This window comes from Cimex lectularius, unplaced genomic scaffold (assembly GCF_000648675.2).
Source record: "Cimex lectularius strain Harlan isolate CLEC.00 unplaced genomic scaffold, Clec_2.1 scaffold78, whole genome shotgun sequence".
Lineage (NCBI taxonomy): Eukaryota > Metazoa > Arthropoda > Insecta > Hemiptera > Cimicidae > Cimex > Cimex lectularius.
This window is the reverse complement of record NW_019392658.1, coordinates 1,904,597-1,976,685: the sequence shown is the minus strand read 5'-3', so window position 1 is coordinate 1,976,685 and position 72,089 is coordinate 1,904,597.

Genomic DNA, 72,089 nt, shown 5'->3' with positions numbered 1-72,089 from the left:
TAACGCAGAAAATCCAACGAAGCGTTAATTGAAATTGGGTAGGGCAATTTTGAAGGGTTCTTTGGCGGTTGAAAATTAATAGGAGGCAAAGCATTCCACTTTCAGGCACGATCCTAAGGCTAAAGCTAATGATTTGTTAAAATTAATGCCTCCCAGTTCAACCATGCGGGCGAATTTTCTAAAAGCTGTATACAGAAATTTGTTAATTTAAATAAAAACAAAGGCTTAGCAGCGCAGGAAAACTCTGACAACAGTTCAATTAAGGCGTGATTATAATAGAAATTCTAAACCAATTCAACTGGGAAAATTGAACATAAGGTACAATTGTCTAAAGTGCAGTATAAAAAAATCCCTAAATCTCTTTGTTTAAAAATTGACGGCTTTTTAAAATATAAATTACATTTCAAGAAATGAAGTATAATGGAAATCGAAAAAAATATGTATACTAATTAAAAAGTTCAAGTAAACATTAACTCCACTATATTTAGTGGTCTATTGAACAAATTACTTCTTTCAATTAAGGATTAAATGAAAAAGTTAGCCATTTTTCAAAAAGGAGGGAAAATTTTAAAGGTTGTAGGTTGAGATGGGGAGTTGGTGACCGAGTGGATTGAAGTCACGATAGCTCAAGTGGTTGAGCAGCGGCGTATTTAGCCGCAGGTCGTGTGTTCGAATCCCGCTCGTGGCACTAACTTTTTCATTTCAATCAGAAACCTTACATAAAAAGATTAACTAAGCAAACATTAACGTTTATGTCATTGACACTGAGAAGTTATTATCTCAACAGTATCAACGATTATATAAAACAAAAGTGTAAACCAAAGGATCTGGAAAAAGTTCAATTGTGTTATTTTCTAACAAAAATTGGGATTATCTACTAGCCTGAGATATTATCAGGAAGGCTAACTCAAGTAACCGTGGATTATTTTCGATTATTGCTTTTAGTTGGTCGCCTTTTCAGAAAGTTGTTTGTCCTCAGGGGAGGAAGTTTGAACTCGGCACAGCTCACTGACGGACCTTCTCCTTTCATAGCGCACATCTTCATGCTTGATTGGAGTTTTTAACATTGAAACGCATGAAAAAAGTAATTTCTGTTTAGCTTTTTCGCATGCTCATTGATTTGCGACTGACAAAATATTTACAAATAGCTATGTGTACGAACAGCGTTTTTAAACTGATCACAACTTAAAGTTGATAATGGGTGCTGTTAAATACATGTTGTATCTGCACTGTGTTACTTGCTCGGTCCCAAACACCATGACGAGAACCACTTTTTTATGCTGGGTTTCCATTGCGCGAAAATCACTCGCGAAACTGGCGTCTAAGGTTAACCATTTCCACGAGGCGAAACATGGTGAGACAAACATGCCGTTCATATCTTCACCGACTGCAGCATCAGAGTTTGATGTCATGGCGATGGTTTATGTTAAGAATAAAAGGAAAAACAACCGAAGTAAACACCGGCGGTGGACCAAAGATTTATTTCGTCGGTGAATACACGGAGGGTTTCATACAACCCCTCTCTTGTTCTTATTATGTTGACTTTCATATTTAGCATCCCAAAAAAACTGATAGCTCTGATACAGTTCGTTCTGAAGCTCAAGACACGTATGCGTTTGCACGGGGAGAAACAGACAAAGCGAAGCATTTTACGCACACTCAAAAACCGACACCCGGTCGTCGAAACATCCTCGCGCCAAAAGTTTCGGAGTTCCACCTAGGTATCGACAACGCGAGACAAGTTTCGCGCAACATGCGCGAGTGATTGTTGCACAATGGAAACGCAGCATAAAGGTCGTGGTTGAGAATTGGTGTATTCCATCCATTTGGCAACTTCGCAACAATAAAAAAAAACATAAGGGGTATTCACGATGTAAAATGTTAACTCGTGTTAATTCGAATAAAGAAATGTCCAGTAAGGTCATCAATGGCCCCTTTTTTTCTTAACATCTTAAACGTTAATTTTTCCGCAATGGTGCGCGTGACGACTGGTAGTCAGTAATAATAATCAGTAAAAACAGTCCTTGAAGGCTTGTTGTTGTTTGTTTTGGTTTTCTTTTGTGTTAAATTATAAGGTGCCAGAAGTTAATAAAAAAGGAAAATTAATCAACTCTTTCATTCAAAACGCTATCTATGCACTCGAAAAGTACTAACAAATAACATGCTACATACCTAACTTGTATCCTAACGTGTAACAGCCTGCAACTTTATAGAATAGGTAATGTATCTATTATGAATGAGAATATAAGGACACAACCAAAGAAATTGATTTGTCTAATTTAATTAATGAGTATTTAAGAAAAATACGTGTAAATAAAAAACAGCTGTTAAATTCATGGCTGGCATGTTGGTTATCTTCGCCCTAACGGATAGCATTGTGACTACATTTTCGACCTAACATCTAACATTGGCCCTGGCCTGTTAGAACGACAATGTTAACTAGCCGATTCTTACAAGTCTACGTTATCAGTTTTTTCCATCTAACAAGACCTAACAAAGTTAACACAAAGATCGTGAATACCTCTATAATGTTTTCTGTAGCAACAGAAACAAACAGCATCAAAACATGGTTTAAACTCATTTCTGTAGGGAACCGAGTTTAACACTTTTTTTGTAATGAACCTAGTTCAACTTTGAATGGCTTTCAATCGTGGGTTCGATCTGGTTAGATTTAAGCGATGTTCATTTTGTAATATAATCTGGATGTTGTTCAGACCGCTTTTCCTCGATTAACCTATCGATCGATAAACGTTGAAAACGATTTAAATCAGTTTTGTCCCCGCGTTTTACTGATACGCAAAGTTGATCAACTTTTGTTATGCGAATCATAGAAAGCCAGGCAATTTCCGTTTCCTTTATGATAGAACTCAACGCATTTCTTCCTGCATCTTTATTTACACTCAATCAAGTGAGAGCATTTGGCGGCAAGTTTCGTAAATGTAACCATTTTTTTTGTCAAAAGAATAACTCATCGTTGCCTAGCCATCCGAGGCAAAAGGCAATGTAATTTTGCCTGAAACGTCTTGATTTTACTATGATAAATCCGGCTGTAATATATATAAAGTGGGAGACTAACATCTGAGGTCATCGTAGGCCCTCTGCGTGTTTTCCTTCTTTTTTTCTTCTTTCGCGTATATTTTGTTTTAAACTGCAGCCATTTGAGCGTCTCGATCTGGTTACTGACTCTCTGATTTCAAATATACACTATGTTGATATCCTAGAACGCTAGCCTCTCGTTTGTACCTTAGGTTGTCAAATACAGAATAGAAACAAAACATACAATACATACATAAACATCACCACAAACATAGATGTATAGATGTCTGGTCACATTCACTCCCCCAAAGTACTCGATATTCCTCGGGGCGGGGTTATAAGCAACCCCTTCCTTTCACGAAATAAATTACTTTTACTCGCCAGACGTCATACACTCACCCGAGAGTACTCGAATTCCTTGGGGCAGGGTTATTGGCAGCCCCTTCCTTTCACGCTAATAAATTACATTCAGTACAATAAATTAACACAAACACAACACTGATAGAAACATAGAAGTCAGGTCACATTCACTCCCCCAGAGGACTCGATATTCCTCGAGGCGGGGTTATATCACCCCTTCCTTTCATGCTCATAAATTACATTTATTCCAATAAATTAACATAAATTCAACACAGGCATAACACAAACACACACAAAAAAAAACTATACACATTTAAAAATTCCTATAATCCTGAGGTACCGGAACAGCGCCTGTGCCCGCTGCCGTGCCCTAATACTGCGCAAAGTCCGATGATATGCCAAAATATTGTCTATATACATCAAGCCTTCTAGAATTGAAAAGGTTTCTATGCAGAAATTCTATGCTTGCATAAGGCTGTAATAAAAATTATATGCTAAAATGCTTACGGAAAGTTGTATGCAACAAGCAATGCTATCAATGCATAACTACGATCACCTGCTATAAACGCATAAAAAGACCAACTTGAGGTTGAACTAGGTTCAGGAGTACGGTGATCACCTGCGGATGGTGCAAAGAATCCTTCTCCGGACTTGGTTCAACCACCAGTGAGCCCAGTTTAAATCGTGATTGGTGCAAAGGACCTTTAGAATGAACAACAAAATTGACTTCTAATTATCCTGAAAAGCCAGGCAAACGTCATCATCATAAATGCACAATGAAAATGCCCACCAACAATTGGCTTCAGTAAGACATAGATCCACAAAAAGAAAACTCATCCATCTAACACTGAAAAATACAACAGAGAACTACAAAGGATAATTAAAAAATCCTTTGTATAAAAAATAAACAAACACATTGAACCTACAGGAGAAAATTAAAAGATTGCATCAGAGCCCATCTAATAGATACGAGTATGTTATTAATATAAAATGTTCAAAGTTGAATTTAGAACTTTCTAGGCCTTCATCCTGTCATAAAATAGATTTTACCTCGGATGATTAGTTTTATTAATTAAATTGCGGAATAACACGTACTGCCTCTCTGTTTTTGTCTGTATTTGTAATTCATAAAATGTTTTCCCTCGATTTTCATTTTTGTCTTCTCCGCGCGAACGGAAACTTCCTGATTTAAAAACACCCGGCGGTAGAAACAAAGAGTAGAGAATAAAACATAAAGAAGAAACAAGGTTCGCCGAGGTATTCAGAAATTTATATACAAAGCAAACAGAGCAGTTTATGATTCTGATCAAGAAGCGGAGTCTCAGAGAGCACACCTGGTCAACAATATCAAACCGTTCTGGTCCTCTTTTACTTCAGAAACATTGCCTAAGTTTTGAAAACAGACAACCCTTTTTATCATTTAACTTCTGGTGATTTACAGACCTGCATCCTTCAGCACCTTTTAAATATTGCCTTTATTTTCATCTTTGCTTTCATCCAATTTTATTTCTACTTATTTTCTATTTGAAACATAAGAACACCATAATTGTTTTTTAAATTCTTTTAACGATGTAATGGCCCTTTTCCAAGTGTATGTTTTTATGATCGATGATTACTTACATAAAAAGATAAATAATATCTCACTATAGTTTTAACTGACTATTAGGAAAAAATATTTTTATTTCGAATTGACAATATTCGATAGAAAATGTCGATTAAATCGTTAGTTTATTTTGCTTAAAATATTTTTTGCACGGTGTCTGTTTTTCTACCCTGTTTTTTTCCACTTTTGTCCTGTGGAATCGTGTGCAGACCGATCTTTCAAGTTGCTCCGTGCTGTTTTTCTGGCCCTTTAGTTTATGACAGGCGATGGAACAAGGCGTAGTTGGGGGGCGTCTAGAAGCCCGTTTTTACATTTCCTGTTGACTCCGTCAAACTATTTTCTTTTCGTCTCACACAATCACCCGTTCTTTGTTCAGATGAGTCGAGTATACGCCGAACTCATCACACAATACGAGACCGTTATACCCTTTTTCTTTGTCACCACGATTTGCGTTTGGCCCTCCGGGCCGGATAATGTAGTGGGTCAATGATATATTTTGTGAATTTGTCATGTGTCACGGTCAGACTTATTAATTATACGTCATGGGGGGATGTACAATTTATTAGCGCGACCCCACGGGCCATGAAACGATTCTTTATCTTCATTACTCATTGGAGACTTGGTCTTTTTTACCTCTAAATTAATCTTGTTTTACTCCGAAAGTTTTGCAACCAGTAAAGATTCTTGAATTGAATTAAAAACATATTTTTGCTGCATTACCTTGTTACATATTTCAGTATTGTGGGGGTTATAATATCGTTGTCAGAACGTAAAACTTTATTTGAAATGGATTGAAAGGTTCCATAGGGGTATAAAATCAAATTGAATACCAAGGTTCTGTCTTACGTACTGATCATGACGGTAATATTTATATAAAAATGAAAAGAACTGGTGCGTTCAATCTGGGTTGCGAAGAGGTCGGGCTCGTCCTGTCTGTCCTCCTGCCTTAGACCTAATTAGGTAATCCGATAGTTAACAAGTTATAAACAATTTTATCAGAAAAAAATCTTTCCTGTTTGTAAGACTTTTGAAAGACAAACTACTTGTTTTCCATAATTTATAAATAAATATTATTATTATTATCAAATTACGGACCTCTCCTTTGGTGTTATTTTCTTCCAAAGATCTACGTGATCTGTGATATTTGGTAGGTACTGCACCGGTTTGTAAAGACACACCCGTAATATGGTTTTTTTTTTTTAGTTCTGAAACCTTGGTTTGTTTGTGAATGTCCTTCAATTAAACGTTTCCCCCAAAAATTGCTCTAGCGTTCTAGAATGACGTTCGTATTTGGAGTTAAGCCGGGAAACACACTTACCCGATGCAAAGCTAACCGACGCCTTGCCACATTTTGGTAGGGGGTGCACATCTATGCGACGTCAAGCGCATGCCACGTACAGTTACACAGCGTGTATCACAAATCAGTATCACAACCGCAACGCCTCTTTTGTTCTTAATGCATTGTTTTGAGCAAAGCCATGTAATAAATTGTTAGTTAAACTTAATTGTTTTAAATAAAGTTTTTCCGGTTTGTTGATAAATTTTCTGTCAAACCATCATAATTAAATAATTGTTATAAAAACTTATGAATTTTTGATCCCGTTTAATTTGGTTTACATTAAAATAGGAATGTTTTAATTAATATAACGACAAAATTACATGTACGTAGTTTGAAATGAGCTACAGAATATATGAGTTTCCTGTTCTGACCCTCCTCGACGCAAATGGTGTAATTGTATGAGCAAAAGCATAAAATAAACTGCTAGTTAAATTTTATTAGCATAACCATGTAATAAATTGTTTGTTAAACTTAATTGTTTTAAATAAATTGATTAGGATTCGTGGTCAGATTGAAAAATGGCAAAAAAGAGGGAAAATCTAAAAAAAAGGTGGGGATGAGATGGGAAGTTGGTGCCCGAGTGGATCGAGGTCACGATAGCTTAAGTGGTAAAGGACTTGTGTCACTGGCTTTTTTCTCTCAACCAAAACCTTATTTAATTGAAAAGGTTTTAAATAAAATTATTCCGCTGTTTTGATAAATTTTAAGCCTAACCACCATAATTAAATAATTTTTATAAAAACTCATGAATTTTTGATCTCGTTTAATTTGGTTTACATTAAAATAGGATTGTTGTAATTAATATAACGACAAAATTACATATACTTAGTTTGAAATAAATTACAAAAAATTTGAGTGTCCTGTTCTGACGCTATTCGAGGAAAATGGTGTAATTTTATGAGTAAATCCATGAAATAAATTTTTAATTAAATTTTACGAGCAAACCCGTGTAATAAATTGTTAGTTAAATTCATTATATCAATCCGGTGTTTTGATAAATTTTCTACCAAACCATTAAAATTAATTTTTTAAATAAAAACTAATTATTTTTAATCACAGTTAATTTGGTTTATATTAAAATAAGTATGTTGTAATTAATATCACGACAATAATACATGTAGTTTGAATAAAAATATGAGTGCCCGGTTCTTTTGTCTTCGACTGTACTCGATGCTACCCGACGAAAATCTGGACAGTGGGGATTGCAGAGCGTAGAGTAGGGTAGCGTTGCATAGCATCGGGCAGATGTGCACGGGGGTATAAAACCTTATGGAAAAATGCACTTTGGATTTGCGTTGGTTAGCGTCGGGTAACGTCGCATGGCGTAAGTATGTTACCGGCTTAATACTTTAACGAAAAGGAAATTGAAAATACAGTAGAAGACTTGGTTTCAATTAAAAATCACTTTGAGGTACCTAAGGTACGGAGTACCATTTAGACTGCAAGTAAGTTTAGATGAACAGAAAGGGCTTCCCATTGGGTGTTTTTTCTGTACTATTACATACCATAGTCAATATTTTTTCTTACTTTGAGATTCTGAGCATATCCATACGTTTTTAAAAATTTGGTCCTTATCAATGATTTTCATCTGATTATCCTCGCTAGATTCGGTGTGCGCGTTTCGGTATTTTGCCATCCTCAGGAAATCCTTATGAATTTTTGATCTCGTTTAATTTGGTTTACATTAAAATAGGCATGTTGTAATTAATATAACGATAAAATTACATAAACTTAGTTTGAAATAAACTACAAAAAATATGAGTATCCTGTTCTGAAGCTACCCGAACTCAGGACAAAAGCTTCCGTAGATCTACTAACAAGTAAAGTATATAAACAATTAAAAAAGATCAATGCTGATGGGATGAAGATCATGTTGGTCTGGATTCCCGGCCGTATATGCATAGCCAGATGGGCCATAGATGGGAATGAAGAAGATAAACAAAGCGGCTAAAGTAGAAGCATCAGCGAACGGATCTGTCCGTCTAGCAGATGTAGTAAGATTAATGAAAAATAGTGTAAAAGAAAAATGGGAAAATCGATGGCCACAAACTTATGCCAAATTACGGCCGATAAAGACTGGCATTGGTCCGTCCACGGAGGCCAAGTCGAGAACAGAAAGGGCCATACTTACTAGGCTACGCATAGGTCATACTAGGTTTATACATGGGCACTTGTTGACGGGAAAGAAACCACGCCGATGCCCATTATGTACTGAAAGATTAAGCATTAAGATATTTTACAGTGCAGAAAACTAGAAGACTGCAGAATGAACTACGTAGTCCCTGCTGACCTATCCGTGGCAGTGGGCATCTTAGGGTTACAAGTGTTTTTAAATGTATATATTATGTGTTTATGTGTTATGTTTTATGTGTTGGTGTTAGCATATATTATTAGGGTGAAAGAGGGGATTATACCCCACCCGAGGAATATGGAGTATTCCAAGGTGAGAGTGTGTGGTCTGGAGAGTTAAAGAAATTTATAAGCACGAAGAGGGTCTAAACCTGCCCCGAGGTGCATATATCGAGAACTTTGGAGGAGTGAATGTGACTAGATTTATATTTTTGAGGAGGTGACAGGATATCGGCGTCGTCGGACTATCTAGTACCATGACGCCCCCGACGTGCGCTCCGGCTTTTTTTCCGGGTGTTTCAGCCGGGTAGCCGGGCTCCAGTCGCTAGTGATGTTTCCTGGGAAGGGGGAGAGTGTGAAAATCTTTATGTGTTAATGGTTTCTTGATAACAATTTGACAACCTGAGATACCTTCGAGAAGTTAGCAAGATAAGGAAACAGGAGACAAAATACGAGAGAGTGAGTGGCAAAGATGGGCTAAAAAACAAATGGATTTTGCCTTAAAGCGCAGAGAGCCAATGACCACAAGATGTTTGTCGGCCCATAAATTATTAATTCAATATAATACATTTAAATTTTAATTGTTAATTTTAGATGAGTCCGAACTACGTTGTGTAATTTTCTAAAAATCCAATTATATTCAATAAAAATTCAATTTTATAATTAACTAGAGTAAATTATACACTAAATTGTTTTAAATTTAATTAGACATAAGACAACCGGTGTGATTATTAACTAGTGTTTGGTTAACAATACTATTATCTCTATTTTTCCATCTCTATCTGGTAAAAAAAGGAATATCTGCCTTGTCGTTTTTGCCGATTTTCATCCCTTAAGGCTTAGACATTCCATCAGAATACCAATTGGTTTGTAGCAATACAATATCCACGTGGTATAAATCTTCAGTGGTTCTTTCGTGCTTCGTTTTTTTTCCTTTTTGAGCAACAGGTGGTGTTGATTTCTTAGGTGCTCCCATTGTTGACATTTTCGGCGGGTGTTCTTGTGCAAATTCACAAAGATAAATAATAAACAGAATTTGTTCCGAGAGATCTAGAAGGGTCGGAAATTCAATTGTCTTTAAAGGAGAATCAAAGAATATAACGCTTTTACAGAGTGGGTCTCAGGGCATGAAACCTGCGTGAATTCCTCACATTAATAACATCCCATTTCTTAGCCGTGTTGCAATTTGTCTGCCACCGACACGTTAATCCGATTATTGTTTGCCGTTAAAAATTATCAAAGCAAATCCTAAAGTAAAAGTAAAGCAAAGAAGATAAGTGATCTGTCATGATTTTGTATTGACGGGCGTTTTTCTCCCTTCAAGTCCTGCAAACTCTACAGAATGTCTTCTATTGCTAGATAAACATCAATCAAATGTTTCTGAAGAGGTCTGAAAATTTTGGAGATTTATCGGTTTCCTTATTTATCTTGTAAAGTTAGTGGCCTTCTAGATATATAATCCAGATAAATTGGTTGTTTTAGAATGTTCACAATTGGGAGTTATTGGTTCAATGAACCAATATTTTTTAATTGTATCGAAAATGTATAACTTAAAAAAAATGAAAACTGAATGTCTGTTTACGAAAACTACGTTTGTTCGTTAACGAATCTTATACTAAACGATCAGCTACAGAACACACACCAACAGCTTCTTCTTTTAAAAATTATACTTAGGTTTAATGAAGTTATCAATCAATAATTATTCTAACGGTCAATAATCACCACACGCTTATCAATCAATGATTTACGTTGAGCTTATCTGATGGAGGTTAAAAATTTACATATTGTTTATTTACTTCGATAATAAATGGATTAGTACAGTTACGGATACGATTGGATAAACGTCCTGGCTCTATCGGTTCACTCGTAGGCATGTACGATGTGTACATCAAAAACAAGCATACTGATGAATGCCCTTAAACTGATAAATCTGAGAGAAAAACCATAAAAACAAATAAAATTTTCAATAAGTAGGTGTTATGGGGCGTCGGTGGCCGCAAAGGTGTAGGCGTTGACATGGCGCTCATCACTGTAAGGTAAAGGTCCCGGGTTCGAATCCACGAATGGTTTCAAAAACATCGGCACCCTGAGGGTTCATATGACTTCGCAGCTGAAATACTCCTCCCATTGAAATACCTGAAATTAAAAAAAAAATAACCACTTTTCATTTGTAGTTGTATCCGTGTTTTTGATGGGTAAGTAGAAGTGTACGATGTCGAAATCAAAAATAAATATACTTTAAATTTACTAATTTCGTGGTCCGCTTGACCANGTGTCCGAGTGGATCGAAGTCACGACAGCTCAAGTGGTAGAGCTGCGGCGTATCAAGCCGAAGATCGTGGGTTCGAATCCCGCTCGTGCCATTGACTTTTTTATCTGAACTAAAAACCTTAATTAATTGTAATAAATATACTAATGACCTTAATACTTGTTCAACTAAACTGATATCTCTTAGGAAAACCATAAAAGCAATTAAAATATTCAGTACATGGGTACAGCGATAAACTATTTTGAATGTTTTCTAAATTTATCGACCTATCCTGTATAAATTTTCTCGTTTATCTTTCTCCCTTACATCACACTATCAGACACCCCCTCTCGGTCTTTCTTTCTCCTTTCTCTCTCTCACTTCCAGTGGCACTTTTCATTGAATACGTATTTACCTCCCAACAACGAACTATTTTCATTTGTACTTGTATTTGCATTTTTAGGAAGTGAGCAGACATTACGCTGCTACATCAAAAAGAAGCATACTTACGTACTTAACAACAGTTCATCTAAAGTGAAAACTCTTCGGCAAACCGTAAAAACAAATAAAATATTCAAAAAAATGTGGGTATAGCAATAAACTATTTTGAATTTTGTCTAAATTTATCGATCTATCATGTATAAATTTTCTCGTTTATCTTTCTCTCTTTTTTTCACACTCACACCCCACTCTTTTTCTCTCTCTCTCTCTCTCTCTCTCTCTCTCTCTCTCTCTCTCTCTCTTTCTTTCTCCTCCAGTGGCACTTTTCATTGAATACGTATTTATAAACTACAACGGAATATTATTTTTTAGCTTTTTTAGGTTTCGCAGGTTCTACTGTGTGCAGCAAACGATAGGAAAAGTTGGACAATGTAAGAGGCCACTGAATCCAAGTTCAATCCAATTTTCCCTAACTACGCTTTCTATTTGCAAAAGGGTTGGCCAAGTTTCTTTTAAAATGTATCTATTTGCGATGCTCTTGTCTGAGAGCTTCTTCAATTTATTCTGAACCCCTTCTTCAGAACAGTTCGAACTGTTAGAAGGGGATACGAGACATGATTTTCAAGTCTCCCCCACCCAGCATTGGTTGTTTTCTTATCTCTTGTGAATTTTGTTTTTAAATCGCGTTTTTGACGCTTGAGCTATATCGAAGTGAAGTAAATACAAAAAAAATTCAATATAGAGAATAAAATCAAGTCGTATCTTTTAACTCTTACAACTTGGAAACATTTTAAAAAGAGATGGTTTTATTCATGAGAGAAGTTAAGACAAGGTTGGCATGCAACTTGCATTCAGTGTACTTCGGAATAATTACATTCAGCAAAAGATTGCTGAGAAACAAAACAAGAACAAATTTGACGTGTTGCACAGGAGGTAAAAGTGTCCCAAATTTTAAAATTTTATAAAGACAATAAATAATTACAAAATGAATATGCATTATTACAATATTTAAACAAATCTACTTTGAACATACTAAACTGTTCAAGAATGAATGTGTTTATTGCCAATTTTGAAGTACTTACTTTTACTAGAATTTTTATTTTATTTTAATTCGGAAAAATTAACGTTTAACATGCTAAGAAAAGAAGTTATTCACGATCTTACTGGGCATTTCTCTATTCGAGTTAACCCCTTATAAACATCGTCAATACCCCTAAAGACAAGGAAAAATTTTGAAGCACTACTCAACACTGTTACTTTGTTCGTGTGTCCACCCATTTTAGATCTAGTGACAGATCAAATGAGGTATCACAGAGAGAAGGCAGTGTTTATCGTTTACAGGAAGGACCTAACTGATTAATGTTACCTTTGATCCTAAGGTGTAATTCTTATCAGTTTGAGTCCCTTCAACTTCATCACTCCCCAAACAGTAGTGTATGTAAAAACAATTTGAAATCTAGTTTCTATCATAGATTAAATTTAAGGTGTGTAAGTTGAATATATTAAGATGATTACTGGGTTTGTATTTATTATTTATTTAAATTAATAAAAAGATCATATTATCTGGTTACCTTAAAGATTGCAGTTGGATTATATCTACTACTGTAGTATTACACAATAACCTACATCCTTACAAGTTTAAAGTTAAATTGTCTATAGTCTATAGAAATAAGAACGAACGCATATTTGGAAACAGAAACACATTTGTAGTAGACCGTGTATGTTTTATCCAAAACGATTGAATGTATATATATTTTTAAATTAAAGTTAATAAGTGATCATCAAAATTCTGTTTTAATTCAGCCAAACCTTAAAGCCGGAAACACACTTACCCGATGAAACGCCATGCGACGCTACCCGATGCTACCCGACGCCTTGCCACGTTTTGGTAGGGTGTGCACATCTATGCGAGCCAAGCGAACGTCACGTGTATCACTATAATCACAATCGCAACGCTTCTTTTGTTCTTAACGCTCTATTTTGACCAAAACCTTGTAACAAATTGTTACTTAAATTTTATGGGCACAACCATGTAATAAAATGTTTGTTAAACTTAATTGCTTTATATAAAATTATTACCGTGTTTTGTTAAATTTTCTGATTAACCATCATAATTAAATAATTTTTGTAAAAACTTATGAATTTTTGATCTCGTTTAGTTTGGTTTCCACTAAAATAAGGATGTTGTAATTAATATAACGATAAAATTACATACGCTTAGTTTGAAATAAAATACAAAAAATATGAGTATCCTGTTCTGAAGCTACCCGAACTCAGGACAAAAGCTTCCGTAGATCTACTAACAAGTAAAGTATACATACGATTAAAAAAGATCAATGCTGATGGGATGAAGATCGTGTTGGTCTGGATTCCCGGCCGTATATGTCCTGTTCTGAAGCTACTCAACGAAAATGGTGTAATTTTATGAGCAAAACGATGAAATAAATTGCTAGTTAAATTTTATGAGTAAAACCGTGTAATAAATTGTTAGTTAAATTCATTATATCAAAAAATGGTATTCAGGTGTTTTGATCAATTTTCTACCAAACCATTAATTATTATTATTTTTTTTTTTTATAAAAGCTAATGAATTTTTGATCTCATTTAATTTGGTTTATAGTAAAATAAGTATGTTATAATTTATATAACGACAATAATACATGTAGTTTGAATAAAAACATGAGTGTCCGGTTCTTTTGTCTTTGACTGTACTCGATGCCACTCGACGAAAATCTGGACAGTGGGGATCGCAGAGCGTAGAGTAGAGTAACCTGGTGCATGGCATTGAGGAGATATGTACGGGGGTAATACAATCTTATGGAAAATTGGACTTAGGATTTGCGTCGGGTAGCATCGGGTAAGTGTGTTCCCGGCTTAATTACTGGTCTCTTTAAAATCGTGTTCATTTTCACTTTCAAGTATACACACCTGATCTGACAATCTTGTCTGTTCAATTCCGGGATTTTCGTCGTACATATATTATTTAATTATATTTTAAACACTCTCCGCCGAGTGCCCTGTGGAATTGAAAATTTTTGAACTTAAGTGTTTAAGTGATAATAATTAGAAATGAGAATGATCATTGAAACAGTTAGATGAAACATTAATTTCCCTTTTACCTTTGAAAGATGAAAAGGTTTTATTCGTAAGATATTTTCTCCTTTTACTTTGTCATATTTTATGCTCAATTACAACTTTAAAATAAATCTGATTAAACCGAACTTGGAATAACAAATTTGTAATCTAAAATGTGTCTAATTTATTCAAAGGTCATTTACAACCTGCCGTTTTATTTATAATCTGTTAAAGGTTTGATAATAAAACCGTTACTTTTTTCAGCAGTGAACTTCTTTTAAAAAAGAAAAGTCACTCATATATATAATGTTTTTTGATTGTTTATGCAAAAGGAAGTTGTTTCAGCTTATACATTTTTAAATTTTGTTATATTTTGTTATACAGTTTGTTTCAGACACTTAGAAGCAGGACTAAAACGTTTCAATACATGGTGTGCAAAGAATAAAATTGTGCCAAAACAGCGGGGGGTTTTTTCTGACTAAAAAATCGCATAACTATTGCTAATAATTGGAAGTACAGCCATCTATTGTTCAGTGTTACAGAGATAATATCAATAGAAGTTTCTATATTAAAAATAACCGAATCGAAAATTCACAATATTAAAAAAATGAACAAAACTGTAATACTAAAAATGAACGTGCAATTGTCTAAAACTTTGTAATACAGAATGTATGGAATATTTAGGAGAATGGGACATATCAATATAATTCTAACTGAAATATTGAGAAAATCAATATTTGTTTTTATACAACTAAGGAATATTATTAGTAAATGTGTATTGTTTAGTGAAAGTTAGACGATGATTATTTGGAGATCGTGAGATGCGGTCTGGAGTGGCGTATGTTTTAGAAAAACATTTTATTTATCATGCCAACGTTTCGATCTTTATTGTGATCATCTTCAGAGCTCAAAGAGTTTTTTTTCCGTGTAGATGTGTCATTAATGTGTGTCGTGTTGAGAGTGCAGTCACACCACACCGCATCTCACGACCTTCAAATAATCATTATTAGTAAATGATTAATGAAAACTATATAGTTTACTTCACCATAATTAAAACTTATATATTATAATATTTTATGGAGATCTACCGACAATGTAGACCTTATTAACCTTAAATGAAAAATCTAGATTGGTATAATGAAAATCATCGCCAAGATCTGCTTTAGAAACACGACAGAAACAAAAAATAAACAATTAAACTTATATTGGTAAAAGAATTGAATATTCAATCCATACAGTTCGGTAAAATACAACTAATAAATAAACAATAAAATAAATTCCGAGTCAGGCTGGGAACCGCGCTCTCCAGAGAATCACGTTATTACATTTTTTCCTTCTTCTCGGGAAAAAATTAATAAAGGTTAAATAGTGGCGGGACCGAGAAGAGAAAAGCGAGAAGCAGGAAGCAATTCGCGGCCTGCAAGATCCTGATCGGGAGGGCACTGGGTCCGAGATTGAAAAAAAAAAGAAAAAAAAGCAACGAGGGTCAGTTCGACATAGACGTTCAGAAGAAGAGGTGGTCTCCGCGAGGAAAGAAAATATTGTTTAAAAAAGTGTATGTGTTTGTGTGGCTTGTGATCCTAGTCGTGCTGATCGGAGAGTTCCTACGAAGAGAAAGGGGCTGATCCCAGCAAGTGATGAGTGATCCCGTGAGTTGGTTCATTTCCAATTTCTTATCAGGCCTGATAATTGCGGACTAGAGACATTAGCTATAAGTTTCGGCTTTTGTTAGCTTTTAATTTAAAAGGATTTCTCTATGTACTTGTAAATAGAATAGTTGTGATTAGTATTAATTTTTTTTAAAATCGTAGTTTTAAACCCTAAGTAAGATAATACCTTAAGATATCTTGCTTGTGTTAACGAATTAACTCGGATAGAAGCAGGAAGAACTTCATCATTTAGCTCCCATCATAACTCTGGTTGGAAGCGCCATCAGAAAGATGAGAGCCAGAAGCGCTCCAACGGTCGTCTGGGGCCTGACACGGAAACCGTATCTGTCTTTCCTTTTCCCTTTCTTTCTATTGTTCTACTCTTCTTTTCCTTTTTTACCCCTGGTTTCGGTATTTATCCTTCTCCAAAAATACCGTGGCGCTCAACATAACACCTGTAAATAAACTTTCACCTCCTCACCGACCATCACTTGTCTCTCCCTTCAACACGTCCCCCCCTTCTCCACTGAGCTACCGCCAACGTACTTGCAGCCACAGTAAGGAAGCTGTAACAACGTTCAGGCGAACGGTACTCTTCAGGGTTCGGTGATGAGCGTTGCGTTTTCTTGGAGGCGGTGAACGGTATAGCTGACGGCGTCCTCCCACAGACGAGGAGAATGCTCGACGACCTCTGCTTCTACCATATGGGTAAGGATGGCGGAGGTCAGCGTTAGGATGCAGTCGGCGAAAAACGTGGCCAGAACCGAGGAGCGGGTTTACTTTCTGCACGTCGAGCGATTGCAATTTTGTACACTCAAAATAATGTTTAAAATAAAACTTTATATCATTCCCCTGGGCAACGCTCGGGTTTTACAGCTGTACATATTAAAACATTCACATCCAAATCAATAAATATTCTTGTGGATCTTTTTTTTAGGATATCGAATTTCCATTAAAAGTAATTTCAGTCGGAACATTTTTGGATTTCCGTTTAGAGTTTACAAAAGACCAGAAACGTTTTACATCGACAATGCACCCCAATTCAATACCCTCCATATAATTTGCATAACAAGCAGAAATTTTATCCTTTACAACTTTCCTTAATTGAAAGAAATAAGAGTAGTCAGCAGTGTCATCTGTACTTTGAAATTGCTTATGCGCTCTATTCTTCTTCTTGATGAGACAAATTAATTCGTAGGAATACCAAAAAGGAAATTTGCTTTTCTTCAATGATATATCTGGGATGAAGATATTGAAAGCGTAATTCAATATCTCATATAGGTAATCAACCGCATTATCAATGGAACCTTCTAGAAGACAATCCCAATTCACATCGAGTAAAAACTCATTCATCTGTGTAAAGTCGGCATGCCTGAAATTTTTGGAGAAATTATTGTACACATTTTTAACACCCGAGAATGGAGATATACATAATTAAAGGAGGGTGGAAGCGATCAGGGTGAATTAGATGATAATCACAAAGATCCACCTTAAAATCCTTTTCGGAGGATAAAACCAAATCAAGGATACTACCAAAATTATTGACTACGTTGTTACATTGAAACAGATCATGGAAGAACAAATCATCTGACAAAAGATCAAATACAGTAGAATTCCCAGAATTACCATTGTAATCACCGATAATCAGACACTGATCAAGATTAAGATTTGAGCGAATCCAAGAAAGATAAGAGAAAAATTCTTCATAAGTAACGCGCGACGAGTTAGGCCGAATGTAAAAACACCCTGCCAAAATCTTACTTTTATTGCCTTGAGAAATCATGACCCAGCAATGCTCGAAAAGTTGCGTTGTGGGATGAAGTGACCTATAACCTATTTGCAGCACCCCGAGCCTAATCACTGATTGTGATGATTTTGTTGTAGTATGAGTTATGTTTAATCTTACATTCTGATTTTTTGAATCTCTGTTGTAGAATTGCATTTTGCTGTTGTTTAAAATGCCATAAGATGATAACTTGTTTTTATAATAATATTAATTTCAATTGTAAGGTAATGGTAGAAATAAAAAAGTTAATGTCACGAGCGGGAATCGAACCCAAAACCTTCCGCTAAATACGCCGCTGCTCTACCACTTGAGCTCCATCTACTCGGACATCAACTCTTCATCTCAACCTACAACCTTTCGAATTTTCCCACCTTTTTGCCAAATGTCGTGTAATCAGGATTCGATTCTCGCGACAAATGAAATATTACACGACATTTGAACAATGGCAAATAGGAGGTAAAATTCAAAACGTAGGTTGAGTTGGGGAGTTGGTGTCCGAGTGGATCGAATCACGATAGATAGTGGTTAGAGCAGCGGCGTTTTGTGGCAAAGGTCGTAGGTTCGAATCCCGCTCATGACACTAACTTTTTCATTTCAACCAATACCTTACATAAAGATTAATTAATTGAAAGAAGTTATTCAGTAAATCGGACCACGAAATATAATGGATTTAATAATACAACATATACCAATGATACCAACAGAATGCCTTACCAATTCGAATGCTTGGAATTACCAATTAAACTGGCTTTTGTAATAATAAACAATTATCGACGTCAATCATTGCTAATATGTGGAATGAATTAGGAGAATCCGTAGTTTTCTCATGGACAATTATACATTGTATATTCCAGGATGGGGATTTGTTGTTTGTATATATGCCAAATGGAATCACCAAAAACATTGTATATCCAAGAGCATTGCAATGAATTTAACACTGAATACAACAGTAATTATAATTTAATACAATGTAATCCAAAACAAAAATAATACACAACCTTAGGTGCCCTGGAATCAGTGGCGGTGTCGAAAGTGCTTTTGGATAACAACCTAGTTCGGCATATCATGTACAAAGATAATCAATTAAGGATGGATTTTACTTCACGAAGTTCGTGCGTTTGTTGGGAGCGAAAGGAAAATCTATAATTTGAGCTCCTTACTCATAAAAGTTCAATATGCTAAAAAGCTCTTTCAAACCTGATCAACTAAAGAGTTTTGCCGCTTGTCAGGTAACATGAGACATCAAAGTGCACTATAGTGTTTTTTTTTCAAAACTCCCACGCCAACACATTTCATTTGGTCTATTCTCAATATCTATCAAAATTAATCAAACAAATATCTTTTTGTAAAAATATCTATGTGGGTCCGCCTTTCATTTTCGGCATTATACAACAAATCTATTGACGTCTACAACATTACAGTTAGCATTTCCTATGTGTATTGGATAGAAATAAGTGAAATTGTTTGATTTATTCTAATTTCTTGGTGGCTATTTTTTTTAACACAATATCGTTTAGTCGGGGTCGTCCAAGAGGTTCTTGCTTGTGAACAGCGCGAGTCATAGACTCCCTCCCCCGAGAACCTGAGCCGGAAATGAGGAATCATCTTTACTGGATTTAGAATAGGTCATATGCGGCTGACCCACAGGCACCTGCCCTTGGGCCAAAACCCGGGCAAATATATATATTTGTTGATATTTTCCACATAATGAGAGCTCGTCATGCCTTGGCTCCTTGCATGGAGAGTGTAAGCATGCCGCCAAATTTAAGAATGATTCTCAGCTACCGGATCAAGTTTCTGGGTCCCTGTTCCGCTTTTTACAGGACGCAGGTTTTTTTATAGTCTACAGTTAAGTTTTATGTGTTTCTCATTATGGGTTTTTTTAAGTGCATGTTTTTATTAGTGCGAGTAGTGAAATGTACACCCCCCCCCCCGGCAGTGTGTGTGTTTAGGGTCGATGGTGGAATATTTATAGAAATATCCAATCGACCATAATTCCGAACAAATTGTACATAGTTTTATATTTAACTTAAGCAAAATTCAAGCAATTAATGTCCTTGCATAAAATTTGAGCCAGTATTGATTTTATAAGCCTAATATTCCGGGATTTTTATTCCAATTTTAATTCGTTTGTCTTTTTCAAATATTTTAATTGCTCATTAAAATGCAACCGGATAAAAAGCACAGGCACGCTTCTGAGACTTGCAAGTCCAAAAGACGTTTACTTATGTAATGGACATAATTGGAACTAGACTTAATTAATATTTATAATTTATATTTGTACCCTGTATTGTTCTAGTAACAATTTGAAACATAATATATTTGTAGTTTCATTCCATAAACCTTGCATTTCTCCTTTATAATTGCTCATTAAATTTAAGTACAGATATATTTGAGTCGCCTTTGGCCAAACCCCCCTTAACTACTCTACAACAACTACCTGGTAAATGCTGAAACATTTAAACTTTTAATTGATGAGCTGATTAATATGACTGCTCTAGAAGATTGAGAATCTTGGGAATAATGTAAATGAACTGACTTCAGAGGACCTCGTTCATAACCTAACTTCAATGAGCTTTTACATTCAAGGGTAGCTGTTATCCATATTGAGGCTGTGTTTCTTTAGCACTTACTTTTTCCCTATTCTACCAATCTCGGTCATCAGATTTCGTGGAATTTATTATGTATTTTTATAAAGTCGAGATTTCTTCTCAAGCGTATGGTATCAACCTTTGTGTTGTTCAAAAAAGGTATTCCCAGATTCCATAATTTTGTTACGGTTACCTTGCAGGGCATTTGCAAATTATGCATTTCGTTGTTTCTGTTTATTTTACTCATAATCAACTTTAGTCATCCGTTGTCCGATTTTTAAGAGGGTACCGCCAATAAATCTTATGGAAACAATGATGGTTAACGTATGTTTACTTATTTTGTTATGTCGATGTTGAACAACCAAGCTACAGAAACGACTTCTGTTTTGAATAAATGGTTGTTATTAATATTTCCTTCGATCCTTTGTCGAAGATTTGTGTGTACGAAAGGGACGAAGTAAACATGTTTGGCCGACTTTAGCGAATGGGTTCTAAGACGACAAATGATCACGACGATCCCTTCACAATTTTGGGCGAGCTATACTCTGGGATATTCGTTGTAAATAAGAAAAAGTGTACTAAGAATAGTCAACCCTCCTTATTATGTATCAAACCTCACTCTACACCGAGGCCTTAAAGCGGGGAACACACCCGATGCAACGCTATACGACGCTACCCGATGCTACCAGACGCAAATCCAAAGAGCATTTTTCCATAAGATTGTATTACCCCCGTGTACAACGCTACCCTACTATACGCTCTGCGATCCCCACTGCCCAGATTTTCGCATCGAGTACAGTCGAAGACAAAAGAACCGGACATTCAAGCTATATTATTATTGTCGTTATATTAATAACAACATACTTATTTTAATATAAACCAAATTAACCGAGATCAAAAATTCATTAGTTTTATATAAAAAATTAATTTTAATGGTTTGGTAGAAAATCGATCAAAACACCGGAATACCATTTTTTCATATAATGAATTTAACTAGCAATTTATTACACAGTTTGCTCATAAAATTTAACTAACAACTTATTTCATGGTTTTCCTCTTAAAATTACACCATTTTTGTCGAGTAGCTGCAGAACAGGACACTCATATTTTTTGTAGTTTATTTCAAACTATGTATCTCTAATTTTGTCGTTATATTAATTACAACATTCTTATTTAATATAAACCAAATTAAACGAGATCAAAAATTCATTAGTTTTTATTTTTTTTAAATAATTTTAATGGTTTGGCAGAAAATCAATCAAAACACCGGAATACCATTTTTTTATATAATGAACTTAACTAACAATTTATTACACGGTTTTGCTTATAAAATTACACCGTCTACGGGAGTAGCGTCAGAACAGGACACTCATATCTTTTGTTGTTTATTTCAAACTATGTATATAACAAACTATGTATATGTAATTTTGTCGTTATATAAATTACAACATTCTTATTTTAATGTAGACCAATTTAAATGATCAAAAATTCACGAGTTTTTATAAAAATTATTTAATTATGTTGGTTAGGGAGAAAATGTATAGACCACAGGAATAACTTAATTTAAAACAAAAAATTTAACTAACAATTTATTACATGGTTTTGCTAATAAAATTTAACTAACAATTTATTACACGGTTTTGCTCATAAAATTACACCATCTACGGGGGTAGCGTCAGAACAGGACACTCATATCTTTTGTTGTTTATTTCAAACTATGTATATAACAAACTATGTATATGTAATTTTGTCGTTATATTAATTACAACATTCTTATTTTAATGTAGACCAAATTAAATGATCAAAAAATCACGAGTTTTTATAAAAATTATTTAATTATGATGGTTAGGGAGAAAATGTATAGACCACAGGAATAACTTAATTTAAAACAAAAAATTTAACTAACAATTTACTACATGGTTTTGCTCATAAAATTTAACTAACAATTTATTACATGATTTTGCTCATAAAATTTAACTAACAATTTATTACATGGTTTTGCTCAAAATAGTGCATTAAGCAAAGGCGTTGCGATTGATATTGATTTGTGATACATGCTGTGTGACTGCACGTGGCGTGCGCTTTACGTCGCATACATGTGCACCCTATCCTATAAAGTTGTAGGCTGTTAGACGTTAGCATACAAGTTAGGTATGTTGGCACGAATTGAAGCGTGTATTTGTTAGTACTTTTTGAGTGCATATATAGCATTTTGAATGAAAGAGTTGATTAATTTTCCTTTTTTATTTACTTCTGGCATCTTACAATGTAACACAAACTAGAACCATAACAACCAACAACAAGCCTTGAAGGACTATTATAGCTTTTTTTGGTTCTACCAATCGCCACGCGCAGCATTGCGGAAAAATTAACGTTTAACATGCTAAGTAAATAAGGGGGCTTCAAGATCTTCTGGACATTCCTCTATTCAAGTTAACACGAGTTAACAGACAAGAGCCTAATAGCCGCTTTTTAGTCCAACTTGGCATGTTGAATCACTTCCTGAAATATCGACGTGCGTTCATTAGACACCCTACATAATAATGTACTTTTTCCCATCCATAGGCCTCCATGCTCACTCCTAAATGGTTTTGTTACTTAAAATCTACCTTTCAAACAACATCGATAATCTTCTTCTAAATGGTTATATCGTATTTAATCAACCCTCCCCAACATGTGGTACTCATGTCAGTAAAGGTATTCATTCATCTGGTTAATGTTTGAAATAGATGGGTAATAAGTAGGTCGTCAGACAAAAGCCATAGGCTTACAATATGATAGAGCCCATTGAGCCTTAGGTGGGTGATAGAAGAAAGGCCTGACAGTTGGCGCAGTGGTCAACGTCAACTTGTCCTGTGTCTTATTGACGTATTTCATTAACGAGCAAAACGAAATTCCGCTGGACGATATTTGATCCTGGTGAATACACGATCCACGAAAGGAGGAATTGATGAGTTATTTATCTACCAATCTCTTACTCGTTCTTGTCAGATGAATTTTGAATTTTGTCCCTTTCAAGTGACGACGTGACTGGCTAAATTGAAAACGTCTCCTCATAGGGCGAGTCCCATGATAAGATACCGGAGATTGTTGGACAGGAAATAATTTTTTTTAAATATTTCTAATTTGTAAGATAGTAGCGTCAAATGATCAACATCTATCTTGATTCGGTCATTTTTATCTCAGCACCATTGTCATTAAATTGTATTTGCAAAAAAATAATTTCAATGTGAAAAATTGTCCGTTTTAAGTTTTTATAATAATTAACCAAATCTTGTTTTAAATCTATTTAAAGCGTTTTTTGTAATTCATCTCAAGAGCGTGCTTGGGATGTTTCTTCTTTTCCTTGCTGAAACAGCCGCTTGCAGTCTGCTCCGTCATCTCTTTAAGCCCTCGAGCAAACAATCCTTCTTCCTTTAAAAAACACTCCGGTAAAGGCTAAATTAAGCAAGAAAAACTCTTCTTAAGAGGTAAGACTATAAACGAATGGTAAACTTGGTCATTTTAACTTACCTTAATTAGGAGTATTTTATTAATTGAGTTAAGGGTGGAGGAGTTAGGCGACAACATTCAGTGACTGTTATGTATGAAATAAACTGATTGAATTTCAATTTTGCCACCTAACATCTATAATATCCGACGGCGGACAGTCAGTACAGTATATCCGCAGATAACCAATTTCGATCAAACATCTATTTGTGTTGGTTTAATTAGACACGTCGCCGCCATGTTTACTAGAACCATTAACCTATGAATAAACAAGCATTGTATCTGCACTGACAAATAATACTTCGATTGAATATGAAAAATATTTTTTTGCATTGTATAAATTCACTTTTTTTCCACATCCTACATGTATTTCTTAAATTTAAACAAAGTTTGGAAATCCCAGGCCCTGAAGATGATCTCAATAAAGATCGAAACGTTGGCTCGGTAAAGAAATTGTTTTTCTAAAACCTACGTCACCCCACACCGATTCTCACGATTTACGAATAACCATTGACAAATATGTGGGTTTTTTTTAAATTTATACATAAAACTGTTAAATATGTGTGATCGATGTATGCCATTTTGCCAAATCACAAATGTTGGTTACAGGGTAGAAATTGTGTTTTCCTCATTCTATGATTGGAATATGCAAGGAGTATGAGGTATTTTCATCCGAATAGTATTGATATACCACGAAATACCTGCTAGAAAATTGAAAACAACCGTATACTTACATTATTATTATTATTTTATTATTAGTATTATTATTTTTAATAGGACATCCTAACAGCGGTGAAAATGTGTCAAAAAATTTAACACCAATGTATTCGTTCAAATTAACTAAGGAGAAAAATCTGTCCTAGAATGATTTCTGTCATTTTCTCGATCAAGCAGATATTTCGCTGAAAATATGATCCATGGTAGTATTCAAAAATAATAACAGCAATTAGCGTCTATTGATTCTGCACCCTCGTCGCAAAACGATTATGAATAAACATGCTAAATATTTCTTACGAACTTATTAACAATATTTGATGTTTTTCGATCAAATATAAATTTAGAAATACTAGATGTTCAAATTGTACATTTAATTTGAAAAATGATGAAATTTTTTTGGCAATAATTTGAAAATCTAGTATTTGTGTAGTTACCATTACGGATTTCTGGTTGGCTAGATGTATCGATTTTCCACTAAGCGATTGGCCAAGTTTCCATAGTTATATTTTTTATCTGTGGTAAGTTACCCTGCAAGTACAGGGTGGGGCCTAGGATGCTTCCTTGCAGTAGGCCTGCCGTGACTCTAACAAATCAGTGTATTCATTATTTCTAGCTTGGAACATTTTTTCAAAAGGGTAAGAGGTCAAAATCTATTTATGGTGTTGTTTTAGTAATATGATTTTTATTTTATGTGATAAACATTTATGCCAAATATTGTCAAGGGCGAGGCATGTGTATAGCAATAAACGTGAACTTATATTTTTATCGTCCAGAGCTTTCTCCATAAAAACGATAATGATAAAGCTTGTTTTATATCACTGCTGACTAAAATTGACAAACATATTTTTACTGTAATTATTACCAGCATACGTTTAATTTTAATCATATTGAAGAAAATAACTATCATCGTCGAATGTGAGTACACTACGATTAATAATCATAAAGCCTGTAAATATTATTGTAATTAAGAAATCATACAAAAAAGATATTATTAATTATATTGTTATCATGAAATGTTCACTGTTTCCTCTTGTAGAAAATATCTTTTTGAAATCCGTTTAGAGAGGCAAAACAAAACAAGGCTTAGTAAAAAAATTGTTCGCAAATTTTCAAAAGATTATATTTCACAAGTTTTTATGTTGCTTAGATTAGGGATTTAGTAAATACCTGTGGAGAAAATTGAACTATTTACGATTATCAAATCTGGTCAGTGGTCGGTTCGCAGCGGCAGACCGCAACATATTCCCGCAGACCAAGTTCCCACAAGAAAATTATTGACGCGTTTCGGAGAATATTGGTGGATCCTACCGACTATTTCTGAGATCGATAACAGGACTCTGCTTTTGATTTTTTTCTTCGATGGATGAGAAGTAAAAATTGTTGTTTTTGGATTTTGAAAACATTAACGGTTTCTTCTATATCTTGCAGATTTTTTACAATTGAGTTGTACTTACCCCAAAACCCTGATGAAATATATATGGAAGTTTTGAAATTGCTTAAGGAAGAACAATCCCTTTCCCTTCTGGTCGATTTGTACAACAGCATTTATAGAAGTGGAACCATCCCACAGGACAGGCTTAAATCCACTTTTATACCACTCCCAAGAGACCTAATGTAAAAAGTTGTAAGGAATACCGGAAAATCAGTTTGATGAGTCACATTCTGAAGTTATTTCTAAAAGTCCTGCATTTAAGAATATATTGGAAATGTAAAGGGAGCATTGGAGCTAGCCAATTTGCATTCAGGAATGGATTTGGAACTCCGGAGGCATTATTTAGTCTTCAAATACTAATTCAGTGATGTCTCGATGTCAATGGCGATGTTTCTGTTTGTTTCATTGATTATAAAAAAGCATTTGACTCAGTTAAACATGATAAACTTATTAATATTCTTAAAAAAACTAGGCCAAGACAATCGTGATATCAGGTTGACTGGGAATTTGTATTGGAATCAGTGTGCTGCTGTCCGGCTAGATGGTCAGATATCAGAAGAGGTGTCAATTACGAAAGGTGTTCGTCAAGGTTGTATTCTCTCACCTTTACTTATTAATATCTATTCAGAAAGAATTTTCCGGGATGCTCTGAAAGGAAAGAACCAAGGTGTGAAAGAGAATGGAGTTCTTGTTAATAACTTAAGATACGCTGACGACTCTGTCCTGTTTGCAACAAGTCTGGCAGATTTGCAACGATTGCTGGATTCTGTTGCTACAGAAAGTAGTTCCATGGGATTACTCAACATGAAGAAGACAAAATGGATGGTTATCAATAAAAAACAAAATGGTTCACATAACCTTCTCAAGATTGGCAGTTTGATAAATGAGAGAGTATCATCTTATAAATACTTGGGGTGCTATGTCAAGGATAACTGGGACCCTGCATGCGAGATTCGTTGTAGAACTGAACAAACTAGAAATTCCTTCCAGAAAATGAGGAAAGTCTTGACAAACCGGGACTTATCTATCAGTCTTCGTACTCGAATACTTCGATCCTGTGTATTCAGTGTACTTCTCTATGGGGTTGAAACTTGGACCCTTACAGACACATTATGCCGGAAGCTGGAATCATTCGAAACGTGGACGTACAGATGAATTCTGAAGATACCTTGGATAATACCGTAAAGGGAAGACAATTACAATATTTTGGACACATAACGCGCAATGAGAAATATCATCTGCTGCAGGTTATCCTTCAAGGAAAACTAGATTGGAAGCGGGGCGTAGAAGAACATTCTGGCTTAAGAACTTAAGCCAATGTCCCGCAGTGAACACAGCTGATCTATTTAGAATAGCCTTGGATCGAAACCAGTTCAGGCTGCTGATCGCCAACGTTCGACGAGGACATGGCACTTGAAGAAGAAGATAAAACTGGTTATTTGGTGGATCTGCAATTTTACGATACTGGAATACGATTAGAATTATTAAAAAAAAGAAACGAATCAGAGTCGAGGATTTGATCGAATCTTTCTCTGTAATGCCCAAGATTTTTAGGAAAATGTAGCAGAGGTGAATGTAGTGAATAAGACACTTACGATAGAATTAAAAGAAAAGAGTGAATTAAATTTTATCAGTTTTTTGGTAATTAAGATTTTTAGTCACTGAGAAACCCTTTTTGGGTTCATCTGTTTTTGGTGTCCTTCATTGTAATAACAAACTTTCGTTCATTCATAAGTTTACGAATCTATGCACCTGTGACTGCTCGAATTTTCTTATTTGTCATTGTATTGAATTTATTAAATTATTAATTTTATTAATTTAATTAATTATTTAATATATTAATTTATATTTTAAAGGCCTAATTTATTTGAAAACTGTGGGTGGCAGAAGAAAACCAAGTTCGTTATCATGTTTAGCAAGAAATATATAAAAATGACGTGTTTTTACTTATTTTTTTCAGAGCCATAGAAAATGCTATTGATCGACGAATTAAACAATTAAAAATTAAACGCTAAACAAGTCTTTGTTGTTTGCTTTACATTGGTTGAACTATTACACAGGAGGCGTCGGTGGCCGCAACGGTTTAGGCGTTGACCGGCGCTCATCACTGTAAGGTAAAGGTCCCGGGTTCGAATCCAGCGGCCCTGCATTCAAACCTGACATACAAATGGGCTTTTTTTCTAAAATACCGGCACCCCGAGGGTTTATATGACCTCTGCTGTTGCGAACCCTCGTAAAAAAATACATAATTGTAATTGAACTATTACATAAATAAAAGTACTAAAGATTTGACCTTATACTTGTTTGAACTTTTTCGTGATGTTTTGGTTAAGAAATAAACACATTTTTCGACGATAAAAGTTATTCATCAGTGAATTTTATTTATACACATAAAAGACTTATTTTAATTGTGGTTATGATCCAGCTCGAACCACATTAGATAAACGAACGACCTCGTTCAACGAAATGAAATATTAATAATTTAATCATAAACAGAACAGTGAAGCATTAAAATCAAATGGATTTTTGTCTCACGTGGATCAAAATTCCATGTAATTTACTCCCACATGAACCAATATCCATTCCCTATACACTGCAATAAATGGTAGAAACTAATTCTTTTTTTCAATTATTTTATTGAAATGGAATTTGAAATGTGTAAATGAATATTCTTAGTTTTCTCACTGAGCATGTAAACGTGACTTTTTTCTTCTGAGAACATAACAGATAATAATTTTTGTATGGTTCTACATAAAGATATACACACACCACTTCAAAAGATCACAACATTCTGTATGCTCGGAACTACAAAACAAACTGTTTTAATACTTTTTATTACATTTATTTGATATTTACGACTACAAATATTGTATTATGTCTTCAAAACCAAGACCTTTCATAAAAAGAATAATTGCTTAAAACAATATTGAGGGATTAATTTCAAACGGTTTATTTTAAACATTCACTCCTGAGTAAGCTTTTAACAGATTCACTCTCTTAAATTATTTCGCGGGAAAAATATTACATTAATAAATTATGGCAACTTGGAAAGTTCTGTTTTGTGAAAAGCGACGGATTTATGACGGAGGCTATTATTCAGATTACGGAAATAATACGGCAAATGTTTTACTTAATGGTCTCAGAGTGATGTCGACGTTTAATACGAAGGTACTTTTAATTATTTTTTAAAAATAATTTGTTCACTTTATTTTTATAATTGCCTTTTCAATGGGATATGTCAGTTTCCTCAAGTTAGAGATTTCTTTCTCTGGCCCATCAGTCTCGTTGAGTATGTCGTTCTTTGTTTTAAACGTTTCAAAAACATTGTTAAAAGGTTGATGAAAGAAAAACTGCTTTTAATTAATTACAATTTCCCAACCCCTAGAATTGGCTTTTGAACCTTTCAATAATTGCATAAATCAACGTTCACTGAATAGGCCACATGTAACTATCTCACTCTCAGAAATTAATAGTTATTACTATAAATTCTTTTCAATTAATTAAGGTTTTTGGTTGAAATAAAAAAGTCAGTGTCACAAGCGGGATTTGTGTAATCTATTTGACTTGAAAAATGGCAAAAAGGAAGGAAATCAAAAGGTGGGGTTGAGATGGGAAGTTTGTGTCAGAGTGGATCGAAGTCACGATAGGTCAAGTGGTAGAGCAGCAGCGCCGAAGGTCGTGGGTTCGAATCCCGCTTGTGACACTGACTTTTTTATCGCAACCAAGAACCTTTCATGAAAAGATTAATTAATTGAAAGAAGTAATTTGGTCAATAGACCACTAAATATTACGGATTTAATAAGTGAAACGATGTATAACTTCACTAACAGCTCCCCGTTAACCTTAGTTTTACTAATAAAATATATGTAGCAATTATCATCAAATAGAACAGAAAGTCCTGTTGTAGAGGAAATTATTTTATTAGAGTCTTGTAGTCTGATTAGGTTTATATCCTGAACTATAGACCTTAGACGTACGATGTCAAATCATTCTGGTCCTAGTTTCGCTGTACCTAAATTAGTATAGAAGAAAAAACATGTCTCATCTTCAAACGTTTTGTGGGCATTTATTACGAAAGTATTTGTTAAAATTAGAATTTTGGAAGAAAACTTCCCATATTGTCGAACTTTGGTCGAACAGTTTTAACAACTATACCTTTGATTATTCCTTAACCATAACTATTCTAAAACATATACTTAATGATTCTAAAAATTCAATTGTCAAAATTGGTTGACATCATTCACAGTAAAATTTATGCGTGAAAACGTGTTTTTTCAAGAGAGGGGAAAAAGTGAATAAGTAATTTTAGGTGAAAATACTTCATTATGAATTTTCAAATGAATTGTTGGCTATTTTCGATGGCTTAGAGCAGGGCTTACGAAACTACGATCCACAGACCCTAACTTCGCACTTCGAAAAACTTAATAACTACAAAACTAAAGAAGACTGAATAGACAAAATTAAAAAAATAATAAAAATGAGTACTGAAAAAAAGTTTGTCTATATTTATTTATTTAATCTACGTTTATTTGTGTTTCTTAGTAACCGGTTGTTTCATAATTTGTTGAAGTCATGAGGAGCGGTCAAGAATAAGGTAGTTTAGAAAACACAATTTTTATTTTTTTTGCGGATGTTTCGACCTTCATTTGGGTCATCTTCAGGGCATAAAGTGTGATGCTATTCTTGTGGTATAATATTGGTTTTGTGTGAAAGGGTTGTGACACACGCAAAAAAATAAAAAAAAGGAGTTTTTCTATACTACCTCATTCTTGACTGCTCCTTACGACTTCAACAAATTGTCTACGTTTATTTTTGCACACGTAGCAAAATAGGTAAGGTATATTAGACGGAGGGGACTGTACGGTCGATCGGTTTCCCAGAAATTTCATTGCTGATTCTGTTGGGGGGGGGGTAAATGCATGTTCAAATTTGAACTCGTGTAAATCGGTAATCATAAATTAATATAATATTTAAATTTATTGACTTTAAGGGGCTCTTGATGGTCGAGCTATTAAATGTATCGGGCACTCGTATGTCACACACCTGCGGTGTTGTGTTCGAATCCCGACATTGACATTCGAATTTTATTTTCGAATTAAGTGAAGTAACATTGACCTTTGGTCCCTCGCTACCTGAAGTTTGAATGTTCTCTCTCAAAATTAATTTTAATTTAAATTTTTACTTTTTTTCAGGTTGGTTTCAAAAAAAAAGTTCCGTTAACTTTACTTTCCATAATTATCCTTTTTGTGTTGTTTTCCAGTTACCGAGAGGGAATTTAATGAATGTTTGTTAGAAAGAAACGACAATTTGCTTCTCCATGGCAAGGTTTAAAAAAAATTCTTAAAAGCGCAAGAAGAGGCCAAAAAACTGTCACTTTTTCAAAATTATTATTATTATTAAAGAGAGGATCGAAGTCACGATAGCTCAAGTGGTAGAGTAGCGGCGTATTTAGCCGAAGGCCGTGGGTTCGAATACCACTCGTGACACCGACTTTTTTATCTCAAGCAAGACCTTACATAGAAAGAATGTTTAATTGAAAGAAGTAACTTGCTCAATTGACAACTAAAACGTAAATAGATTAATATTTAATAAATAAAAGAAGTATCACTTCACTAAACAGCTCCCCGTTGCCACTCTATAAGTCGCTGAGAATTCAATCCTGATTGCACGACGTTTGAAAATGGCAAAAAGTGGGAAAATTCGAACGGTTGTAGGTTGAGTTGGAGAGTTAGTGTCCGACTGGATCGACGTCACCATAGTTCAAGTGGTAGAGTAGCGGCGTATTTAGCTGAAGGTCTTGAGTTCGAATCCCGCTCGTAACACTGACTTTTTATGTCAACCAAGAACTTACATAGAATTAATTGGAAGAAGTAACTTGGTCAATTGACGACTAAAACGTAAATGGATTATTATTAAAAATGATCAAGAAAGTTAGACCAATTATTAATTTTACCTATTGTTTTCTCATTTAGGATTATTTGGTATGGCTGTTTCATCCGCAAATGTTGCTCTAGCCCTGTTTGGGAGTAAGAAACGGTCCCAAAACACACCCTTCAAGTATAGTTGATGTTATTTTTGTCAGATTCGAGAATCAATAACTTACTTAACTCTGATTCTTCCTGAAAGTTGTTTTCGAAAGCTTACCTTGGTCTGGACGAGGTTCAGCATGAAGGGCTTATCAATAAATTAAGAAGGATGCTACCAAAATAATGTAATAATGTTTGCCTTTGAGATTAATCAAGGATACATGCAAAGTCTCTTGAAAACTTCGTACATGATCCCTTGCTTTTACACTTTCTACTATTCTGTAATTGTTCTCTTGAATGATTTACAAAAGTTTCTTATCATCTTTTTTTTATCGTTTTCTCTTTATGGGAAAAGTGGTCGTTACGTATATACTCCTCAAATACAAACAAACCGGTATGTGTTGTATATTGTTGTTTACTTCAAACTAAGTATATGTATTTTTATCGTTATATTAATTACATACTTATTTAAATGTAATAAATTATTAAATCCATTACCTTTAGTGGTCCAATTGACCAAATAACATCATTCAATTAATTAATCTTCATGTAAGGTATTGGTTGAGATAAAAAAGTCAGAGTCACGAGCGGGATTCGAACCCACGACCTTCGGCTAGATACGCTCTACCACTTGAGCTATCGTGATTTCGGTCCACTCGGACACTAAATTCCCACCTCAACCCAATAAATTATAATAATAAATAATATAATAAATTATTGGAATTAGGAATAAATTGTTAGTTAAATTTTAATCAGTCACTAAATGATTTTCCGGTGATTTTTTAACTTATTAAATTCACTAGTTTTCGTGGTCCGCTTGACCAATTAATATCTTCCAATTAATGGCAAAAAGGGGGGAAAATTCAAAAAGGTGGGGTTGAGATGGAGAGTTGGTGTCCGAGTGGATCGAAGTCACGATAGCTAAGTGGTAGAGTAGCGGCGTACCTAGCCGAAGGTGGTGGGTTCGAATCCCGCTCGTGACACTGACTTTTTTATCTCAACTAAAAACCTTAATTAATCGAATGAAACGTTCATAATGTCTACCTTATGGAAGACAAGTTTTCTACTGGATTTAACGCTCCCAAACTTTCCTTTCTTCTTGTGTACAATTTTGAATAACATAAACTTTTTCGTTAACTTTCTACATAATCATTAATATTTAATGTAAGTTATGAATCTTATTGAGTATTTTTTTAACCGATTGTAACGGAAAAATCCATGTTTCAGGAATTAAAAGTTAATTTTACATTGTTGATAACTGCTCTTTGGCAAATTAAGTACAGAAATGTTTACAGCTCATTAGTAGGGGCAACTTTTCTGTAAGAGCCATATCTGTCAGTGTTTTCAGAACCAAGAACACCTTACTTGCACTTAAGACAAGAACTTCGGAAACTCGTAAAAGTTTTTTTTTCTTTTTTTTGTAAGTAATTTCGTATTTTGCTTGCTTAAGGTTACAAAAAATTAATTTTCTACTGGTTTTAATACATTTTTCTTTGGTGTAAGATTTACAGTAATATTAAAATTTACGAGATACAAGGGACTGTATAAAATGGAGTTGAGGAAAGTTGAAGTAACCTGAAATGTGAAATATCTCGAATACAATAGAGAATCGAATGAATAGAAAAACGTTGTGAAATAACGTGAAAAGTGAAATATCTCGAATACAATTGGACATCAGACTTAGGACAATGGGGACTTTTTAGTCCTATTTGACATCCAAGATAAACTGAGTATTGACGACTGTTCACGGGGCTCTTTGTATAGACTAGGAAAACACGTACTAATCATTTGGCAAGAAAGAAAAGTGATGTTAATGTACTAAAGTACAATATTTTTTTTTTTACTTTTCCTTTTCAGTTGTTGTCGTTTTATACTTCATGGGTTTGTTTTCAGGAACTAGACAACCATAAAACTCATTTTCTTTTTATTGAAATAAATAAAATGATATCTTCTGAAGAAAAACCATAATGATTGACAATTAAAAAAAACCTTGGTAACTTCGAATAGTAAACAATTTAGCATTGGAATGAATTAATTCAGAACACGCGACGAATAGAAGAAGAAATAAAACTGAGCCCTGGTGAAAATTGTTTGCAATGATGAAATCAACGAGCCGCTTTTGTACCTAAAGAAAATATATACGCTGTAAGGAGAAAAATAATTGATGTATCATGGCAATCTAAAGGGAATAAAAATAGGTTTTCCTTTCTATTCCGTTTGTTGCTTTTCCAGCTCGATTACTGCTTCAACAAAAACGAGCAGTTGGGTAAAATATCGCTTGACATTAATCTGGCTTAATCGTTTCAAGCAACAACCGACCCCAAAACAGTTCATTCCTTATTAATTTGTTTATTTTCAGTTTTTCTTAGTACTCCTGATAACTATAAAATCAATAAGTTTACATATTTTGAACGGGAAAGCTGGAACTATATATACATATGTATGTAGTCTGGAAGTGATTTTTGACAGCACCTTTAAAAACCACATTCAATATGTATGCGATAAAGCCCTCCAATTGGCTAATATGCGAGCACAAACGACAAAGGTTCACAAGGATGTAGTGATCCATGGAAAGTGACCTTCCAAGGATCCGATCATAATTCCTATAATGCGTCTTACTTATAAGCAGGAGTAGGACATTAGAATCAATGAAATTTGTGGCTTCTGCATGACTACAAAAAGACACGTCACCTCCAATTTTTATCCTCCTTACATGTTGAACCTGTAATAAAGTTTAGAGTTGGTTGGGATTGCATTAGGACTCGGTCAGACATAGGGGATAACAACACAATTATCCTTTTCTGGGGATCAATACCGAACTGCGAAAATCGTGCTCCCATCAGGCAACATATAAAAAAAAGTCTTCGGTTCAATGGGAATGTAGCCCAGGCTAGTGGCATCTCAAAACGTTCGTTAAAAAACTATAGCAGAAACCTACGGCATAATTACCTTTTAGGACCAGTTAAGGTTAGAATAACAGTTAGACTGTTGACAGAGGCATATGCTGTAAAGACTCGGAGCGGCAGAACCAAGAAGAAGAAGAAACATAAGGCTTCGTTGGTGCCAAGGCTTATGCGGACTGAAATTCCTATTTCTGGGAGATGAAACACAGACCTCGAAAGGTACACACGGTAATACTTAGCAAAGTTTTGGAATTTGGTAATAAACATGAAGCTTGATTAGGAGCTCTAGGCAACATAGAATTGCATAATAGACCAATACAGGTCGCAGTGAGCAAATCGTAAAAAAGCAGAATATTTTTTTAATCTAATCTACCTCTTGAAGACTGGCCATATCCAGTTCAAAACCTTCACAAGCAGAAAAGAGAGAAAACTTTAGTTTTTTTCAAGACAAATATATTTTTTAGGGTTTTTAGGTCCTTTCTATTTAGTAACTTTTCCTTTTTCTCGCATTGGTTTGTTTTTGATAGGCATATTTTTGCTTGCCTAGTACACTCCCAGTGTTTGTTGTGCTTTTTAGTAATACAAGATTCGAGTTATTTTTTAATGTGAGTATAATTGTACAGATTAGATTTGGACCTTGGGTTCTTCTGAGGTTTGTTTGCTAGGTGTCTGCTGGCTGCTTCGTGGCTTGAATTGTTCAGCCAAGAGGGGGTAGCCACCTGCAGATTGACAATAATGCTCGAAATCGTCACAAGGAAAGAAGAGAGAGAGAACTTCAGTTTTTACGTCTTCACAAACGGGAGAAGAAGCAGCTGCAGTAATTTTCAATAAGCAATAACAAGAAAGCCAAAACATTGTAATGAAGCTAGAACAATTAATTATAATGTTGAACCGGCACAAGGCCACTTATTGGGTCTATCTTCACTCGCGGTTTTTTGTTTGAGTATTCAAACACGTTTCGGCATTGCGCCTTTTTCAGTGAGAAACCCATCATCTACTACAATTAATTATAAGCACTGCAGTTTGCTGGCTTTTAGAATTAACCCTGCGACCCGCGGGCCCAAGTCTGCTGTAATAAGACCAGTCAGGTATCTCTATCGCGATCTTTTTTTTTTTTTTTCGAGGGTATTTCAACTACAAGGTTATATGAACCATCGGAGTGCCGATGTTTTTGAAAAAAACCTCATTTATAAGTATGTCGGATTCGAACACAGGCCAACTAGATTAGAACCCGGGACCTTTACCTAACAGTGATGATATCTCGGTGCTTAAATATTGATATTATAAATATCGACCACTTTTTCATTCGCGAACGATTGGTTTACTGTTACGGTCCTTGGTAATATTGGGACTGAATAGTTTTCAAGGAAATTTGAGATCGCCTGTAAAAACAACCTAAATATGTCAATCTGTAGACATATTTTGAATAGTTTTTCACTAAGGTACATTTATAGGTCGAAAGCTTGGCAGTAACAACTGAATTTGCTTTCTGCTTCAAGATCGGTTCGTGTCTTAAATGTTAGTAAATATTACAAATGTGATCACAATATTTTGTTATTCAGAAATCGTGAGATGCGGTCTGGTGTGTTGTAAGTTTCAGAAAAACATTTTCTTTATCGTACCAACGTTTCGATCTTTATTGAGATCATCTTCAGGGCTCAAAGTGTTTGTCTTCTGTGTAATTGTGCCATTCTTGCGTGTCGTGTTGAGAGCGCCCTCTTGTTGAATAATTATCGATTAACGGTCACTAATCACCACACACAATATTTTGTTTGTTTTTTTCACACGTTTTTACGATAGCAACGTGGCGGGTTCTCGGGAAATAATGGGGGCTTTTGGAGTAGCGTTTGTTGGATGAATCGAGTGGTTGGTGTGAAACTTTTGAGATCGGGAACTGATCAATTCGTTGAAAAGGAATGTGACAAGGAAAGGTTAGTGATGTAGCAAGGTCATTTGACAAGTTAGAGGAAAAAATTACTCTATCGTACGCGTAGATAGGAGGTGATGGTGTTTGTATGGGATGTATAAATAGGTCAGCAGTACAAATGAAATACATGGTGAGAACAGAAACACAGAAAGTTTTTTTTTTTTTTTTTTTTTTTAAATTTTTGTATTGGCATTGTAGCCATCAACCATGTGACCGGGACGTCGGCTTGTATCGGTCTAACTTCCGAAAATTTGTAGCCGCACTCGTTCTGAAGCCGTAGTCAAATATATTTCTATCTTTGTTCTTTCTTTTTACAAAAACTTATTTATGCCATAGACCATAAGAAAAAAAAGTAGAAAAATAGAAAATTTATTGGATGAAATCAGGACTAGTATATTCTTCCCAATAGACGCTTCAAGAATAATGGTGAACTGGGCCGCAACGGTTTAGTCGTTGACACGGCGCTCATCACTGTACGGTAAAGGTCCCGGGTTCGAATCCAGCGGCACTGCATTCAAACCCGACATACTTACCTGAGGTTTATATGACCTCTGCAGTTGAGAACCCTCGTAAAAAATAATAAGGGTGAACCATCAACGCAACAGTAAGATGACTGAAGTATTGAGTTGAAATGGAAAGATCGGAGAATACTTCGCTCAAGTTTTCAAAAAACGAATGAATGCTGATGTATATACTGGGTGGATATACAGCATTCTGCAGATCGTTCTTCACTATCGGTCGACGCAAAATTTGAGAGTGAATCTTATAGCGAACGAATGGGCCGGCGAGACCCAATTAAACTTTCATCCCCAGTTCAAAAGTACTTAGGTGAATTTAGAGACTTTGTAAAAAACATAAATTTCTGATGAAGTCATCAGATCGGTTCACAATCTAAAGGCACCTGAGGCGCCAATTAAATACATCAGCTTTGGAAAACTGTAATAAAAAATCAATTTGTCCCCATTTTATATATTCAATTTAAAAGGAAGTTTGTTAATAAGGCAAGGATTGAAATATCTTAATTGCTTAATGATCTTAAGGTAGAATTACAATACGATTGAAGGATCGTTGATACTATTGCATGTAATGGCTCCGACAGAGTTCGGGCTTCTAGCTCATGGAGACTTGCTTTTAAACTCAAAGTACTCTTGCTTGTTAACAAGGCCGGGTGTATCGGCTTTGTTATGTTTGGCCGGTAAAATGATCGATTGACTTTGGAAAGAGCCTAACGTGGCTTAAAAAACATTAAATCGAATTTAGATAATGATGTTTAAATCGAGTAAGTATTTGGAAAAAGAAAAAAAAACCACATTGATTTATCATTACATTTTGAAGTAATATGCAAATAATTGTATTTAATTCTCGTTAAACAGTTTATTAGACTACAAGTATTTGAAAAGAATAAACTATATGCAAACAAACCTTTTAATGTTATAAGAAATTATGTTTATTTAACAAAGGTTTCATTTTGCTAACCATTTAGAAAAACCAAGGACTTTTCTGCGGTTTTTAATTTGTTTAATCTGCAACGACCCAAGGATACAGTTGTGTTGGCAAAAGTTAATATTTATGGGATTTTGATTAAAAGTGGCCTTTCGGACTGTAGAAGTGCAGAGTTATATCGTGAAAAATATTGCGATCGACATAAACCCTCGCTTCACATGATTAATAGCATTGAAAAAGCTTTTCACTCCCCAGCACGGTGTCTAGAATTGGGGCCAGAAGAAGCGTTAAAAAACTAACGCGCATCGGCTCAACCTGAGATAAACGTTTTACGGATGATGGGAAAAATGCCAAAAAAAAGAGCGGCAAAGTGTGTTTTTAAACTAACAGTCAACGTATGAATACTGGCATCTTGATAATGCAGGTCCTCCAGTCATAAAGGCTAAGGCGTAAAATACAAATATATTTTGTTGTGAAAAATCTCCAGATTTTAATTTCAAATAAGATCTGATAAAATTTACATCTCGTACGGTAATTACGGCGTACCCCATCAACTTAGTTTAGTTATATGATTGGTGTAAAGGATAATACTCCACCACCACGCGTGAATGGATGTGGAGCTAGGAATAGCATGGGCTGAATGGATATATCCGTGGCTAGACGGACCGAGGTCTGCCCCACATGCCCATATATGTGCAGATTTGTGCTTGTATGAATCCAAAGTCTAAATAAATATTTAATTTCATAAGGTAAAAAAACCAAAACGCGTTTGACTGATATCAAAAACCAGCGAGTGTAGACGGACCCAGTGTCGGTTCAACGTGTTATCAGAGCAACAACCTTCACGTCTTCTTGAAGAAAAAATTGGCTTTTTCTTACAAATGCAACTGTTTTTATAACACCTTAGTGAATGAATGCATGAACTTACGGACTGGTTGCGGGGGGGGAGTTCTGTCAAATATTCCAATATCCTTCCTAACTGCCAAAACCATAATTCTTGAAAAAATATCTCTGATGATTTGTTATTTATGTCCACTATTATTATTCATTATTCATTATTTATGTTCAAAAATACCTTATTCTTTATTGTTATTTATTTGACTGAGATGTTTCTAATCATTCTTTTTAGTCATTTCACACAATACAATTGTTTGCAAATGCAACCTCAAACTTTCTGGATGTGATGAATAGCTTGAACAACAGTAAGGTGCCGGTTTCGCAAAATTCTCAAATCGAAAAAGGTCATCTATTTATTTCCTTAGGGCGTCCCGTACCGGGCCTTCTATGGTAGGATCCAGTTTCTCGAAAACGTCTAAAACGTCTCGCAGAGTTTCTTAGGGAACTCCGATGACATTAGCCGCATACCTGATGGAACGTCCTCATTCCAACTGCCACACCACGCTCAACTTTTTCAGCATAAAGTGGCATTTTTAAGTTTAAAAATTTAAATCAAGAAAACAAAGATGAAAACTAAACAGTTTATTGCTTCAGAATAAACATTTTATATTCCGTAAAAAATAAACACTAAAAAATCCTTCAACCATGTTTTGGATTAAGGATTAAGTGTATTCATTTCTAATTGATATTCCCAATTGAAAACATAAACAGCATAAACAAATATTATTGGTAAAAACGATGAGACAAATTAAGGGTAGAATCGAGAAATCAATCAATTTCATCAAAAAATCAATTGGGTGGAATTTTTTGCCTGTCAGTGTATAAGAAACAATAAAAATAAAATTACAAATAAATCTAATTTATATTACAATAAGAATGAATTACAGTTAAAATTAATACTACTTGTTTTACAACTCGAAGGTTCAAAGGTATAAATCAAACCAAATAAAACTATTACACTATTACTATTAAATGAAACATAATTATTGTTATACTTGTGGCACAAATATGACATTTTTATAATTATGCCTAACTAAGCATCGTAACTGTCGACTCACTTGTTTTAACCACTTGTAATTTTCTAGTTGACATTCTAGTTACCAAAAAATCCACAATTTGATGATCGAAGTCCTAACATCCCCTTATTGGATTAAAAAAAAGCCCCCAATTATTAGCACCTTAGGGTGGGAATGCCCCAGGTTATTCCAATCAATTCAAGTGAATAAATATCTACCCCTATTCAATCTTGAATTCTTCTCAACTATGCAAAGATCCCGGTTAATTATTCTACCAGATTTCTCCAAATTCCCGCCCAATGAAGTAAACCAAAGATTCCGCGAACTCATCCACAAAAAGTGGCCCAACGCGACTACCATATTCACAGACGGTTCTAAAATGGATGGAAAATCGGGTGGGGCATACTATGACTCTCTCAATAATAAACATGCATCGTACCGGCTACCAAATGAGTCCTCCTCGTTTACTTGCGAAATGTATGCAATTCTGTTGGCTCTCGAATACGCGGAATATATTGAACACAATCAGGTATTAATTTGTTCGGATTGTAGGAGTGCCTTGTCCAGCGTCACGACTCCAAATCTTACCAAATCATATGGTACAGAATTGACCGTTAAAATTATAAATAAAATAAATGATCTCCGGTATAAAGGAAAGCAAATTCTATTCTTATGGGTAAGAGGCCACTGTTCATTGAAAGGAAATGAGAAAGCCGACGATTTGGCCAAGTCAGCTACCAAAAAACCAGAGATAGAAAAAGTGTTGAAAATATCCCATTACGATGCCATCAATGTCATCAAAAGTAGACCGATTGCACAGTGGCAGAATAGATATAAATCATCAAGCACTGGACAATGGTATAAATCCATCTTTCCGAATGTCGGATGCGTTCCTTGGTTCACCAAAGAAACGTTGAAAGGCAAGCCATTGTTACAATAGGCAGACTACGGTCAAACCACTGCATCTGTAATGCATACTTACACATGATAGGAAAGAAAGACAGTGATCTGTGTACCGTATGCAACCTAGTAGATAATGCGGAACATATAGTATGGCATTGCAGAAAATATGATGAAGAAAGGAAGACTATGTTCGGTGAGATAGACCAGTGCGAAATCGCAAAACCTTATAATTATAAATTCTTAATATGTACAGAAGACTTCGATGTTTATCGGGCCCTGGTCGATTTTGTCAAACGAACTCGTTGCAGCATATAAATAATTTATAACGAACAAATTTAAAAAAATAATAATAATAACAAACATGGCTGAAGACAAAAGGTCAATGCCAAAAAAAAAAAAAAAAAAAAAAAAAACACTTGTAATTTTCTAGTTGACATTCTTATTCTGTAAGCTACTTTTATACATGGAACATTGAAACTGCAAGTGTTCCGTTCTCTCCAGTTCACCGCACATAATGCATACATCTTTTGGCCAACTTTTCTTTGGCTTTTCAGTTTCCACATTCCCAATCTGAACCAAGCTATTGCACTTCTTTCTTCGCCTATCAGCTGATTTCAATAATATTCAGGATACCAATACATCTTGCTTTTCACTAGAAATTACGGTGAACATTTTCTTTTCACGTGTAGAAATGTATGGTGATTAGTGGCCGTTTCTTGATGATTATTCAGAAATCGTGAGATGCGGTCTGTTGTGACGTAGGTTGTAGAAAAATATTTTCTTTATCGTGCCAACGTTTCGATCTTTATTGAGATCATCTTCAGGGCTCAAAGTGTTTGTTTTCTGTGTAATTGTGCCATTCTTATGTGTCCTGTTGAGAGTGCCAGTGAGATATTGCTGTTTTATGTATATATACATAGGATTTTGAAGGGGTAGGGCAGGAAGTCGTATAGAAAGACACTTTTGTATAAGGAGTCGGCTTCTTTGAGGTGAAAAGAGCCGACGAAGGGAAAAAATGGGTAGCGGTTCGGCCAGATTATCCTTTCAGGTTTATAAAGATTACATCAAATCATTCAAATACAAACAAACCAACATACATTTCAATACCTATCACATAAAGTAAACAGATTTCTCTCGTCGGATAACTTTAAAATAGCTTTCAAAAATTATAAAACAATTCAAACACTTTTTTACAAAATCCACACCAATAACAAATAAATCTGACGTCATCTACAAAATCAATTGTTTAAACTGTCAGGCAACTTACATCGGTCTTACATCCCATATCTAGATAAGAGAGTAAAGCAACATATCTATGAATCCAAAAAACCCAAGCAAAGTCCTACAGCACTCGCTACCCACCATTTTGAACGCAAAGACAATTTCGACTTCAACAATCCAAAAATATTACACACAGAACAAAACAAACATAAATGTAACATTTTAGAAATGGTTTACATCAACAGAGATAAACACAACATCAATTACAGAACAAACACATCTAAACTCAGTCGCAGCTACGCTAATATCATCGATCAAATTTAATATCGATAACATACAAATATCATCATCACATCACACAAAACATATAAAACAATCATTACATTCTTCACATTAAACATTCCTACATAGTCTAATTCTCCAATAATTTTTCGTTCCTTCCCTAATTATCCCCGTGTATATAATCCTGAAAGGATAATCAGGCCGAACCATTATCAATTTTTCCCATTGTCGGCTCCTTTCACCTCAAAGAAGCCCCACCCCTTCAAAATCCAACGTATATAAACATAAAACAGCAATATCTCACTGGCATTCTCAACACGACACGCAAGAATGGCACAATTACACAAAAAAAAAGAAGAAAATTAAAAAAAATAGAAATACTTTGATTGAATTAAAAAATATTTTTTGCATTGTATAAATTCACTTTTTTCCAATCCTACATGTACCAGACCGCATCTCACGATTTCTGAATAATCATTTTCTTTTCATTTCTTCAAATGTTGCCTGCATATATCGTTCTCACTTTTTTTTTTTAAATAATTTTATATAATGTATTCCGCTGTAAATATTGGCAGTTCAGAGTCCAACCTTACCCAATTCTAAAAATCTCATCTTTCACTCTGCTTACCCAAATTTCTGATTTACTCTGATACTGGAAACCAGTTCTAACTAACATTCCTTTTTTCCCCATTTTTCAATTCCCATAGGTATTTAAACATTCGATTCAATATATTTACTTGTAACGGGTGAAATCGTGTTTCCCATAGTACCCTTGAATTTGCTGTCGCTTTCGGAAGATTTAAAAAGTGTTTTATTTTCTTTTTTTTGGGGGGGAGGGGGCGGTGGCCGCAACGGTTTAGGCGTTGACACCGCGCTCATCACTGTAAGGTAAAGGCCCGGGGTTCGAATCCAGCGGCCCTGCATTCGAACCCGAAATACTTACAAATGGTGTTTTTCCTCAAAAACATCGGCACCCCGAAGGTTCATATAACCTCGTAGTTGAAATCCCCTTGTAAAAAAAGTATTTAATAAATTCAGTTATAATTGTTTGCAATTCCTTCACCATTTTATCTAAACCCCAAATTTCTATTCTCTAACTGATTACAGATTTTACTAACACATTAAATATAACTTTAACACTTTTTTGCATGGCAAACTATTCCAGATTAACCAGACACTCTCATAAAAAAAAATCCCTCAACTCCTTGGAAAAATCCATTGGCGGTGGGATTTTTTAGGCAATGACAATGAGAGTTATGGTAACAATAATCTTAATATCTTACAATTAATTAAGGTTTTCAGTTGAGATAAAAAAGTCAATGGCACGAGCGGGATTCGAACCCATGATCTTCGGCTAGATATGCCGCTGCTCTACCACCTGAGCTATCGTAACCTCGATCCACTCGGACACTAACTTTCCATCTCAATTTTGAATTTTCCCTCCTTTTTGCCATTTTTCAATTAATTGTAAGATATTAATTGGTCAAGCGGACCACGAAACTAGTGAATTTAATAATCTTAATAATTAAATAACATTGTAATATCATTGGAATACTTCCAATGAGAAGTTCCCCTATGTTTTTTTTAAATTATACACATATATTGTATCTTTCTCAGTTGCACTTGTTACCGAATTGACGGTAATTGCGATTACGGAAAATTCGCAAATCTTCATGTTTCGTGAGAGGTACAAAACAAATTGACAATTTTGCATCAATTTGCTTCACTAAAAAACACCCCCGACCGATTTTCGAGAGAAAGCGTTACTAAATTATTCTTTCAAGACTTATAATTGATTAAACAAAAAGTTCATCATTATCGTTCGCCCGAACTGTTAATGCGCCTCACAGAACGAGCTTGTTCCAGTTGGCTGAACTTTTGATTCCGAGATTTACAGTTAATACTCTGATGGAATATACGGAGTGTTTAAAAGCATATCAACTCCGCTAATATCAACATTAATGAAGCAGTGCTGAACTAAATCAATCTCCAGCACATCGTTCGGAATAGAGAAAATATGTAAAAATTGAGCAAAACGTTTTAAGAGATACGTAATTGCTTTGTCACAAAACGTGGTGTCTCTTCGAGTATCCCTTCCAAATATCGCTTTCAATATTTTGAGAAAGTTTTCTTCCTTATAAACAACAAAGTTATTATTTTGATGTTTCCCTTGTAGTTTATGGACAGAAGCACCCTGGTAGTAAAGTAGGCACAACCCTGGTCTACCTTATCCTCCGTAGGTCATACCGGAAAGCCTACAATGTCGTGTATTTTATTTACACTTAAAATACACAAGAATAATCTTGTTTTAACAAAAGAGGGCGATCGTATTATTTCATATTTATTATGTGGATGCATTATATAAGTTAGTAATTAAAAACGTTTAATAGTTTATAATAAAGAAAAGGGTTTAAATTGTATTTTTAAATATAGCTTGTACCTTTTTTACAAAGTTGGAATTTGAACTGCATTAATTAAAAAGACGTGTACATACAGAAATTATAATTTAAGAATAATGTGCTCCTTTGAACTCTTATAATTAGGAATTTTAATAAACCAAAAAACCTGTTTTAGAAATTAGATTTTGTTAGTTCAAACAACGTAATGTACTTGTTACTTTAGGAAAATATTCACTTAATATAAAAAACTCTTTTATCAAGAACAACTTCGTGGAAGGAAATAATTTATTAAAATTAATTAAATAAGTAATACGTTTCCCATTGTTATTTGTACATTTATTTTTATGTTATTAAATTGCTGTAATCATGTTGTAATCATTATTATAATTAGCTACTATCTTGCAAAACCATTTTTTATCATTTGCCAGATTAATATTGGTTTTTTTAGATTTCAATTAGACCGTCTTATATATCATTTTTATCTATATTACTCAGATAGAGCCCGTAATGACAAACTGCAAAGAAGAAGTCTGTAAAGAAAGAAATATGGCACCCCTAATTACGTATGCCATTCCTTGGGGCACCGCAGCAGGCACATATTACAGATCTATTGGGTTGTCCGGAAAATAGTGCAGGTTTTCTTTCAACTAACCCTCTGAGATACAATAAACGGTTTATGTTTGATGGATTATACTTTTGTGCGAATGTGAACACTTTTTAATCCTCTTCCAAAATTTTTTTTGTATCCCAGTAGCATTTACTTGTGAATATTTCAATCTTTACTAAGACTTTCGTCGCTTTACTTTCGTAATTTCGTTGCACGAGGAAAAGTGCCCAACCGGCCCGAAACATTCGTGAATTCTGGGGCGATGGCGTGTGAGTGAGACACCGTTCAGAAATGGTTAAAAAAAATTGAGATGGAGACTTTAGCTTTGAAGAAAGAGAAGGTCATGGAAGGATTTCTTCCGTAGATGTTCTCCGAGCTTTGGTCAACTGTTGGAGAACTTGCAGAAAAACTTCTGTTAGAAAATCGGCCGTCGCTCTTCACTTTCAGGCGATTGGAAGGGTGAAAAAGCTTGAAGGTTCGATTCCTCATGAATTAAACGACCGCCAAAAAACATCGTTTTAAAGCTTGCCTTCTTTTCCGAAACAGAAACAGCAGAATTGTCACTTGTGATAAAATATGGATTTCCTACGATAACGGTGGTGGACGGTGGCTCGACAAAGGAGTCGCAGCACTACATTTTTCAAAGCCCCTGAACCATAAAAAAACGGGTTGGTGACTTTTTGGTGGACTTTATTTGGGCTGATTTACTACAGCTTCTTGAAACCTGGCGAAAAAATCAATGCTGAAATGTATTGCTCACAAAATGAGGCAATGCAACAGAAATGGGCATTACTGAGGCCATCTTTAAAAATCTATTAATCAAAAGTCATCTGAAAATGTGTTTACTGAATTAGTTAATAATAATGACCCAAAATTCTATTCAGAGGGTAAATAGAAGTTGTCATCACGTTGGAAGAAGTTTACTTGAAGGGTATTTTAATTAATAAAAATGTTTAAAAACCATAATTTAATTTGTTTAATTTTATAACCATGAACCTGCATTATTTTCCGGACAACTCAATGATATCTCAGGGCCTGAATATTTTTAATTGTGCACAGATCTCTGAATGTTTATGAATGAGATATTTTATTTATTGGAACGAACGTATTCATTAGAGAGAATGAAGGGGCCAATTAACCGGAGGAAAATAGATGGAAAAGTGTTTAGATCAAAACTGCGCACGCAATTACATACGTACATGTACTGCGTAGAGCTTATCACTTCGTAGCTCACGTCATCTTTTGTGTAATTTACAATAAATTACCGGCAAGCCTTGAGAATCCCCCAACCCGGGTGTAGGCTCTGCGGGGCCAGATTTCGCTCTTATCCATCTGGTCGCCGAGGTTGGGCTCCAGCAGCACCAACAGATAGGTCAATTCAACACACGACGCATGCAGTTTCTACATTCAAAACCATTCATACGCTCATTCATTCTTAAATACATTCTTTCTTATTTGCACACCTGTACACAGCCCATTGTCCGGCCAGTTAACACCTTAAATCTGTGCTCTGTTTAGAGATGAGCATCGATTAAAAACAACATCGATGGTCACCATCGATTAAACATCGGAACCTCACTATCGATGGTGGTACGATCATACGATGTTTTTTTGAGTACTCAAATCATAAATTATTTTCATATGCATGCATTATTTTTATGTGCCACTTTAGAAACATAGGCTAATTTTTCAAACTTCGCCATTTCTGAACCTTAGTTAGGAACATGATTAACAAAAATTATGTTTTTCTTCGATACTTTGGAAAACATCCATAATCCACCCAAGCCCAATTCATATTTCTTGCTCAAAAAAAGTTTAAGGTTTAACATGTACATAACTAAAATCATATCCTTCATTTATTAGAATTAATGTATCCAAATTTTACGATGAAACTCTACCGCATCTTTTTCGGAACGCAATTAAAAAAACGTAGCTTTAAAGTCAATTTATCCTCTAAGCGATGTCAAAATAATCTGTCCAGCTTTGGAAAATAATCGTTCAGAGGGAACAGATGTGCCACTAAGGCAACAAATTGAACAACTCCTGACAGGTTCTGATAGGTCACTTTCATATCAGGAGAATATGGGTCATTCCCTTCACAAAAATAGAAATTAGGAAAAACTGAAAAAGTTTATAAAACATCGACAGCCCCCACATCGATGGTCAAAAAATATCGACACAGTAACATCGTATTTGAAAACATCAAGCCTCTGTCGCCTACCATCGATATTTTCTAAACATCGACCATCAATGCTCATCCCTAGCTCTGTGTTCTACCAAGTAATTTAAATTGTCACAATCCACTTTTTCCCTTTTTCTTATTAAACACTTCTCTACAGTTAAGTGCAAATTTTTATTTTCACCACGTTTGGGACAAAATAACTCCTTTTTACAGTGAAAATAGTGTAAATTATGAAAATAATTAACATGAACCGAACAGAGTCGGTAACCCACAATCATCTCGGGAGTGGATATTAAATGAGGGTAATCCCCAACTGTGTATACCGGTCCCCGACTACTATCTACTTATTACTAATCCACTTGCTCTTGCGAGCTCGATAAGATATTTATCTACTGGCAACAGCCAGCCAACACCACACTAGGGACTTAACCACAACTCAACAAGTCCTCCCTTGTACCAGCAGAAAAAACGTGTATAGACAGACCATTAGAAACAGACACATCCGATACACCTTTACAAAATAAACCTGACCGTCGCAAAAGGGCATAAAAAGCCAGTGCAAATCAATGTCCCCAAAAAATAAAATAAAAAAGAACGCCACTATTAATGCGGAAACAACTTCGAGAGCCACCACACCATAACCAACAACAAGCTCGAATCGAACAAACCTCCAATTATAATGTGAAACATGGAAAATTTCACAACAGTTTATAATAGTATTGGAAACATAATTGGTAAAGATACCTTCCACTGTCGGTCTCTGGTCAATAAGTACTCTGCAAAGACAATGACAGTTATAGAAGGACTGTGAAGGTCCTTCAAGACAAAAATAAAATTTTTGGGTCTACGATTAAATTGGATTTGGCAAAAAGGTTTATTCGGTTTAAGTTTAATAACTGAAGGAAACTATTTCAAAATAAATCACGACTTGATAGTCCTCAGAACTTCCTATAAGGGCCTTCTTCAAGACCTTTTCAAGGAAGAAGTCTCAGACCATTCTTTACGCTTGTACGTTTCAGGCCTACCGCATACTTTGCCGACTGTATTAAAATCATACAATAGCTGACTACATTTGTGTATCTGTCGTTGAAGATTCTTTAGCGAAGTGAATAAATAAACTTGTGGATTTTATACCGACTTTGGACAAATGGCTCGAAGAAACTGGCTTGTCGATATCGGACTCGAAATCGGTTTATGCCCCTCAGCCGTAAAAGAATGATAAATTTACCGAATGAAATTAAAATAGGTATTCAAAAATTCCCCATCAACGACAAGTTAGATTATTAGGTATAAACATAAACAAAGAGTAGACCTGTTAGATTACGTAAATTAAGAATAAGAAAAATTGCTTGGGCCTCACTTTTAAGGGCAATGTCGAAGGAAGCTGTTAGGTACAGTAAGATCCCCTAATTTTGCATAGGAACTAGTTTACTGGTCGTGGTCCGTTGGTTTGAGGTCTTCTCTTAAGTACGGCGGAGAGGAGTATGGGTAAAAAAAGGTATAAACATTGACCGCAAATTTATTACTATTAAGGCGGCTCCAGACATGCGGTGTTCGCCGTATGCCGAGCAAATGTTCGCCGAATCCTGACTTATGAGGATGGATGCTCGGCAATTCACAGCAACAATACTCGGTGCTCTCCGTGCTGGGCTTTTTGTCGGTTTTCTTGTCCACTTCCAAGAGCACGAATATTCGTGATGTAACAGCACTTAAACCATTAGGACTTTCGGGAAGCAACTGTTACTGTGACCTGTAACCAACTGTCAACTTTTCAAAATTAACAGTAAATCGATTAGGTTTCGTGGTCCGATTGACCAATTAAATTCTTTTCAATTAATTAATCTTTAAGTATGGTATTGGTCGAGATAAAACAGTCAGTGCCACAAACGGGTTTCGAACCCTCGACCTTCGGCTAAATACGCCTCTGCAATCATGAGGACACGATAGCTCAAGTGGTAGAGCAACGGCGTATCTAGCCAAAGGTCCTGGGTTCGAATCCCGCTCGTGGCACTGACTTTTTTATCTCAACTAAAAACCTTAAGTAAAGAATAATTAATTAACAGTAAGTGTATACTTCAATTTAATGCTTTTTATACTTCATTAACACACGATTTTTAACTAGCATAGATGTATTAATTTACACAATAACAACAGTTTTTTTAATATCAATACATTGGCTCTACGATACGTCTTGGAGTTCCTCGAGGTTTGTAAAACAGAACCAATAATTTGGTATACGGAAAAAATCGGAACGAGGTTTGGGTTAGATCTAAAGTGGTTAAGCAGCGGCTTATTGACCCGAAGGTCGTGGGTTCGAATCCCGCTCGTGACACTAGCTTTTTCTTTTGGTACTGACTCAGCAGGTCGTTTCATCGAGTACTACTTTATATTTATGATTCCATGGTTTTCGACAGAGTACGGTTACTAAGACCTTATTTCTGCCTCACCACTCTTAAGAACAAATCATGGCGAATCAATCAAACCAAGGCCGTTTTCATGGCCATGGTTTTCATCGGTCTTCTGCAACTGTAGCTTCAATTTAAAAAAAAACTTGATTTGAAAAATAGACGTTTTCATATGGAAGGAGGTTCCGAGCGGGAACGAAAAATTTTACCTTTATCGGAAAAAACCGTGACGGTTGTTTTGAAAGGAATGATTGACATATCGCTGTGTACGACAGATTCGACAAAAAGTAGGACGCAAATTCCGTCATATTTTAGCATTCCTGATTTTTTTCGGCTTAGGAATTCAATAGTTTGCGGACATTCGTAAACAGTCAAATCTACGCATATTTGCTCTCCTTGAAAACATTTTCTCGCGAAAAAATTTGAATATTATACAATCCCTTCATGCATGGAGTATGTACAAGAAAAGGCCACAAGTGTCATATGTTGCATATTTCCAGAGAGATTCGCCCTGTTTCCTGTTTCGGCTTTATGTAACTACACAACATGCCGAATACAACCATTCAGTACACATTCGCAAAGCTATACGACGACTATTCATTTTCCTCGGATCCCAGGGGGCTAAGGACTGCGCCGAACTCAACCCAGTCTTTAATATTGGAATACCTGTCACAATATGGTGACAAATGGCGTAGGAAAACAATGTTTCAAACGATAAAAAAAACTTTTTATTGATTATGAATTTATTAGTACATTTCTTCAACGGAAACTAGACTAGACAAATGTCTATAAATTCGTTAAAGTTAAGCCAATTATGACTTAGTTATTTCATAATTATTTGATGAAATTAGGCTTAAATTAATCGATATTTGTTTAATGGCCATAATTGACCACATTGATTATTCCAATAAATTATTCTTTTCATCTCAACCAAAAACCTTAGTTAAAAAGAATAATTAATTGGAATTAAGCTTAAATGTTATTTTAATGATGTACGCTATAGATAGGCTAAGAAAATAACATAGTTGTTTTTTACTACTTCCTGCAGAGCTTACCAAACAAGTATTTCGCTGTACATCAGATATTTTGTGTTTTATTTTATTAAATGTTATTAAATAGATAGGAACATAGACATTACGAGAATTTAGACAACATTATAGGATAGGAGATACTTAGACTTAAATTAAGAATCGTTATACATATCAAATTTACCGATTATTATTAATGATTATTCGGAAATCGTGAGATGCGCTCTGGTGTGATGTCGGTTTCAGAAAAACATTTTCTTTATCGTGCCAACGTTTCAATCTTTATTGAGATCATCTTCAGGGCCTGAGATTTACAAACATTGTTTAAATTTAACAAAAACATGTAGGATGTGGATAGGATACAATGCAAAAAATTACAATTAATTAAGGTTTTTAGTTAAGATAAAAAAGTCAGTGGCACGAGCGGGATTCGAACCCATGATCTTCGGCTAGATACGCCGCTGCTCTACCACTTGAGCTATCGTGATCTCGATCGATTAGTGAATTTAATGCAAAGAATGTGTTTTATATTCAATCAAAGTATTTCTACTCGCTCAAAGTGTTTGTTTTCTGCTTAAGTGTGCCATTCTTGCGTGTCGTGTTGAAGGTGCCAGTGAGATATTGCAGTTTTATGTTATATATGTTGGATTTTGAAGGGGTGGGGAAGGGAGTCGGTATAGAAAAGACATTTTAGTATAAGGCGAAGGGAAAAAACGTTGGTAATGGTTCGGCCAGATTATCCTTTCAGGATTATATAGACCGGGATAAATAAGAAAAGAAAAGCTAAATTGTTGAAAAATTAGACTAAGTAAAAATGTTTGATGTGTGGAATGTGATAAATGTTTTATGTGTTATAAATATGTGTTTTTGTGATATGATGATATATGTATTTATCTATATTGAATTTGATTAACGATATTGTCGTAGCTGAGACTGAGTTTACATGTATCTGTTCTGTAATTGATGCTGTGTTTATCTCGGTTGATGTAAACCATTTCTAAAAAATGACGTTTATGTTTGTTTTGTTCTGCGTGTAATATTTTTGGATTGTTGAAATCGAAATTGTGTTCAAAATGATGGGTAGCGAGTGCTCATCATCAATTACAGAATGGTAATGCAAGCCTCTTATATAACTTCAACAGGCTTTTCCATACAAGCCTAGGCTTATTACATAATAATAGAACCAAATATGACCAGGCAGCTAATTAACCAATGCAAAACGTTTTAAATATAACGATGAAATGGTGAGAGAAAAAAGGTCTAAATATAAACCGTGCATTCACAAACAAAAAAATTATAGCTTTTACCCAACTAAATTTTTGAAAAAAGCAATCCAAAGAAGTTACATACCTAGAATTGGTTTTCGACCAAAGGTTAATATAGAATGCACACAACATGAGACCTCACAACAGTACGCTACAATCAATTGATGTAAAAAAGACTATTGGGGTATTCACGATCTTTGTCTTAACCCTGTTAAGTACTTAGGTCCTGTTAGATCGAGAAAAATTATGACGTACACTTGTGAGAATCGGCTAGTTAACATTGTTCGATCTAACAGGCCAGGGTCAATGTTAGATGTTAGGTCGAAAATATAGTCGCATTGCAATCCGTTAGGGCGTAGGTAACCAACATGGCAGCCGTGAATTTAACCGCTGTTTTCTGTTTACACGTATTTTTATTCTTAAATACGCATTAATTAAATCAGACAAATAAATTTCTTTTGTTATTTTCTGACCTGTCCCTATACTCTTATTCATAATAGATACATCCCCTATCCTATAAAGTTGTCGGCTGTTAGATGTTAAGATACCAGTTAGTTATGTCGGCACGAATTGAAGCGTGTCATTTGTGAGTACTTTTCGAGTGCATGGATAGCATTTTGAATGAAAGAGTTGATTAATTTTCCTTTTATATTAACTTCTGGCATTTTACAATTTAACACAAAACAAAACCAAAACAAACAACAACAAGCCTTCAAGGACTGTTATAGCTTTATTTTTGGTTCCACCAATCGCCACGCGCATCATTGCGGAAAAATTAACGTTTAACATGCTAAGAAAAGAAGGGGATGTTCACGATCTTACTGGATATTTCTCTATTCGTGTTAACAGGAGTTAACGTCTTACAAACATCGTTAATATCCCTTATGTGGTACAACCGGAGGGGCGAAATCGAAGATGACCCTTGGCGGTACCTTATGATACTCAGACCCATGATCCCATATGAAATACAAGTGAAATATTGCACCAATGCTTGAAAGACCAAGGTGCACTTTACTAAGGGTTGGATTGTTCATATTTTAAGCTTGAAAAACGAATGAGGGAACGGGATCAAAAATTGGGTCTATTATCGACCCCTGAAGATTATGTCTAGTGGAAAAAGAGACATCAGGGCATGTTCTAAGGCACCTCCTCAATAGATACGCCGTGGTACCTAGGAAAGTCATTGTTGAGCAATATATCTGTACTTTACTTAAGGAAAATCTTCCAATTAAATGTTAGCATAGCTCGGACCCAATTGACGAAAGTCTAAGGGCAAAATACGTAGTAATTCTTTTCGGGTTTTTTTTAAGAAATATATTTTATTATAGGTGGGTTTGCAACTTAAGGCTTAAAATAGTGTTTCAACATCCAGTTTGAAAACGAATCAAATGATTATAAATTAGCAAGTAATGCGTTTACATTCAAATTGTCTCATTAATTTTCGTGCAAGTTTAAATTACTTAAATAATTAATGGACAAATGGGTAAAAAAATCCACCAGTTTTACAACAAAACTTGATTTGTGTGTTTTATTAGGGAAATTGTTTCGAAGAGATATCATGAAACCGACTCCATAAATAAATAGACAAACAAAATTTTATCAATTTAAAAAGAAAACAGTAAAAATATATTTCTTAGTATCTTGAAATATAAATCCTCGCCCTGCCCGGGAAATTTATTTAGACACTTCCTCCAAAATTATATAAGTTATTCTCTGCATACAAATAACAAGGCTAAATTTGAAATTCTCTCGTAACAAATGAATCGATTTTCATAGCGCTGTTGAAACTAAACGTTGTATAAATTACAAACATAACTCAAAACCGTTAACAATTCACCTTCACACAGCAATAAATAATAAATGGAAATAATGTAGACAGGCCAATAACCCTGTTTTGCGTTATCATTATTGTCAATTATTTAATTATTGTACGGATGTTGTACTCCATAAATAAATATCAAAACCGGTTCACTTTGGTTTTTCGAACTAAATGAAAGCGAGGGGGAGTTATACAACTAATCCTCAATTCTATTACTATTTATCTCACTAACAAAATTGTAACTGGGATGTCCAGATGATTGTCGGTTTTCAACCAACCGTGTATACGCTCCGAAAGGCTAGATCACTTCAGCTCCCAACGCAGGCAAACTTATAATCTAACATAAAACTAACTAAATTCTATTATACAGTCGCACAAATAAATACATTCATACATCGCACTCATTCTGATTAGTCGGTAGCGGGAAGTAGTCACTCGATAATCCTCCATCGACCTTCAGACAATGTCAATAAAATAATCTAAATTAGAGTCGATGGGGTACTTTTATGAATATCCCGCCATCGAACGTAGACACACACACTGCTGGACCATATGACCCTCATCGCCCACACTAATAACTACACGCACTCAAACAAAACACATGACAACAAAAAAACAAATCTACGTATAATAAAAAAAACCATATCATCCAAAAAGCGAAACAATGGACTCAGAAATGTATATATGATGTAATTATTAATTTATAGTATAAAAATTAATATGTGTTATTTAGCGACCGGTTGTTCAATAATTTGTCGAAATCATGAGTAGAGGTTAAGAAAGAAGTATTTTAGAGGAAGAACATTTTTTTCTGCCGACGTTTCGACCTTTATTCGGGTCATCTTCAGGGATGAATTACAAATATAGGTTGATTAGAAAAAATAATTATACAATACATGTTAAGGCTAAATGATGACATTACCGATTTCCGTTATGAACATTCTGACCTGGATCTTCCCTTTTGACGTGGGGATGACCGCGTCTTTTGTTGAGCCTTCGCCCTCCACTCGGCGACAAGCTCCACCTTAACATTGTGACCATCGTGATTGATGAACTGAAATTTGTGCCTATGCCCGAGTCTCATCAGTATAAATATATTCAACATTATGTAAATGAAGCACATCTTTAGCGAAAGTGTGTGCAATTATTGGTTAACACAAAAATCATTAACACTACAGATGCAAATAATATAAAGTTTGAACCAAGTATTTCATACTCACATAAAGTGTGATGCTATTCTTGTTTTTGGTGTGAAACGAAAATTTGTATGCTGCTGGGTTTATATGATTACGACTGGGTGGACAACGCGGTAAATCTGGGAAATTTGAATAAAACCGCGTGTTGTCAAAGAAAAATTCATACATCGCACTCATTCTGATTAGTCGGTACCGGGAATTAGTCACTCGATAATGCTCCATCGACCTTCCGACAATGTCAATAAACTAACAACACCCTAAAACTAATTAGCTTGTATAGTCTCCCAAATAAATACATTCACAACTACGTCAATGACGTACACACAATATTAATAACCTAAATTAGTGCCTATCTGATATTACGAGGATTTTTATATCAGTGTAATTAGGTATGTACGTTTTAACGTTTTATAGATGTTTTATAGCACAAAAATTGATGTATATATTTCCGGTTGAAAGACTACCCTTTTGAGATTGATTGTCCATATTTTGGGTTTGCTTAGATTATACATGACCCGATTTTTTTAAACTAATTTTGGAGCCTTCTGTACTGTTTTTTTTCTAAAATTTTCTAGTATTATATAAATTCATAATTTTTCCCCCATCCTACATGTATTTGTAAAATTCAAACAATGTTTACAAATCCTAGGCCCTGAAGATGATCTCAATAAAGATCGAAACGATGGAATGATAAAAAAATGTTTTTCTAAAACCTATGTCACACCAGATCGCACCTCACGATCTCCAAATAATCTTCTGTATACCATATAATTAATTGCATTTGATTTTTTTCTTCTCTGTAGTCTGTTAAAGGCGCTATGGGGTCCCCATTTCCAATAATTGGTATTTGCTTATATTTCCCATTTCTGTATGTCTGTAATTTTCAGTTTCCCAACCAATTTATTTGTTTCGGAAGAATTTATGAGCTTGTTCTTGTGTATATATTTTCAATGGAAGTAGGTTTATTAATTTTTCTAAGGCAGCTGATGTTAATGTTGTCATTGCCCGTGATATGTATAGATTTGTCTATAGTTCCACGCAAACTAAATTTTGAGCAGTTTGTTCATGTTGGGCTTTCGTCAACAGGTAAAGGTCCGGGGTTCGAATCCAGCAGCCCTGCATTCAAACCCGACATACTTACAAATGGGCTTTTTTGCAAAAACACCGGTACCCTGAGGGATTATATGACATCTGCTGTTGCGAACCGTCGTTAAAAAATAAATAAATAATAATAATAATAATATGCTTGCTTGTTAAATTTACTTAGCATAGCTGGAATAGCGAAGAAATGACGACAAATAACTTTTCTTATGCTAAATGTTGAATCTTTTTCATAGATAGTTAATATAAATAGCATGAATTAAACACTTTTTTTTTCTTCGAGCAAAAATTGCATATCTATCACTATATGCTGTGGAATGCACCATTAGGGACTGGAGCCCATTGGGTTGAGCGTTCAACCTTTATATTGACCTTTCCAATTCTATTGTTCAGTGTTTCAATAGAACGGTCAACTCAATTAATCCCTCTTGAGTGTGCCCCCCGCCTCTACTTACGTTATTATCAAATTAGGTTGATTAGAGGAAAATGATTGGGCTAGAGTTAATCCGACCACGAAAAGTCCAACGAAAAAGATTAGCAAGAAATATTAAGGGCCCGTTTGCACCAACTTCGTTTAGCCTTAGTTGAGTACTCAATCGAGTTCAATACAAGAATTGCCTTTTTCAATATTTATTTGATAATATAACCTGCATGTTATTAAAGACGTGTTCTCCCGGTTCAACTTTTGATGTATTTGTTCACAGTTTCAATAAAATTGATCAATGTTAGATTGAAGAAAAAAAATGAATTTATACAATGCTAGAAATGTTAGATTGAAGAAAAAAAATGAATTTATACAATGCTAGAAATGTTAGATTGAAGAAAAAAATGAATTTATACAATGCTAGAATATGTTAGGTTGAAGAAAAAAAATGAATTTATACAATGCTAGAAATGTTAGATTGAAGAAAAAAAATTAATTTATACAATGCTAGAAAATGTTAGATTGAAGTAAAAAAAATGATTTATACAGTGCTAGAAAATTTTAGATTGAAGGAAAAAAAATGAATTTATACAATGCTAGAAATGTTAGATTGAAAAAAAAATGAATTTATACAATGCTAGAAATGTTAGATTGAAGAAAAAAAAAATGAATTTATACAATGCTAGAAAATGTTAGATTGAAGAAAAAAAATGAATTTATACAGTGCTAGAAAATTTTAGATTGAAGGAAAAAAATGAATTTATACAATGCTAGAAATGTTAGATTGAAGAAAAAATGAATTTATACAAAGCTAGAAATGTTAGATTGAAGAAAAAATGAATTTATACAATGCTAGAAATGTTAGATTGAAGAAAAAAAAATGAACTTATACAATGCTAGAAATGTTAGATTGAAGAAAAAAATGAATTTATACAATGCTAGAAAATTTTAGATTGAAGGAAAAAAAATGAATTTATACAATGCTAGAAATGTTTAGATTCAGTCAAAGTATTTATTCTCACCCAAAGTGTTTGTTTTCTGCGTAATTGTGCCATTTTTGTGTGTCTTGTTGAGAGTGCCAGTGAGATATTGCTGTTTTATGTATGTATACTTAGGATTTTCAAGTGGTGGGGAAGGAAGTAGGGATAGAATGATATTTTTATATGAGGATTCGGCTTCTTTAAGGTAAAAAGAGCCGACAGAACGACAATAGGAAATATGAAGAATGATTCGGCCTGATTATCTTATATGAAAAAATAATCAAGTCGAATCATTCCCCACATTTTCCTATTGTCGGCTCTGTCGGCTACTTTCACCTCAAGACCTCCAAATAATCATATTTCATTACAGTTATCATAAATGTGAACAACTTTTATACCAAAGACGCTACATAGCATTGCCAGGTGATCCGAGGCAAAAGGTAAACTTATTTATTTTGCAATAATAAATCTGAAAATTCAAAAGGTAATAATACTTATAATAAAATTCTAATAATTTTAGCATCACACTTCAAGTCCACTTGAGGCTCATTTTTGTTCAACTATTGTACAAATAAACTAGTTGAACTAAATCCGAACAACCGCATTCTTAAAAACATTTTTAACTTGACAAATGGCAGGACCCGAGATGACCAATTGAGTTCAAATTGATGGTTCCATTAGTATAATTGAACATGTTGCCACCGTGTACGTTTAGAACCTCTAAAACAATCTAGACCATAGTGTAATTGGGTGCAATTCTTAGAAATGTCTATGAACTTCATTTTATCGCAATTGAACACTAAAATAATATAAATTAATATTTTTTGTGCATACTGAAAGATTCTAGAAAGAAGCAGATAACCACACATTTCCTTTTGATTGTTCCTATAGAGAAACAACATAATGGTTCCAATTAAAAAATTTAAACTGAAGAAATTGCAATAATTCAATGGTAATTTTACATTTCTGTCCGAAGTTCGAGTACGTACCGTAAATTAAATTATTTTGAAGGGTACCAAAATTTCAATTATTCAAACGAAATAAAAGGGAAAAATTGAAATGAAAAGGACACTAACATAGCCGGAACGAGAAAGTTTAACTGGTTACGTGCTCGACTGGAACATTCACCACCTTTCTATCATCCCCTTGAGATCGAATCCAGTGAATGCAAAGTTTCAATTAAATTGCATCAATATAGTCTCTAGTGGCCTGTTAGAAAAATGCCAACCCTGTTAGTTCTCACGAGGAGGAATGAGAAAAAAAATTTTTTTGCTTTGCCAATGATTAGGACCATTCTGGGACATTTATTTTTGATGAAGTGATAAAAACTTATATGTTAATTTGTGTTTTTTCTGTACGCATCTCTTAGCACTGCGTCATCTAATATACCTGCTTTGTACATTAAAACAATTTAACTCGTAGCGTCCAAACAACTTATACTAGAACAAAATTTTTTAAATTAATATGTGGGTTTATGGGTTTTCTTCTATGGCCAGCACTGCACCTGGAGGACAAGTGCTATGAGAAAGCAGCCAACAACGAATTTCAAGATGATGCATCAATGGCAGGAAATCTCGACGAGAATTCATAGGTTCATTTCTGCACATATCTGTTTACATGCGCATATATGTGCAAAATTGAACCTATATTTCAATCTTTCAATTAATTAAGGTTTTTAGTTGAGATAAAAAAGTCAGTGTGACGAGCGGGATTCGAACCCACGACCTTCGGCTAGATACGCCGCTGAGCTATCGTGACTTCGATCCACTCGGACACTAACTTCTCATCTCAACCCAGCCTTTCGAATTTTCCTCCTTTTTGCCTTTTTGACATCTTTCAAATGTCGTGTAATCTGTTTGACTCTCAGCGTCAAATGAAATGGCTACGGAGAGCTTTAGTGACGATATACTTCATTTAACTTATTAAATTCACTAGTTTTCGTTGTCCGCTTGACCAATTCTTTCGCTTAATAACGGTTTTTAGTTGAGATAAATAAATTGAAAGAAAAATTGAGATAAATTGAAAAATGGCAAAAAGGAGGGAAAATTCAAAAGGTGGGGTTGAGATGGGAAGTTAGTGTCCGAGTGGATCGAAGTCACGATAGCTCAGCGGCGTATCTAGCCGAAGGTCGTGGGTTCGAATCCCGCTCGTGACACTGACTTTTTTATCTCAACTAAAAACCGTTATTACGTGAAAGAATTGGTCAAGCGGACCACGAAAACTAGTGAACTATATTTCAATTTCCATTCAATCGATCAATAAACCAGGAAGACAAATTTTGGCTTCGGCCTTGTTCTTATGGAAGATCAATAGGGATGATTCCCTGGAGGTTTTAGGTTGGTATTAGGGTCCTCCCAGCCTCGACTCCGCTTCCGTGAGCTATTCTATATTTCCCAACATAGGACGAATTCTGGCCCGGAAACTTGTCTTCCTCGGACAGTTCGGTATATTAATCGATATGGAGAAGCCGTTAACCCAGTAACATCCTTGCCGGTTTTCAAATATAAGATTTTCCTAGAATTGGAAGAGCGATCAACTTAGCTTTTGCGTTTATTTCTGTTAGCATTATTATTTTAATTTTTTCCTGCTACAAGTTTTATTGTTACCTATTGGAGTTATTTTCTAATTGTTATCTATTCTTTTCATTTAATGTTTAAGTTTTACTCTGAATTTTTGTGCCTGTTTTTGTTTTCTTGATTGTTCAGTTTCGGGTTATTTGACCCGATAGAACTGCAGTAAAATCAGTAAAACATGAGTTGCATATCCTTCTTAAGTATATATTGTACGTTTTTAAACTGTAGCAGAGAGAGTTCCTAGGGGGATTTCAGGCGTAGTTTAAAAGGTCGTACTCAACAGCTGACAACATAATTACTCTCATAAATATTTTCAAGCTTTATCTATGTAGAAAGAGTCACAAGTTGTAGGCCTTATTTGTATACAGCTAAACACATTGTCTCCAAAAATGTAGTAAATGTGTTAAGAAACTTGTAAACGTCGGTCTGGTGCAAGCGGGGCTTGACAAAGAGTAGTATGGGTTTAAAACAGGGCTACCTATTGTCCCCCCTTTTATTCTCTTTAAGCGGGGAACGCACTACCCGACGAAACGCAAAACGACGTGACCCGACGCAAATCCCATGTCCAATTTTCCATAAGATTGTATTGTCCCCGTGCACATTTGCCTGACGTGACGCATCGCCACTCTATGCTAAGCGATGCAACCAAGTCCTCACTGACCAGATTTTAGTCGACATTCAAAGATAAAAGACCTGGACACTCATATATTTTGTGTTTATTGCAAACTATATGTATCTTCGTCGTTAAATTAATTGCGACATGCTTATTTTAATGAAAACCAAATTAAACAAGATCAAAAATTAATGGGTTTTAATAAAAGTTATTTAATTATGGGTGACGAAAAATTGATGCCATTTAGTGATAGAATCGTTTTAAGTAACAATTTATTACCTGGTTTTGATCATAATAACGCATTAAAAGAAAAACTAGATTAAAAAATGTTAGTTATTTCAATTAATTAAGGTTTTTAGTTGAGATAAAAAAGTCAGTGTCACGAGCGGGATTCGAACCTTCAGGTAGATACGCCGCTGTTCTACCACTTGAGCTATCGTGACCTCGATCCACTCGTGACACTGATCTTTTTTATCTCAATTAAAAACCTTAATTAATTGAAAGATGTTAATTGGTAAAGCGGACCACGAAACTAGTGAATTTAATAAGTTTAAATGAAGTATACCTTCACTAAAGCTCTCCGTCGCCATTTCATTTGTCGCCGAGAATCAAATAGATAACACGACATTTGAAAAATGGCAAAAAGGAGGGAAAATTCAAAAGGTGGGGTTAAGATGGGGAGTTAGTGTCCGAGTGGATCGAGGTCACGATAGCTCAGGTGGTAGAGCAGCGGCGTATCTAGCCGAAGGTCGTGGGTTCGAATCCGCTCGCGACACTGACTTTTTTATCCCAACTAAAAACTTTAATTAATTGAAAGATGTTAATTGGTCAAACGGACCACGAAACTAGTAAATTTAACGAATTGTTATTCATCAATATTTTGTCACCATCATAATTATTTTTTAAAATTAAAACTTACGAATTTCCGATCTTCTTCAATTTGGCTTGCATTAACATAAGTATGTTGTAATTTCAAAATTTTTGTCTTTGATTGTGCATACGTTATACATGGTAAATAGTATATAATAATTTGCGCAAGTTTTCCTGATACGTTCCTTTAGTGCTCCAAGCAGGTAATCAAATTGATGTTTCATCATCCGAAAATACAAAACACTGTATCGATCAGCATTTTCTTTCTTTTCTAATATAGAAAGCAGCGTGTTATTCGCTTGGTACACATCTGGTGAGGTTCGCTTCGCGAACCCAAGTTTTTCTGTTCGCCGTTGAATGCACGATGATATATGCTATTGCCATTACTTAGTCTTTCTCAAATTCTTCCTCAGAGCTATCCACGAATACTGTAATGTACACTGCTGTATCGTCTGTCGCGTGGCGTGTGATTGCGTTGAACAGATGTGCACATCACCAACTTGCGACAACGCGTTGGGTCACGTAGCGTTGCGTGCAGTCCTCGCTTTAAGCCAGAAACACACTTACCCGATGCTACGCCATGCGACGCTACCCGACGCTTTGCCACGTTTTGGTGGGGTGTGCACATCTATCCGACGCAAGCACACGTCGCGTACAGTCCACAGCGTTTATCACAATAATCACTATCACAATCGCAACGCATCTTTTGTTCTTAATGCACTATTTTGAGCAAAACCTTGTAATAAATTGTTAGTTAAATTTTATGAGCACAACCATCTAATAAATTGTTTGTTAAACTTAATTGTTTTAAATAAAGTTACTCCTAACCATCATAATTAAACAATGTTTATAAAAACTTACGCATTTTTGATCTCGTTTAATTTGGTTTACATTAAAATAACATGTTGTAATTAATATAACGACAAAATAACATGTACTTAGTTTGAAATAAACTACAAAAAATATGCCCGTCCTGTTCTGATGCTACCCGACATTACAAAATGGTGTAATTTTACGAGCAAAACTATGAAATAAATTGTTAATTAAATTTTATGAGCAAAACCGTGTAATAAATTGTTCCAATTTTAGTATATGTACCTCCGAAGCGAGTACAATAAATTGTTAGATAAATTCATTATATCAAAAAATCGTATCATGGTGTTTTGATTAATTGTCTACCAAACCATTAAAATTAATTTTTTAAATAAAAACTAATTAATTTTTAATCACAGTTAATTTGGTTTATATTAAAATAAGTATGTTGTAATTATTATAACGTCAATAGCACATGTAGTTTGAATAAAAATATGAGTGTCCGGATCTCGTTTCCTTCTCGTTCCAGTGGGTTTCTTCCCTCGCACACACGAACTCTCCGCTCCACGACGATAAGAACAAAAGTCCAAAATAATAAAAAATATAAATAAATAAAGTCCTTTTTCAACTTTTGATCCGACTAGTCCACGCCGACCCGTTGAAGCTCGAGCTTCGCCTATGTCCTCGCTGAGTCCCGGCCTACTTGATTCCCCAAGACAGCCCTTTTTGCAGGCCTCGCACAACCATGCCGAGGGCAACCTCGTATCCGGCTAAATCTGGCTACCACAGTTTAAAAAAAAGTTTTTTTGTGCTTATTTTCCACTTTTTGTAACAACTTTATTCTGTATAATTAAACTAAACATAAATTATATAGTAGGATAGCTCAAGTAGTAGAGCAGCGGTGTATTTGGCCGAAGGTTGTGGGTTCGAATCCCGCACGTCAGACTAGCTTTTTTATTTCAACTAATACCTTACATAAAGATTAATTAATTTAAATAAGTTATTTGGTCAATCGGACCACGAATAATAAATTATATACATAAATGCCTTTACCTCTCTCTAGATTGTAATATTATAGAATAGATAATCAAATATCACAGAGAGTTGTTATATCTGATCAAGTATGTTTACAATAAACAGGTTAAGTTATCCTATTTGGGCAATTTGAAAAGTGAGGAGGATATCGGAGACCTCTGTCCTATATTCAAATCAATTAGGGTACACAACCTAAATACACAGCACAAGTTTGAGGAAAAAGTTAAAATTTTAAAGGGTTTTTAATTAATTCATGGAATTGCATTTTTTTATTGCTATCTCCGATTGCTATGAAAACAAGATAGAATTCGAATGCCGGATAGGTCGTTCTTTCGACGTTTTCATATTTTGCATGAGATCTTGCATATTTTCCAATATTTTGATAATTATTATTTTTAGGCAGGAAAACAACGCGAAATTTTGACTTAACAATCAAAAAAATTACTCACAGAACAAAACAAACATAAACGTAACTTTTTAGAAATGGTTTACATCAACAGGGATAAACACAGCATCAATTACAGAACAGACACATGTAAACTCAGTCGCAGCTATGCTAATATCAATAATCAAATTCAATATGGATATCATACAATCATCATCACATCAAACAAAACATATAACCTAACATATAAAACATTCATAACATTCCACACATCAAACGTTTCTACATAGCCTAATTTTCCAACAATTTAGCTTTCCTTTTCCTATTTATCCCTTTCTATATAATCCTGAAAGGATAATCTGGCCGAAACATTACCAACTTTTTTTTTCGTCGGCTCCTTTCACCTCAAAGAATCCGACTCCTTATACAAAAATGTCTTTCTGTCCCGACTTCCTTCCTCACCCCTTCAAAATACAACATATATAAACATAAAACATCAATACCTCACTGGCACTGAGGACCGATATTGACAGGACACATAAGAATGGCACAATTACGCAGAAACTAACACTTTGAGTGAGTAGAAATACTTTTATTGAATATAAATAACATTTTTTTGCATTGTATCCAATCCACATCCTACATGTTTTTGTTAAATTTAAACAATGTTTGTAAATCCCAGGTCGTGAAGATGATCTCAATAAAGATAGAAACGTTGGCACGATAAAGAAAATGTTTTTTCTAAAACCTACGTCACACCAGACCGAATCTCACGATTTCTGAATAATCATCGACTAACGGTCATTAATAACCACACATTTATCGATTACCTTTATAAACCTTATACCTATTAAAATTACTTAGAGAAACCAAGAATAAAAAAATAACCGTAATTAATGCTTATGTTTAATAATCTAAAAACTAGGGTATGGCCAAAAAATAAAAAAAGCAAAGAAAAATAAACCACCAGTCACACAAGACCTATACACAAAAAATATGTTTAATGTGAGTAAAATACTTAAAATCCTTTAAAATGTTGGTTATTGTAAAAAAATAAACTGATTATTGCTTGTAGGCATTCAACTTGCACCTTGAAAAAGGAAGTAAAACTTCTGAACCTTCGGCGAATTAATATATGTATCGAGTACAAACCAGAAGTTCTGATTGAATTCCCAAAACATTCACCAATTAGTTTTGTTCGTTTAGTATGAAATTGAGGTTGTCAACGTTATTATTGCTTTATAATTAATTAAGGTTTTTAGTTGAGATAAAAAAGTCAATGGCACGAGTGGGATTCGAACCCACGATCTTTGGCTTGATAAGCCGCTGCTCTACCAATTGCGCTATCGTGATCTCGATCCACTCGGACACCAACTTACTATCTCAACCCCACCTTTTGAGTTTTCGAGAGTTCGAATCCCGCTCGTGCCATTGAATTTTTTATCTCAACTAAAAACCTTAATTAATAATAATATATTAATTGGTCAAGCGGACCACGAATTTAGTGAAGTTATTAATGCTGTTTTGATAATAATTTTGTTTCAGGTTTCACAGCCGTACATTAATGCCGGAAGGACCAGTCTGTTCCATAAATTGATCTTCATGGAGCCTTGACAAAGTGATTGATCTCAATTTTGATTTGTTGCTGATATGCGTTAACACAATAAATTAGAATGAATAAATTTAAAAAATATTTGTTTCCACAATATTCGATACTTTTGGGTATGGCAAATAAATAGAAAGTACATAAATAAAATTTTGCTTATAATGTTGCTAATCAATTCCTACATCCAAATGAACTGGTGAATTTTCCTTTCGATAAAATGACTGATGAGTTATTAAACGAGAATTCAGGCAATGAACTGAAAATATGTCGGAATTCGCCTTGGGAGCATGCAAAAAATAACAACACCGACGGCGTCAAATTTATTAAATTCGAGGAGAAAATACATGAAATTCCGATCCCAAAAAGAGCATCAAATGCAAGAATCAAAGATAGGCCAACCCATCTTATGTTTCTTTGTTTTGTTTTTTGTTTTAAATATTGTCTTATGAGTAAAGCCCAAATTTACATGCAATAAAAATCCTCAAATACACCATATTATACGCACTAAAAAACCTTAAAATATAATATAAAATTTCAAATAATAATATTAAAATACGCAGCATGAATGTCAGAGACATCACGCGACTAATAATTAAATTTTTTTAAAATTAGGCTTAATTTTTCTTTTTGGTATAGTGCATGTTCATTTTGAAAAATTCCGGACTGGGGAGAGGAACGAAAGTAAACTGGATGGGAGGTAAGTGTTCGAGTGGATCGAGGTCACGTGTCGTCAGTTCGAATCCTACTCGTAACACTAACTTTTTTATCTCAACTAAAAACCTTAATTAATTGAAAGATGTTAATTGGCCAAGTGGACCACGAAAACTAGTGAATTAAACATAATGTAATTGAATCATTAAAAAACTTTTGAAACTATAAAATAATGTAAAAGTTAAAAAGACAACATTGATAAAAACAATATTATAATTAAGAATGTTTTTAAAATGAAAGGAATGAAACTACAATAATTCACGATCACTTTGGATCAAGGTATGGTCCTGAAGGAAAAAGCAAAATTCAATTCTTACTGCTAAGCTTTTGACCTATTTTAAGGTTATCATCAGGACCTGTATTAACTTCAGATAACAAAAAACATGTTTGTATAACTAATTTAACAATTGTTTTTTCAAATTAGTACTAATTTGGTCTTACAATGAAGTGAAAACGCAGCATAAGAACTAGGAACGCTGTAAGATTCAAATAAGAACATGGAATCTTCTTTTTTCGCACAAAATTTAATTGTGGTAATTCAATATTTACAATATTTTTGATTTTCTGTATCATTTTTGACCTGCAACTTCGAATCTGAGTATTCATGCTTGCCAGATTTGTCAGTGAAATCAGAAGAGCCAGAACTATTAGCATTATAGGTGAAATTTTTCTTCTTATTATCCGTTAGCAAAGATACAACGAGACGATGCAATATCCATAACATTTTACCCTTAAGTAGCTGGCAAAGGGGTAGAATTTGAAAACTGACGGCCTTCATTATCATTATTCATTTCATTTTCATTCTTGTTGGTTCTTAACAAATTTAGAATCAGTTTGTCCACGTGATGTGAAATACATTTTTATAAATATTTAAAAAAGAAAGGGTGTCCTTTTTAGATGGCCCGTCTGAATTTCTTTGGATCAATAAAGCTATCCAAAAAAAAAAATACATGTTTAATATTTTTTACTCCAGATTCAAACCTTATACATCACTTTAAAATCATTTTAAAGGATCTTTTTACGCTGAAAACAATGGTGAAATTGGATTTTAAATTGGTCAAAAAATGCCAAAGTTATGGCAAAAGGTTTGAATTTTATTTGGTTTGCTGTTTATTAATCACATTTCATGTCCGAACTGCCTTCCTTGCGCAAAGATGCAAAATTTTCTCGTTTTAATCACTCTTCACCCGTGCTCAGAGTGATAGAGTCAGGGGAGATGGATTGAAAAGCATTTTTTTATCCCTTACCGCAGTACTTAAACTGAAGTTGCTGGATTATGATTGGCGTAGACACTGTAATATATATATATAACAGAATTTTTTATTACAAGAAAACTGAATACTTGAAATTAAAATAAAGATTGACTTTTTTCAATCTAACAGTTAACTTCATAAACCCTTGAGCGGTTTTCATTGTTTTACATCTCTATTTTCTAATTTCAGTCTGTAGTATTTAGCTTTCATGTGATAATTGTTGTATAAATACAAATTAAATTTTGCCCTTCGCATAAAACCTTGATTTTCCTAGGATACACGTTTTTATGGATGTTAGATCTACAATACTCCTAGAAAAAAATTATCTATCCAACCTACCTTACCTTTCAAAAGGGTAAAAAATAAAGCAATTTCATTTTAAATGTTACACTCTGTAAGACGTTTCTTCTGAGCTTAGTGAATTTTTGAAATTTCTCAAATGTACTTCAATGTTTAAATTCTATCTATATGTTTCTGTCAGCAAAAGTCTTTTTTTTTACGAACTTCAACTAACTAAATCATCATGAAGTAAAGGGGTTCTGTGCATGTATAACGGTACAGAAAGGAGGCCAATTTTCCCATCAGGTACCGTCGAGGGAGAAGCACATTTTTAAATAAAGCACGGTTTTACCAAAATAACCTCACCTTTTATTATATAAATATGAATAAATGCCTTAATGGTAATAAATTTTCATAATTTAACTTCCTGATTTTTCAGAAATAATTAATGTTAACTGTACATGTGTTTTTTTTTAATTATTGATGACTTGTGTCTGTTGTATGAAATAAAACTTTACACCTATTTCAATTCCACCGTGGAGTGAGAAAAAATTATCCGTGAAAAGAAAAGTCCCACTGTAAAATAATACATAAATTTTATTCATCCTTATATGAAATATAAATAAAATTGTATATGACCAGTTTAAAATTTGTACTTCTATTTTCCCAATGAGTTTTGCACTTTTCATTATAAAGTGAAATCTACTGGCCACTTGTATTTCCACTTTTTAAATATTGTACGCAGCTTAAATTTATTATGCTTGAGCGGTTTAAACCGCTTTGGCTAACCCTCTGCGGGCTATTAAACGAAAATCTCTTAACACGTACAAATTTATTTTTTTAATTCCGTATGTGAAGTCCGCAAGTGTGCATGAATGTATGGTTGATAACGACTGAATCGTTTTATACAGTTGACAAAATAAAATATGGTCAATTCCACAATAGAACTTCCAAGTTGCAGTGAAAGAAGAAAAAGAGATTTTATTCGCAAGTAACCTCGAAGACAAGCAGTTTGTTATTTTATGGCTAATTTGTCATTAATATATTTTCCTAGTGAGGTAATTTAAAATATTCAATGGAACACAAGTTATTTATTGCCAGACTAGATACAATAAAATAACTTTTTGTATCTTTTGTTCTGTGTATTTGCGAAATTTTCGTACTCACTAAATTTGCTTGACAAAACCATTATATTAGTAAAATGTAGGTGAAGAGTGCTAGAAAACCGTAATAAATTTTCAAAAAATACTTTCTGATGTCGTGGGTTTGAGTCCTTCTCGTGGCACTAATTTTTCTACTCCAACATACTTTGCATAGAAAATAATAAATAAATTTAAATAATTGCTTTGGTTAATAGGGCCAACTAAAAGATATATGTAACAACATATATTGAAAAATTAGCGTCATGAGCAAGACCAGAACCCATGAAATAGAATACTATTTTTTAAAGACTTTTACTTATTATTGCTGTTACATATATGTTTAGATGATCCTATTAACCAAAGTTATTATTTTAATTGATTTATTATTTTTTATGCAAAGTATGTTGGAGTAGAAAAATTGGTGCCATGAGAAGGACTCGAACCCACGATATCGGTAAGTATTTTTGAAGTTTTATTACGGTTTTCTAACACCCCCACCTACATTTTACTAATATACTGGTTTTGTAAGGCAAAATTCATGAATACAAAAATTGAACAAATACACAGTATATGTTGTATATAAATATCTTTTTACATATTTCTATATATATATACAGGGTGAATTGCTACTCGTGCTACAAACTTCTCCAGTAGATTCTTCACCCTAAAATGAACAAAAAAGTTCATATTGACCATGGTCCGATTCTCAACCATTTCAGAGTAATTTCGCTTTTTATCGATTTTGAAAGATATCACGTCCTGGCGTCGGAAAATCGTGATATCTTTTAATCTAAACATTTCTCTTAAAATCTATAAGCACCGTTGAAATCCCCGTTAATTTTTAGAGAGAATCAAAATCATAATTCCATTGAAATTTTTTAATTTAATTTAATGCCCATTTAGTATGTAATGCTTAAGAAGTTTACAAACAGCTAGAAGGTCAAGGAAGAAAGACCCAAACGTTTTGCCACCTTCATCTTCTTATTGAAAAATTAACGGGGATTTCAACGGTGCTTATAGATTTTAAGAGAAATGTTTAGATTAAAAGATATCACGATTTTCCGACGCCAGGACGTGATATCTTTCAAAATCGATAAAAAGCGAAATTACTCTGAAATGGTTGAGAATCGGACCATGGTCAATATGAACTTTTTTGTTCATTTTAGGGTCAAGAATCTACTGGTGAAGTTTGTAGCACGAGTAGCAAGTCACTCTCAAACATTAGCAATCCTTGAACCACCATTTTTTCTCTTTTTGTCATCAACATCTTGGTCTCACAACCACTAAATAAGAAAATGACGAGTGCGTTGGAAGCGTTATTAAATCAGGTAGTTTTCCTCAAATTTGCTGCCTTCTGAGACTAAAATTAGAAACTCTGGATTACTTTATACACTTTCCGATTTACACAATTTTCCACTCTTTTTGTAGTTCTGGCTGAAATAAAACACAAAAAATTAGCCCAAACATTTTGCCACCGTCATCTTCTTATTGAAAAATTAACGGGAATTTCAACGGTGCTATTAGATTTTCAGAGAAATGTTTAGATTAAAAGATATCACGATTTTCCGACGCCAGGACGTGATATCTTTCAAAATCGATAAAAAGCGAAATTACTCTGAAATGGTTGAGAATCGGACCATGGACAATATGAACTTTTTTGTTCATTTTAGGGTGAAGAATCTACTGGAGAAGTTTGTAGCACGAGTAGCAATTCACCCTGTATATATAGATATGTTACGAAAAAATGTTCAACTTTGGAAATGAATATTTTCTCAGCCTTCTAAGTCAAAAGACCTGCGTTAGGTCTCATTTTTTTAGAAAATTTTAAGTTGAAGGTGGCATTTTTTAAATATTTCCTAGCTTCACTCATTCATCTGTAAATCCAAAAATGAATGACTGATGCTAGGAAAACATTTAGAAAAGCCATCTTGTTCAGCGTACAATTTTCTAAAAAATGGGATCTTGCGCAGATTTTTTTAAATTTATTTTTTTTAAATTATTATTGAAATAGTTAATACTATTGACAACTAACGGTACTATTTAAGTAATACAGATATTTTAAAATATAATTATACTTTGTTGTATTTCTTTTTACAACTTTTCTCGGAGGTGTTTTTTAAAGTTAACTGCTCGGCATATTCGTCATATTTAGCACACACGGTATATATTAAAAATATTAAATAATGTACATGTAATAGAAAAACGTATTTGATGAACGCCTTTCAGCACAATGGATAAGTAAATCGAATTTCCGCGTAGTAATTGAAAGTGGGAATACTGGCCGTAATTAGGGCTTTGAATACCTTTGAAATGAATTCAAAACTGCTCTGGAACTGTCTTAATGCTCTTAAACTTCTGGGATCAAAGAAGAAAGTTATGCTCAAGTACGTCCTCGGACATGAAGTTTTCGAGAGTAATGAAATTCCAAATCAAATGCAATTTTACTTTTGTCTAACTGAGCAAACTTCTGCTCTATCAAAACACCTCGAAACGTTCCAAACCAACTTTTAATTACTGATATTACAGTAATGTACGGTGGATATGGCCGAAAAAATAAATCTCACTTTAGCTTATATCTCTCTAGTTTTTTTTTCCTGACTGTTGAAAATAAGTATGTTTTTTGCTGGAATGTTTCCAAACTTTTATAATTGTTCAAAAATCTCACCGAAA